Source organism: Procambarus clarkii, chromosome 9 (genome assembly GCF_040958095.1).
Source record: "Procambarus clarkii isolate CNS0578487 chromosome 9, FALCON_Pclarkii_2.0, whole genome shotgun sequence".
Classification (NCBI taxonomy): Eukaryota; Metazoa; Arthropoda; class Malacostraca; order Decapoda; family Cambaridae; genus Procambarus; species Procambarus clarkii.
Window position 1 is genome coordinate 9,378,432 of NC_091158.1, and position 72,089 is coordinate 9,450,520.

General features: G+C 44.6%; 1 protein-coding gene across 1 annotated transcript; it reads right to left on the reverse strand.

The window, feature by feature from the left end:
* Nucleotides 1-10,093: 10,093 nt before the first annotated feature.
* On the reverse strand, nt 10,094-48,048 carry LOC123766319 (uncharacterized). The gene is made up of 4 exons (XM_069321349.1): nt 47,939-48,048; nt 30,870-32,394; nt 26,510-26,740; nt 10,094-10,345 (listed from the first exon to the last, which is right to left on the reverse strand). The coding sequence occupies exons 1-4, from the start codon at nt 48,046-48,048 to the stop codon at nt 10,094-10,096; spliced, it is 2,118 nt and encodes a 705-aa protein (XP_069177450.1).
* Between the last annotated feature and the right edge of the window lie 24,041 nt (nt 48,049-72,089).

The window sequence follows — 72,089 nt, forward strand, 5'->3', positions numbered from 1 at the left end:
GAGAAGACCTTAAGACCTTCATTCCTCGATGAACCTATTGTGAGAAATAACTAGTATGTGATTTTATTTCTCACAATAGGTTCGTCTCACAACAGGGAACGTCTAACACTAGAGAGACGTTCCCTGCTGAAGAAGCCCTCATACAAAGTGTTCCTCCAAACAGTACACACTTTTTAATATGAAGAAACTAGTAAACACCTTCATAAGAGAAAGGTACAATAAGATCCAAGTTCAACAAGCTCAGAATGAATGCTACCATTCTACAGTGTCCCCATCTTTTGCTATCCACGTTTACCTTCTTTCCAGGAGTTGTTTGATTCCCTTCAGGACAAACTCGTCATCCATTCAGGTGGCTCTCAACAGTCTCCTACAACTCATCATCTTCCACAAAACAACTTCCACGTAGATGATCCTTCAGTTTGAGAGGCAAGGAACGGGAGGCCCGTGCTAGGCCCGGACAATAGGTGGAGAGTTATCTTTTCCAAATGATATTCGCTGACAGTCTCGCAGTGTGTGCTGGGCCGCCGAATTCCAAAAGTTACGGAATTGTCCGAATTGTGCCGCAGGTCTCTTTAAAGTGACTCAAGCAGTTCAGGTGGTACTTACCTAATTGTGCTTGCAGAGGGTTTTGGGCTTCGGTTCTTTGTTCCCGCCTCTCAACTCTCAAACTGGTGTACAGGTTTCTGAGCCTATTGGGCTCTGTTATATCTTCATTCCTTCCACCACATCACTTCCTAGTGAATTCCGTTTGTTAACTACTCTTTGGCTCATTTGATTACTCAGTTTTCACCTTATGTCCCCTTGTGCGTGGAGCACTCGTCCTAAATAGTCTGCCTTTAACTACACTATTAATTCACCTGAAAATTTTATATGTGGTAATCGTGTCTCTCCTAACTCTACTGTCTTCCAGGAAAGTGAAGTTTAAGTCACCTATTCTTTCCTCGTAAATCATACCTCGTAATTCTAGGACTAACTCTGAACCTTTTCCAACTTAGTATTGTGCTTGACTACAGATGTGCTCCTCGCTGAAACCGTATGCACCAAGATTGGCATATGTGGTACACAAGGTTCTAAGTGATTCATTACACAATTTTCTAAAGGTGGTTCTGATGTTAGCCAGCCTCGCACATGTCGCTGATGATATCCTTTCGATGTGGGTTTCCGGATATATGTTTGGTGTGATATCATTTACATGTGTGAGAAATAGGTTACGTTTGAAAACTGAACCGTTGGATTCTGCTAGAGATATCTCACCCCCTTACCCCCTTATCTCACTCGCTGACTTCTCATGCTTAGGTACTTCCTTATCCACTGGAGCACCTTTCCAGTCACTCCTGCCTGCTTCTTCAACGTAAACACTAGTCTCTTATGGGTATTATATCATAGACTTTCTAGCAATAACAAAATGCAGCATGCCCAACCTTCTCTCTTTCTTGTCTAATTATTGTCGCCTAGTCATAGAATTTAATTATGTGAGGCAAGAATTACCATGCCTGAATCCATGCTGGTGATTTGTTGCAAAGTTCCTTCTCTCCCGAAGTTCTATTAGTTTTTCTCGCAATCTACTCGATAACCTTGCATGGTATGCAAGTTGGAGACGCTGACCTATAGTTTAGTGCCTCCTGTCTGTCTCCCTACTTGTGTAATGGGACTATATTAGCTGTTTTTCAACTTTTTGGTAGTTCTTTTGTTATCAGTAACCTATTATTTTAATACCATGTGGTACAGCAAGCATAGTGTTTTGGCTCCCTCTATTAGTATCCATGGTGAGATGCTGTAAGAACCAACAGCCTTTGGCATGCGCAATTTCAGAAATTACTTCTTTACCTCACGACTGGTAACCACAAAGTACTCCAGTGATGCCTGGATTAATGCCCTCTCTCTTAGTTCAGGAACGTCTCCTTGCTCTTCTGTGAAGACCTCTTGTTGACTTCTTCGCACACCTTTTCCTTATCAGTGAGCCTATCCATCCTTATCAGTGAGCCTATCCATTCTTATCAGTGAGCCTATCCATCCTTATCAGTGAGCCATCCATCCTTATCAGTGAGCCTATCCACTCCTTTTCTCACTTTCATTATCTGTTCCTTAACTGTTATTTTCCTCGTGATGTTGACGTGAAGAAGTTTGGGTTGGGTCTTTGGACGGGGAGGGTCTGCTGGATGTTTAGGGGGGGGGGGGTAAGACTGTTGGAAGGATGGGGTAATAGGCCGTTCAGTCTTCTGTTCCACTTCTCTCTCTGGGTTTGCTGACCTATCAGTGGAGAGTTCCCAACTTCCCTCTCAAGTCACTTTAGTTACTGAGCTGAGCCCTTTGGCTTCCCCCATTCCCTCTCCTCTCTTTGCACCTCTTCTTTCCTTCTGTTGCCTTGCCTCTATTTCCGCTCCTCACGTCCCTCTGCAGAAAAACATTTTTGTATTCCGTTACTCGCAGAAGTTTGCTCTTCTTGGATAAGATTACTTCTTTTGTGGCCTCGTTTTACGTGGCCTCGATATTACGCCCAGGGAGTTAATCTGTGGTATTATGTCCAGGGAATTAGTTCAGGTGGTATTATGTCCATGGAATTAGTCAAAGTGGTATTATGTCCAGGGAGTAATAAGTCCAGGGAGTTAGTTCAGATGGAATGATGTTGAGGGAGGTAGTCCGGGTACTAATGTTCTGTGAGTGCTCAGGCGTGGCACGAGGTCAGCAAGAACCTGACCTTCACATAACGTTACAGAGTATCGCCACTCAAACTTTCAGAGTCGAGGAAGGGGTCGACCTCATGTCTGCACTGACTTCTGTGTGAGATTGATTGATGATTGATGAAGATTAAGCCACCCAAGAAGTGGCACGGGCATGAATGCCATTAACTGTGTGAGATGATGATGATGAAGATTAAGCCACCCAAAAGGTGGCACGGGTATGAATAGCCCGTAAGTGGTGGCCCTTTTGAGCCATTACCAGTATCAAGAGCTGATACTGGAGATGTGTGGAGGTGCGACTGCACCCTGAGTGACGGGAGATGTCTCCCGTCCAACTGTGTGAGATTGATTGATTGATAAAGATTAAGCCACCCAAGAGGTGGCACGGGCATGAATAGCCCGTAAAACTGTGTGAGCTCCGGTTCCTACTTATATATCCCTATTTCATCCCCAGTAACAAACTCACTCATTATCGTGCTCCCATCACACAAACCCGTCATTTATCTTAGTATATCGCATTTTTCACGGAATTTACCGTTAAAAATACAACGCATTACTAAAAATTAATGCGCCGAATACTGATGTTTTCTATCTATCGGCGTCGATAGGTTAAGTAGGATGGGTTTGTAAGTTTCTGGCTGGGCAAAACAGTTGTATTTTGTGGTTTGGTAAACAGGGAGAAGGGATTGAATTGTTAATTGAATATCAGGCCCTACATCTTGGCGTTGCTCTCACATGAGTGGCAGCGTGTGAGAGGCAGCGTGTGAGAGGCAGCTTGTGAGAGGCAGCGTGTGAGAGGCAGCGTGTGAGAGGCAGCGTGTGAGAGGCAGCGTGTGAGAGGCAGCTTGTGAGAGGCAGCGTGTGAGAGGCAGCGTGTGAGAGGCAGCTTGTGAGAGGCAGCGTGTGAGAGGCAGCGTGTGAGAGGCAGCGTGTGAGAGGCAGCGTGTGAGAGGCAGCTTGTGAGAGGCAGCGTGTGAGAGGCAGCGTGTGAGAGGCAGCGTGTGAGAGGCAGCGTGTGAGAGGCAGCGTGTGAGAGGCAGCGTGTGAGAGGCAGGATGCAGCCACACATAACACACGTTCATCTTGGCAATGATCAAGCAGAAGGGAGCGGGGAGCGCAAGTGGCAGTGCACGTGGCAACAGTGATAACAAACGCACGTGGCAACAGGTATAGGCAACGCACGTGGCAACAGGTATAGGCAGTACATGTTGCAACAGGTATAGGCAGTACATGTTGCAACAGGTATAGGCAACGCACGTGGCAACAGGTATAGGCAGTGCACGTGGCAACAGGTATAGGCAACGCACGTGGCAACAGGTATAGGCAGTGCACGTGGCAACAGGTATAGGCAACGCAAGTAGCAACAGGTATAGGCAACGCACGTGACAACAGGTATAGGCAACGCACGTAACAACAGGTATAGGCAACGCACGTGGCAACAGGTATAGGCAGTGCACGTGGCAACAGGTATAGGCAACGCAAGTAGCAACAGGTATAGGCAACGCACGTGACAACAGGTATAGGCAACGCACGTGACAACAGGTATAGGCAACGCACGTGACAACAGGTATAGGCAACGCACGTGACAACAGGTATAGGCAACGCACGTGACAACAGGTAATGGCAGTGCACGAAGCAACGGGTATAGGCTACGCACGTGGCAACAGGTATAGGCAACGCACGTGGCAACAGCGAGAGGCAGCGCACCTGACAACAGGTAAAGGCTGCGCCTGTGGCAACAGGTAAAAGCAGTGCATGTGGCAACAGGGAGAGACAGCGCGCGAGATGTACGCGCAGAAACATGAACGATACAAGACTAAGGGACAAACGCGAGACGGAAAGGGAAGTGGAATAGTCGTTAATAATGGAGAGGAAGCACTCAGACCCGCAGCGGAGTAATCAACTGGCAGACTCGTCCGCCAAGTCCCAATAACAAAAACCTATTACGTGGCCCATGGTCTGACAGCTAGATAAACACCAGCCAAAATATATTTGGGCCATCATCTGTTTGACAGCTCGGTCAACAACAGTTAAAAAGTCGCATTAAGGTGGCTACTCCGACAAAAGCCGAGAAAATACATAATTCACTTTAGCATGATGGAACGCGTGCCTTTGGATGTCTTTGGGAAGAGGACGAGAGGAAAGATGATGGAGTCGAGGAAGAGGTAGGGTGAGGGAGGAAGGAGGGTGTGGCAGGGGGATTGATGTACGATGGGGAGGTAGAAGGACGGGAGGGAGTTAGAGAAGGAGAGCGAGAGGGAGGGAGGGAGGGAGGAAGGGAAGGAGGTAGGCAGGGTTACGTACGGAGGGAGGAGTGAGTTGCACCGAGTGGCGCCCCTGCCCCTCTTTCTTAGAAACATATCATTTTAGCAGAGTTCGCCTGCAGTGAGACTCCCTCATCCCATATGCATTAAGTTTACACGACCTCATTTGTGTTGGCCATAATAAAAGCTTAAGAAGGACGACTATCGCGTCTTGAAGCATTTCTGCCGCCTCCTTTAACACAACAATATGGAGCGCCCCGGTTATACGGAATATGCGACACGGCACAAAGGTTAGCGAATCTTCCCCGTTATCCGGACTATAATCTGGCAAAGCGAGATTGGCGGATCTTTTACCTGGAAAGCTGAAAGCAATAATGCAACTAAATTTCCGATTATCCGGACTATGCACCACAGCAATATTTCTTGGAAGATTATGGTTATCCGGACATTTTATAAGGAAACAGATGAAAGATTTCGAACAAAATCTTAATAACTGGGTTCAGGTTTCCACTACGGGACCTGCCTGCCGGGAATACACACGGAAGATACTGGTGTATACGCTGTGTAAACAAAACAATACATACTTTTCCCACTTACACGGCCAACTAAATACACTTTTTAAACCACGAGAAACAACGATAATTTTGTTAGTTAAACCGAAACAAAAATAAAACCTACGCAACAAATTTTCTAACCTGTGCTAACACAGTGCATCGTTATTTTTACGCTTTTGATAGCAACGTAACAATTCCGACGCATTAAATAAAAACACAACAATATTGACGTTTCTTGGACTAATGAGCATCGGCTTCAGGTTAGGCAAAACCACTTCAAATGTGACGCTGGTCAAATTGTGAACACCGACTGTATAATTACCTTGTCAGCTGCTCAGTCAAGGAAACACTTGACTGCCAAGTGATTAGAACAAAGATGTACACAAAAGCTACACTTAACATGCACATACTGCATGTCTTTTGTGTACGTAGTATGAATACAGTGTCTTCATACTATATACTGTGCTCATACTGCGTACATACCATCATCATAGAATATACTGTGCTCATACTACGTACATACTGTGTACAAGTCGTATACCTCCCGCATACATATTATGTACTATAACGAGCCAATTTCTAAACTCTCCCTCCCCCAATTTGCAGAGGAAGGCGGAAGTCAAGATTGGAGAAAGGACATGTGAACCCGTCCTCAGGCTAGGCTTTTCCAACCGGCAGTCGACCCCAATGACGAATGCATCAGTTTTAACGAACTGGTGGCCATAAAATTCTACCTAGGCCGGGAATTGAACCCGGTCCATGAAGACTACGATCCCCGAGCGCTATCCACTCAGCCGCGCGTGTGTGTGTATTTGCTATTTTTGTATTTATTATTTGCGTCTGCAGAATAGAGCTATTAGCTACTTGCCCTCAGTCTTTCTAACCAGTGCATTTTTTCCTCTCTTATATTGTCTACATATATTTCTCTCTAACACACACACACATGCAACCCCCGCAAGCACAAATAGGTGAGTACACACACTCACATACATCCCAGGAAACAGCCCGTAGCAGCTGTCTAACTCCCAGGTACCTATTTACTGCTAGGTTTCTTTCTTCCATCAGGGTGAAAAAACTCTGCCCTATTGTTTCCGCCTCCGCCGGGAATCGAACCCGAACCCTTAGAACTACGACCCCCGTCCACTCAGCCACGGGAATTTGTGTGTTGCTTGCCAAGAAGCGCATATTCACACACGCATACAGTCACTTGTTCCCACCTACCATAAAACAATGAGCACTGAGGTCACTTTTGCGACAAATATAATCTTCCACAGCCACACACACGAGGGCTTGCCCTGACCTCAGGCACCGGGAGGATACGCGCACCTACAAGTATTATCGTAAAATATCGTTGAGTAATAATATACATTATCTTCGATATTTCGCACAACTATGCACAGCTCAAATAATTGCACAAATGTCATTTGCATATTACATAGCTCATGTGACAGATGAGGCAAAATACACAAGAATTATGCAAATTACGTGTCAAATTACTGCTTGAAAGGTTTTCAGATCGATGACGCCATGAATAAATCCTAAGGCAAATATTGTTACTTTTGTATAGAAATTGTTCACAAAATCCAGAATTTCAAACTATTATGACACGTTACAATAATGACTCTATAAAATATTGTCATCATTACAATGCGTCATATTATCATTAGATATGAGAGGTACTCTTGATATATTATCAACAGATTCGGTGTTAACAATGATCCGTATAGGCAGACACCAATATACATAACAATGTAGTAGTATATATAGACAATTAAACAGACATGACATAATAAGAGATAGACAATGAAGCAGAGAATAAAACAGTAAGAGACAAGACAGTGAAGTAGAAGATGAAACAGTAAGAGACAGACAGTGAAGTAGAAGATGAAACAGTAAGAGACAGACAGTGAAGTAGAAGATGAAACAGTAAGAGACAGACATTGAAGTAGAAGATGAAACAGTAAGAGACAAGACAGTGAAGTAGAAGATGAAACAGTAAGAGACAGACAGTGAAGCAGAAGATGAAACAGTAAGAGACAAGACAGTGAAGCAGAAGATGAAACAGTAAGAGACAGACAGTGAAGTAGAAGATGAAACAGTAAGAGACAAGACAGTGAAGTAGAAGATGAAACAGTAAGAGACAGACAGTGAAGCAGAATATGAAACAGTAAGAGACAGACAGTGAAGCAGAAGATGAAATAGTAAAAGATACACAATTAAGCTACAATAAATCAATCTATTACTATTTAATACAATTAAAGAGTAAAAGATAGACAATTGTAGAGTTCAAGTTGCCGTGACCTCCTGATTTTAATTACGAGATATCATTATTATGATTATTATCATTATGATTTTATAATAAGCTGATCCAGCACCAAGACGGAAGACAATGAAACATTTAAGATGATCTGGAGAAGTTATGGTGTCATTAATTTACATACTCTTGGTTAATACATTCTCAGTACGCCAGGGAGGACCTGACCAACTGGTGCACCGATGGTGTGGTGGGGTCAACACCCCCTGGTAATTATGTGGGATATTTTGAGAGTGCTTCAGGGATTCAGTGGAATTATCTCCTGAGGAGACATGATGTGTAGCTGTGTCAGGTCACACTCGAGGTTCTCTCAGGAGGCATGATGTGTAGCTGTGTCAGGTCACACTCGAGGTTCTCTCAGGAGGCATGATGTGTAGCTGTGTCAGGTCACACTCGAGGTTCTCTCAGGAGACATGATGTGTAGCTGTGTCAGGTCACACTCGAGGTTCTCTCAGGAGGCATGATGTGTAGCTGTGTCAGGTCACACTCGAGGTTCTCTCAGGAGGCATGATGTGTAGCTGTGTCAGGTTACACTCGAGGTTCTCTCAGGAGACATGATGTGTAGCTGTGTCAGGTCACACTCGAGGTTCTCTCAGGAGACATGATGTGTAGCTGTGTCAGGTGATGGTTGTCGTGTCCACGGGGTTAGAGGGAACCGAGTGTGTTCCTCCACTTGCTGACTATGGTGATCCAGAGAGGATCTAAGCCGATCATCGGCCCCCCGCAAGTGTGTATATTCATAGTCCTGAAGAGCTTGGTTTAGTTCATTCCATTTTCCTACAACTCTTATGTCCAAGACAGTAACTTCTCACATCTCTATGGCTATGTGTCTCCAGGTTCCACTCATGTCTTCTGCTTGTACTGGTGTCAAATTGTGAACATATCCTCTTTTTTCACTGTTAATCCTACAAAGTTTTTGTCTATCGTACATTCTCTCCCTGTTTCTAGCGACGTTATTTCCAGTACTTTCAGTCCATCTTCGTACTCAATCCCACTTATGTTGTAAGTGTAATTCATAATTATTAGTCATTTTATCAGGGGACAGGTAGCTGTGTATGTGTACATGTTAGACTTATATCGAGGTCCATCCCTCATGGTTGAACTACTGACCTTACCCAGGATGCAACCCACAACAAGCTAACTCCTTGGTACCTATTTAGTGCTGGGTGAACAGCGGCATTAGATGATAGGATAAAGTGTGTGTGTGTGTAATTACCTAAGTAATTAGCAAAGTGTAGTTACAGGATGAGAGCTATGCTCGTGGTGTCCCGTCTTCCCAGTACTCTTTTTTGTATAACACTTTGAAACTACTGACGATTTTGGCCTCCACCACCTTCTCACTTAGCTTGTTCCAACCGTCTACCACTCGGATTGCATAAGAAAACTTTCTAATGCTTTTTTCGGCACCATTGTTTCCTTAGCTTGAATCTGTGTCTTGTTCGTGATGTTGCTGGTTTAAGGAATTCCTACTTGTCAATTTGGTCGACTCCTGCTAGAATTGTTTATGTTGTGATCATATCACCTCTTTTTCTTCTACCTTCACGTTTTAGAATGTTTAATGTCTGTAGTCTCTCCGCGTAACTCTTGTGTTACAGTTCAGGAAGCCATTGTGTAGCATGCCGCTGCACCTTTTCCAGTTTCTTTGTGCGCTTCTTGAGATTTTGGCACCATACAACTGCTGCATATTCCAGTTTTGGTCTCACAAAAGTCATGAACAGTTTCTTTAGTATTTCACCATCCATATAATTAAAAGCAAGTCTGAAGTTGGAAAGCCACACACACGCTCCTCTCACAATGTTCTTTAAGTGTTCCTCTGGCGACAGCTTACTATCTAAAGCCACCCCCTAGGTCTTGTTCTTTATTACACTTCTTTAATTCCTTTCCACATAATTTGAAAGTTGTGTGTGGTCTATTTTCTCCGATTTTATATTCCATAACATGGCATTTATTCACATTGAATTCCATTTGTCAATTTACGCTCCAAGCACATATTTTATCTAGATCAATTTGAAGGGCATTACAATCGTCTGCGCTTTCTATCTTCCCCAGTATGTTAGCATCGTCCGCAAACATGTTCAAATAATTCTGGATGTGGATTTGTTTCAAAGAATCTTCCTGTTCGAAAGCCATACTGTATGTCCGTTATTAAGTCATTACTCTCTAGGTGTTCAACCCATTTGGCTTTAACTATTGTTTCTAGTGTTTTGACTACCACCGTTGTTAATGATACGGGTCTGTAATTAAGAGGTTCCTCTCGACTATCATTTTTATAGATTGCTACTATATATTTGTCTTTTTCCATATATTTGCTAAGATTCCTGTGCACAAGGATGTCTGGAATATAAATTGGTGTGGAATACTCAGCTCAGTTGAACATTCTCGCAGCACCCAAGGTGAAACCCCATCAGGTCCAACTGCTTTATTTCTTCCTAGCACCTTGAGTAATTTTTCCACTTCGTCTTGCGATACCTCTATGTATTCTAAGGCGTGTTCTGAAATTGGTATTGGGTCCGGTTCTATGAAATCCACATTCTGTACAAATACACTTTGGAACTGTTCATTTAGCATTTCACCAATTTCCTTTTCATTAGCTCAACCACTTGGGGTGGACGGTAGAAGAGCAACGGTCTCCCTTCATGCAGGTCAGCGTTCAATCCCCGACCGTCCAAATGGTTGGGCACCATTCCTTCCCCCAGTCCTATCCCAAATCCTTATCCCTTCCAAGTGCTATATAGTCGTAATGGCTTGGTGCTTTCCCATGATAATTCCCTTACTTTTTCATTTATTCATTTTTCATTCTCACACACGCGCACGCACGTGCGCGTGTGAGCGTGTGCGCATGTGCGTGTGTGCGCCAGACTGGAGACCCTGGAGCTCTGCGCTGTGTGATGCCGAGTCAAAACCTGTTCGTAAATTCCACCATTCCTGATGTTACAATATTTTACACCTATTAAATGATACAAAGTTAATTAACACTTAATCAATAATGGAAACAGGGCTGAACTGAACTTGGTCTAGCGCAGTCTTTTGCTGAATCAGTCCGGGGGAAGGGGGGGGGGGGGTTAGCCTAATATTTCTACTTTTCTGTATCCTCATCTTCATTGTCTGCAATAAGATATGTTTTCCTGTCCTGTGCTCAGGGCTAGGAGAGGCGCCGGAGCGGTGAAGGACAAACAGGCTCCCGGCTAGCCAGCAGCTGCCCAGACGGGTGTGAGGTAAGCGGCGTAAAGCAGCAAAGCAATCCGAGAGATAATGCATTAGAGACCCAGCCTCGCTCGCCACCTGGATATGGTAGACTACAGTCTGGAGTTGCCAATAATCATACACACTAACACTTAGAGCTACACCTTTTCCTCTGTCTGTCTGTCTGTCTGTCTGTCTGTCTGTCTCTCTCTCTCTCTCTCTCTCTCTCTCTCTCTCTCTCTCTCTCTCTCTCTCTCTCTCTCTCACACACACACACACACACACACACACACAGAAGAGCTCGGGGAGACATGATCACCACATACAAAATTCTCAGGGGAATTGACAGGGTAGAAAAGATGAATTATTCAGATATTCTCCAAGATGACTTAGATAATCTGCAGAGCTGGTCCGAGAAGTGGCAACTGGAGTTCAACGCGAACAAGTGTAATGTGACCTTTCAGTGTAATGGAAACTGAAAGGGAAGTACACGATAAAGGGAAACTACCTCCCTATAACGACTAGAGAGGAGTAGGAGAACACATACCACTAATCCTAACTCCGGAGCTCATATAAATAAGATAACGAAGCAGCATATTCTACCCAAGCAAAAGTCAAATCCTTCAGGGTCCTAAATAACGGGGCATTTAGGTCTATGTACACCGTCTACGTGAAACCAGTTTCAGAGTATGCCGCCGCATTGCTGAGCCCCTATCTAGCACATACGGAAACCCGAAAAGATTCTGAAGTTTGCAACAAGGCTCGTCCCAGGATTGCAAGGGATGATGTATGAAGAGAGACGGAAGGAACTAAACCTGACAACACTAGGAAACGGAAGAGATAGGGGAGGACACGACTGTGACGTATAAAATACTTAGATGGGATCGACATAGTGGAAAAGAAGCCAAAGTTCACAATACATACCAGTAGAACAAAAGGGCATGGATGGAAGGTTGAGAATATGATAATGATTTTTTTTAGTATGAGTTTAGTGGGAAAATGTAATTAACTATAAGAACAGGTTGTAGAAGCACACGTTAATCGTAATTTTAAATGTAGATATTATAGGGAAATAAGTCAGGAGTCATTGTATTAGGCAATCGGCGGCAAGAAAAGTGAGGTCCAGGAGCTAATATTCTTTTCTGCAGACATACATACACACAGACACAAATTTATCATTAAGACTAATCGGTAAAGGCCCATTTACCAACACCAGCTACCAGTGAACCACTGAACCAACGCTAACCACCAGTGACCCACGAGTCTTAAAGAGTACCTCCACAGAAACCTAAATTAGGTTAGATTTCAATGGAAACGTCCACAGAAACCTACCATAACCTCTATAAACACGACACCTAACATAACCTCCATACAAACCATACCTAACAAACCCTGCATAGGTATCCAACTTAATTCAATCTCCACAAAAACGTTATCTAACCTAACAATCGCAGAAACCACTCAACCAGATAAGTTTTACATCTTGACACAGTGACCGCCTCCTGCTGGCAATTGTGGCTAAATCAATAACACAATTGGGGGTAATGTTGAGTGTGTGTAGGCCCCGCCCTTCTCTCTCTCTCTGACCCACACTTGTTCTTCCACTCACGTATATAACGAGGCTTTATTTGTCCTCGTCGCCAGTCAAGGTAATCTTTGAGGAGCATAATGGGAGTCCACTGACGGCAGGAGTAATGGATATTCACACGACATTCTGATTAATGCCAGTCATTGCTCTCAGTCGAATTCAGTGGTCATGGCCCAACCCGCTCTCGCAAATTTAATAAGTCAATATTGACTTATTAAATATGTGCATAGGTGACATACTCAACATAATAGATACCCTTAAAAAGATTCATAGAAAACACCGACCTTACCTAACCTTGTTAGTATCTTAAGATAAGCATCTTATTGCTTCGTAATTACAATTATTACCTAACCTATAATAGGTATAGGTTAAGTAATAATTGTAATTACGAAGCAATAAGATGCTTATCTTAAGATACTAACAAGGTTAGGTAAGGTCGGTGTTTTCTATGAATCTTTTTAGTGGTATCTATTATGTTTAGTATATCACCTAAGCACGTAGTTAATAAGTCAATATTGACTTTACGAATTTGCGAGAACGGGTTGCATGGCCGTGCACGGCACCAGCTGATGCAGTCGTGCACAGCACTAGTTGAAGCGGTTGTGCACCGCACAATTCAAGTACATAGGTATGACGTCGACCAAGCTCACGAGGTGTTTGACCTGTCATCTTCAATCAGGTGCACCTAAAAATCACATGAGACAAGCCCATAACATCACCCTAACAAGAGAAATATTGTATAAACACACTTGCATAATAGACAGAACCCAAAATGGAAGATGATTACAAATTCTTGAAGCCATTCACATAAAAGTCGAACAAACCACCGTGAATACTTAAATAACGGAACTATTCACTCTACCCACCATGAGAGTAAGAACAAGACCGGAACGTGAAGATGCCAACAATGACATCACGGCCCCAAACACCACGCCCACTACACCTGACTAATCTTTGTATGTATAGGTTATTGATCCATGCTTGTAACCATTACTCCTTATTCCTCGCCTAATTGGATCCAACCCATATCAATCATCTAATTCTCGTGTACCTGTTTTACTACTAGGTGAACACAGTTAACACACACGGTAGCGTGCTCCACCAGTTAACATGGTAGCGTGCTCCACCAGTTAACACGGTAGCGTGCTCCACCAGTTAACATGGTAGCGTGCTCCACCAGTTAACACGGTAGCGTGCTGCACCAGTTAACACGGTAGCGTGCTCCACCAGTTAACACGGGTGCTAACTGTTGCCGCCTCCGACTCCCAAAGTTCACATCAACCTCTCAGTGATAATGAAAGTATGACTTATCTGCGACGGTTAAGCCTCGCCTCTTCCTGCTTTGTGCACGAGAGAAAGCAATTTCACAGCTGCATGCTACGAGAGACGCGAGCATAATTACGGCTGTTTTTGTTGCGCCGGCACAAGAGCCAGGAGAACGGGAGTGTTTGTATCGGTCACACCTGCATGCAACAGTTGGCGGGCAAGTTTCCGTTGGCAACGCATTGTCAAGATACGCCTCTGAGACGTACCGGTAGCTGATTGCGACTTTCTCTGCGATCTTTAATACGCCATGTATGCATGCCAAAGCAAAAAGTGAAAACCTTAAACTGCTGAGATCAACCTGTAATGTTAGCTTGTCGTTTTAACACGCAGACACTCCATACTCCCTGAAATGCTACTGCACACAACTGGAAACGCTCATGTACTATTTACACAGCAAAATTTTAAGCAAATAATCCATTCACTTGTAAATAATTCAATAAATAAATCTAGTAATAAATATAAATAAAAGCCTGCTTTACCGGAATGGTTGAGAATAGCGTTGTATCCCCCCGCAAGCAGTGAGCACGGGCCAGGGGGGACTCTCAGAGTCGAGTGGAGCGTGGGAAACCGTGAATACAGGCAATCTAATACGAGATTAAAACTTTAATCTTTTGCATGTACCTTCATGGTAATAAACGAAGAATACTTTTGCGAACAGGTTAGGATATTATACAACCCTCACGACACAAACTTAGAAGAAAATAGGAAAGAGGAAGCATGTATATTTGATCAACTGCTGCGGTCTATCCAGGAGGAAAGGGCAGGAATAAAAACAAGTTTCATTCTTGCATTAGGCAGCTTTACTGCCGCTTAGTATAAATGTATTTTATTTCACTAGATCTGCTTAGCTTTTACTAAACCCCTCATATTAGTACTCTTGTAGAGAACATGTGTTATTGAGCTTTGGATCAATCACTATAACTTTGAGAACTATAAAAAGTGCTTACATAGCAAGTTCATTATTACCTCTTGTAGTTCGCTTAGTCAATAGTAACAACAGCCTAGTCAATTATAGTCCCAGAATCTCAAAGTGTACTCGCCTATTTGTGCATGCAGCAACGAGCTTTAGCTTTTGGGACCACACATTTGCAACCTGCGCTCGCCTAATGCAATTACTCCCGATCTATATGTCTCTTATCATTGTTTGCGAGTATGCGCGCGCAAGCGCTCCAGTATCGTATTTGGTTTAATAACTGAAAAAATCTTCTCCCTAAAGGTCTAGGGAGGAAAGTGGAAAAAGATTGGTGGGGAAAGATTGGTGGGGAAAGATTGGTGAGGAAAGAGGGGCAAGACCAGGGAGAAGAGTTGCGAGCACAGAACAAAGATGAAGAGTGAGGTGTGAACACGAGGTCTCTGGTAGCCGCCATAGTTCCATCCACTACAAGGACACGCCGAGCACAAAAGGCCACCCAAGAGGAGGCGGAAACTAGGCATAGTGAGACGGAATGAGAATGAATGACATAGTGAGACCTGCACACACACCACAAACAGAACACCTAAACAGGCCTACAAAATAATTTACAACCCATTAATCGCGACATTATTGAAAAGGTTTATATTTCGGACCTTACTTGTGCCATACTACCGGGCCTACACCCAGAACATTTACACGTGCCAGGAAGTGTAGCAGATACCCTTAGCATCTCGGCCGCACCGGCACCTCCCTCCATCCCTCACGTCCCCTTGTGGATGCAGGGAGGGAATGGGGGGTGGGAGGAGCCAACATGCGAGGGGAGATAACTAGGGGGTAGTGGCTGTTACCCCCAGGGGAGAGAGGCAACGCTTCCTTCCCTCGACCATTCATGCAGCCCGCCATTCTCTCGCGTGGGTGAGAAGGGCGCAAGCACAGGATCGTAGGGAGGAGGGATCACAAGCACAATGAAGCAGGATTGGCGGCTGGTTATGAGGGTCGGTGAGGCAGGGGGGGGGGAGGGGATGGGGAGTGGGGGGAGATATGCAATCAATGTTGCCTTCACTCACTGCATTTCAACATTGCGCTTCTCCACACATACGCTCTAATTTGCATGTTCTTTCTAACTATGATGTTATACGAAAGTCAGACATCTGCCGGCTACAACATTCCGGCTAAACTAGAGCAGACGAGCCAGATACAGCCAGTCTGGCCCAAGCTACTGACCTGACGAGCGTTGCAACCAACTCCCCGCCCAATCTCTAACCCAATGGCGCCGAATTTAACACTTTTTTTAATTCGGTGTTTTAACTGCTAACCACATCCTCGGTGTACAGACTATCGCCTCTGTCGACTGGAAAGGAAAGCACGGGCCGTGGCTTTCTGGGAACTTCTAAGGTGTCATTAAGACCGAATGTGTGGCACGTGACAATAGTAGCCTCGCCTCTAAGCATCGTTGATGGTCTCAATATCAGTTATCACATCACCGATATCCGACTCTTATAAGCAAGGTTTCTGAAACTCTATATATCAACAGGTACCAGAACACATGCACGGTGCCTTTTCCCCTCTGTCTACGCTACTCCCCCCCCCCCCACCCCTCCACTTACTTCCCTCACTCTTCTCACACCTAGGTCACCCCCGCCACCCCTTCTCCAATTCCCTCACATAGTCTTTCCTCCGCCCTATCCGTCTTGAAGATTCCATCTTGTCTTCTCTTCCTGAATGCCTCCCCCATCATCTTCTCTTCTTGTCCCTGCCCCCTTCTCTATATTGCTTACCCTGCCCACCCCAATCCATCACTCAAGCATCAATCATGATACTAGGGTCACATCTGGCAGCTGGCATCATTCCTACCGTTCAAACATTAATAATAATAATTAATAATTAATAGGGATTATAGTCAAAACTTTCATCAGCATTTAAGATATTATAATTCCTGTATTATTGTTACAGATTTGTTTACACCAACTTATTCATAATTATGTTTTAATAAAATTTCAAATACGGCCACCCAAATGGTATTAATAATTATTACAAATAATAAGACTATTACATTTATTGTTTTATGTTACAGGTCAACAGCGCAAGTTACCTTGGTGTCTGAAGCGTGACCTTCACTCTGTACACGGTATCTGTAGCAGTGTGTTAATACGTTAACTCCCATCAACATCATTTTGTGTTATTAGTTATTAATTAAATTAGTAAATTCTTAATGATTTGCTCAAATAACATTGATATTCAAAAATTTCAGGCATACGCGAACTGTTGCAGACAGCTCTAAGCCCATTATGTTGCAAACAGTTCTACACCCACTGTTGCTTAACGCTCTATATCCACTCTCTTACAGACAGCTCAACCAGGGTTTTACAGTCGACCCGACCACACACCACTGTAATGGTGTTCAAAGTCTTACGCAACACTCAAATCACAAAGTTATATATTATATATTATATATATATATATATATATATATATATATATATATATATATATATATATATATATATATATATATATGTGTGTGTGTGTGTGTGTGTGTGTACTCACCTATTTGTACTCACCTATTTGTGCTTGCGGGGGTTGAGCTTTGGCTCTTTGGTCCCGCCTCTCAACTGTCAATCAACAGGTGTACAGATTCCTGAGCCTACTGGGCTCTATCATATCTACATTTAAAACTGTGTATGGAGTCAGCCTCCACCACATCACTGCCTAATGCATTCCATCCGTTAACTACTCTGACACTAAAAAAGTTCCTTCTAACGTCTCTGTGGCTCATGTGAGTACTCAGTTTCCACCTGTGTCCCCTTGTTCGCGTCCCACCAGTGTTGAATAGTTTATCCTTGTTTACCCGGTCGATTCCTCTGAGGATTTTGTAGGTTGTGATCATGTCTCCCCTTACTCTTCTGTCTTCCAGTGTCGTAAGGTGCATTTCCCGTAGCCTTTCCTCGTAACTCATGCCTCTTAGTTCTGGGACTAGTCTAGTGGCATACCTTTGGACTTTTCCAGCTTCGTCTTGTGCTTGACAAGGTACGGGCTCCATGCTGGGGCCGCATACTCCAGGATTGGTCTTACATATGTGGTGTACAAGATTCTGAATGATTCCTTACACAGGTTCCTGAACGCTGTTCTGATGTTAGCCAGCCTCGCATATGCCGCAGACGTTATTCTTTTTATGTGGGCTTCAGGAGACAGGTTTGGTGTGATATCAACTCCTAGATCTTTCTCTCTGTTCGTTTCATTAAGTACTTCATCTCCTATTCTGTATCCTGTGTTTGGCCTCCTATTTCCACCACCTAGTTTCATTACTTTGCATTTACTCGGGTTGAACTTCAACAGCCATTTGTTGGACCATTCACTCAGTCTGTCTAGGTCATCTTGTAGCCTCCTACTATCGTCCTCAGTTTCAATCCTTCTCATAATTTTTGCATCATCGGCAAACATTGAGAGAAACGATTCTATACCCTCTGGAAGATCATTTACATATATCAGAAACAGTATAGGTCCAAGGACTGACCCCTGCGGTACTCCACTCGTAACGTCTCGCCAATCTGAGACCTCACCCCTCACACTGACTCGTTGTCTCCTGTTACTTAGGTACTCCTGTATCCAACGGAGTACCTTCCCTTTCACTCCAGCCTGCATCTCCAGTTTTTTCACTAGCCTCTTGTGTGGCACTGTGTCAAAGGCTTTCTGACAATCCAAAAATATGTGTGTGTGTGTGTGTGTGTGTGTGTGTGTGTGTGTGTGTGTGTGTATGTTTGTGTGTGTGTGTGTGTGTGTGTGTGTGTGTGTGTGTGTGTGTGTGTGTGTGTGTGTGTGTGTGTGTGTGTGTGTGTGTAAATCACGAGAAAATTAACGCGTGATGAAAAATGTGACAGTGTCAGACCACGGACGAAGAATTGAAACAGGAATGTCCTTAAGTACATTCGTATATTAATACATCTTTAGAAGGAATTCATTCTGAAAATGTACTAATATACGAAAGTACTTAAGGAAATTCCTGTTTAAGGAACTTCTTTTCGACGGCTCATAAAGCAGAGGAAAGTGTTCTGAATGATAGTATTAATAGGAAAGTTATCCCCACAGACAAAAATCGTAAGATACAATTGACAATTTACAACAAAAACAAGAAAACGGCCAAACTACTCATGAAAAACTCTCCAGACACCAAACAGAACGCCTTGAAAGAAACTAACGTCGTATATGCCTTCACATGCTCACTTGGGGACTGTCAGCCCCAAAGATCTCAGTATATAGGCAAGACAAGAACGTCTCTTTCTAGGCGATTAACAATGCACAAACAACAGGGTTCCATCAAGGAACATATAATCTCCTCTCACAACCAGACCATCATCATATATATATATATATATATATATATATATATATATATATATATATATATATATATATATATATATATATATATATACACGAAAAATTACGAAAAAATTCACCTTGAAATTACGAAAATGAGTTTTGGAGAACTCCTATTTCAGCTAGGCCCTGATGCTAAACAAATAGTTAGAGGGATAGAAGCCCTAAATCAGAAGATAGTAAATGCAGAATATGCGGTCATATATATATATATATATATATATATATATATATATATATATATATATATATATATATATATATATATATATATATATATAAGTAATTCGAGTAATTACTATATGGATAGTAATATACGGGGAACTAGTAATTCTATATGGAAAGTCGAGTGAAGGTTTAAGACTGCTCAGTGGCTACGGTCGTAAAGCAAGTAGTCAAGGTCAACAGCCTTCACACTTGCACTCCAACATGGTCACCGAGGCAAATAATGTATCACGAAGCATTTCTTCTCTGTAATGATTCACAAACTAGGATCAAGAACTTATATGTATTAATGTTAAGCTGTGCATTGGGTGAGCTCCAAGACTCCTTGATAAGGTGGCATGTGAATGGGGAGATGGAGGTGTAGGAGATAGTGGTGGATGGGTGGAGATGGTGGTGGATGGGGGGAGGTGGAGCCAGGGAGGTATTGGGGGGAGAGGGGGGAGGAGGCGATGCATCGGGGACGTGTGCGGGCGGGGAGGAGGGGCGGGGGGAGGGGAAAGGCGGCGCAGGCAGGTCCAGCGCCAAACTTCCCCCAGTTAATTGGCTTGCATAATCTGCATGTAATTATCAACCATTTTGGCGAGTTGCAACAGACGCCATTTTAGACGCAGGGATGCAGTTACAGCGGCCCGATGAGGGCAATGGCTGCCTGTGTCATCCTCTGTTCTTGTCGTTCTTGTTGTGTTGGGAATTGTTGATGGTTTTCCTGGTTTTAGAGCATATTAATGTTGCTGTCGTATTTATGTTCCTATCATGCTTATATTGTTGCTACTTACTCCAGATTTGTTGTTGTTAGTACTGGCACTGACGTTGCTTTTGTCTTCATCATTGTTATTGATGCAGATGCTGTTGTCTTCTTGGTGTTAGTTGTGGTGATGGTGGTAGTTGTGGTGATGGTGGTAGTTGTGGTGATGGTGGTAGTTGTGGTGATGGTGGTAGTTGTGGTGATGGTGGTAGTTGTGGTGATGGTGTAAGTTGTGGTGATGATGGTAGTTGTGGTGATGATGGTAGTTGTGGTGATGCTGTAAGTTGTGGTGATGGTGGTAGTTGTGGTGATGGTGGTAGTTGTGGTGATGGTGGTAGTTGTGGTGATGGTGTAAGTTGTGGTGATGATGGTAGTTGTGGTGATGATGGTAGTTGTGGTGATGGTGTAAGTTGTGGTGATGGTGGTAGTTGTGGTGATGGTGGTAGTTGTGGTGATGGTGGTAGTTGTGGTGATGGTGGTAGTTGTGGTGATGGTGGTAGTTGTGGTGATGGTGGTAGTTGTGGTGGTAGTGCCACTGTGCTTGCTTAACGGCGAGGACGAGGAACTGAGGTCTAACTCTTTATACCCCGCCTTGTTACAATTTAACTTTCCTGTGACCCGAATTATTTGTCAAATACTGCGTTAACTGGGCACGGAGGTGGCTTCCACAACTTCTTTAAATGTTTTTCACGTGTACAGGTGCAAGTACTTCTTTATATTTCTTTAAATAATTTACATTTCCTCAGCTTCCACCAATGTTCTTTTGTTTTATTTTATCTTAATTTAAAAAAAATTCCTTCTCTACCTTGTCTGTTTCCTTCAGTATCTTGTATGTGGTAACCCTGTCCCTACTGTCTCCGGTCCTTTTCCTTTTGTCACATATTTCTTCCAGTGCATTTCTTTTTATTTCCACTACGGCGAATACTATCACCTAGCGACTAATAAACAAAGAAACTGCAACAGCACTTGAAATGACTCTTAACACTTCCATTAATCTGATTGTGTCTAATTGTTCTTGATATACCATCCCAAAATATAGTTAATAATTAAATCTCAGAACATTTACTCATTCAGTTTCATGTGTGGGGGATCACACCGTCTATAACTCATCCCCCAAAATTATAATACGTATATTACTATGGATAGAATGTACAAAATAGTGAATACTGTACTAAAAAAAAAAGAATCATGTTTTGTAGCACTGGAGCACTACAGAGCATAACAAAAAATGAAACAGTACCCATAAACCTAACCTGTCTTAGGCTTAACTAAACCATTCTAGGTTTAAGATAAGCAACATTATACCTAGTATAGTACATGAATGTACTACACTAGGCATATACAAACTTTTAGGTTGTTGTCCCAATTTTGCACCCGCAAATAACGTAAGATTGACAGATGTTAATCTTCTTGTTTGAGGAGCTGTTCACTTGAGACAGTTAAGCAAGTCCCAGCTGTGTCTGGGTACAAGTGACAGGATGAACAACCCAGAGGGTTTTCTTCCTATTGGGTAGTGCTGTACATGCTGCTATGGCGGTATGACCACTCACAAGATGAGTGGCGCTGCCCAATAAATTCGCCCCTCGGGGCAAAATTTAAAAATTAAAAAAAAAATCTTTCTCTTGCCCCTCTACAAAATTATTAGGATATAACTTAGATTTTTTCTTGGTGCAACAGTCCATATTATGTACTTCAACAGTAACTATAGATACAATCATTTTTGGATGACACGTTGTCGCCTAATATCATGCATATAACAACTCTGGCGTAACTTTGCTTACCTTTTTATGAAGAGAATGATTGAAAAAATGTTCCGATTTCAATAGGAGCGTTAATTTTATGAACACCCTTTATTATAGGTTTAACTCAGTTCGAAGGTGTGTTCTTAAGTTATCGTCCCGAAATGAAACAAAGCAAAACGAATAAAATTGTGAGAGAAAACGAGGCCAGACCCTGTGGTACCCCCCCCCCCCCGGGGACACCTAATAACAATGTGTCATGTGGAGTGGCAACACTTCATATTAATATGCAAATGAAATAATGTTACAACCGGCAAGAATGCAGAACATTGAGTGTGACTCATAACTAGGTAAGATCGTCATACATAGCCCGCAATACGACTCATTATTCATCTTATCCATAACTTCACGTACCACGCTGGGAAAACATGGTTATGATGATCGTAAATTGCAAACGCTAACTGCCCATTGGGCGTCGTAAGCTGTCACCTCTTAAGAACTGCCAATGAAAGCAAAGAATTCACAAATATCAGACCATCTATCAGTAAATAACCATATATGCATACTGCATTTAGCTGGGCGTCTAGCTTCATACCGTGGTCACTCGTTATGCGGTTGTCAATGAATAATTCATCTTATATATCTCGATCAAGTCATCTCCCTCCTATCACAATTCTAGCGTTGTGAAATACAGCTCTTTAGCCTTCTCAATTGCAGGACCAACTTATAAACATTGATTTCTTTTGTACCTTTCTAGGTGAGAGGTTCATTCCAGGATTGAAAATATTTATAACGATCTCATGAAGTGTACAGTGTTCTCCCGGACGTTTTGTTTAGGGTCCTGATGGCTGCTCTGCAGTTTGCCACTATCGCTGGCAATATTAGGTCTATTATTGTAAAAGTATGACACACTCATTTTCAAGACCATGCTTATCACAGTAATTATCATTAAGTAGCATACAGTTTTTAAGCTCAAATTGCCAGTTGCTCTGACCTTTCTTTTCAGCTGCATGATGTTCAGATTTGTTAACAGCTTGAGTTACACTCGCATTTCTAGAAAGTACGAGCCGAGAGTTTGAGCGCTCTTTTGCATGTCCAAATGTGATGTTCTCTCCAAAATGTTTTAGCATTTTCATCTGACTTATCGAAAAAGTGCTCTGAAGCTGACGTTCAGAATTCATAAGCAAAATTAAGCTCAAACGAACTCGTTATCATTTTGGGAAAAGTCCAGATTATCAAGTAATTTTTTAAAAGCTGCTTTAATTGCGGTATCATTAGTAAATTTCAAAATGTTCAGTATTTCTGGAGGATTTTAATAAGTAATTACTCATGCATGATGAATCGTACAGGACATCAGCTGCAAATACATCACTTCATCAACAGTACTTGTCCTGGAGCGAATATCATCCTGAAAACACTGTTACTACAAGATTTTTAAAAACTTTCCTTATCACAAAGGCTGTCTTTAATCACCTTTGTACTTGTGTTGCTTCACATAACAAGCACTTCACCTTCACGGTCCTGCCTACTGGAGAGTCTTCTGTCCAAATGTTCAATGTCAACACCTTTATTAGTTAAGAGATGCTCAAGTGTTATTTTTTTCTTGGTTCTTAGTACATCTAAACAATATTTTTCGTATAGCATTCTCACTGATAAAGCACTTTCCCCTTTTTCCGTGTAGAGCGGCACCACCACAGGTCCTGGAGGCTTCACTTCATTTTACTCTGCCATTATCTGTGTTGTGCTCCCGCTGTCGTCTACTGCACATGTCATGCACAGTTTTTATGTTCTTTTTTTTTTCTTTTTGCCAGCTGGTATAAATTGTACTCCATTTATAATGTTTTTAAATAGAATCTCTCACAAACGTATCAAACAATCTGATACAAAGTAAAAATTTAAATCATAAATTATGATTCACAAAAGTGAAAAATCCATCATGAAAGTATATTATTACTATAAAAAAAAAATTTTGAAAAATTTTGACCTTGGACAGTTTTCAGCTAGAAGCAGCCGTTCCCGAGATGTAGCCCAGTTCCCAGTACTACTCGAATTGGGCCTGGTGGGCATCTTGACGGCCATATTGGAAAACTCTCCCCATACCAGAATCACATTCCCCACTCAAAGATCATCTCGAGGCGTCATGGAAACAATCTGTGAGGAGAACAGCTGTATACACCCCCGTGGAGTGGCACCACCTCTGTGGTCCCTAGATTATTGTTACGCGTCTCCATTCCGATTTCTCTTCTCTCAATACTGGAACCATCGACTTAGTTCATCATTCAGAAATGGTGCTGAAAACTAGGTGTGGAGCCAGGGACGGACGACCCTCCTCATGTTTACATACTCCACGTGACAGCATGACGTCACGGGCAAGGGGGAGCTAATGCCTATAAAGCCTAGCATCGAAGCTTCCACAATGTACACAGCACCGCTCCTGTGCCAGGTAAGTCCACTACGGGTTCACCATAGCCCGTGCTACTTGGAACTTGTTGCGAGTAGCTGAATCTATAACAACAGCAGCAGCTCCCACTAGTTATGGGCTATTCATGCGTGCCACCTCTTGGGTGGTTTAATCTTCATCAATCAATCTCCCAATAGGCCATACACAGACTTGGTTACAAGTGCTGCTAGGAGGTAATAAACCCAATAGTTAAAGAGTGTCATGTCTGTGGAACATATGCAGAGGCGCCACTATTGCATTACTTACTGGAATGTGATGCAACTGAAGCCCTGCGCATCAAACTCAACAATAATCCAACGACAGCAGCTGCGTTAGATGCAAAATCCACAGCGACTATAATGATTAGAAAAGCAGTTGAAGAATGGGACACACACTAGTGAACACTGTGCATCTACATCCGCCACCAAGATTATGTTATTAATACAAGACTGAATCCAGTGCACCAAAACAAAAGCGAAAAAGAAACGGAGGAAAAGGAGGATACCCCACATCCATTTATAACTTTGACCCAAATATCACAGTAACAAGGTTATCCCGAATAACCGAACTCAATTATGGGCTCACTATAGCCCGTGCTACATGCACATTTTGTTCTGAGTAGCTAAATCTAAAACAACAACAACAAGTCCCACTAGATCAAGCTTTTAATTACCCCGCTGCTATTTGGTGAAGGAGAGCCGACAGCAGGCCAAGCGCTTCACATTACACTCATCCATCTCTCCAGGACCCGTAATAATTAATAGTGACAGAGTTCGTTAGCAGAGTCCACCGGAGCTGAAGGAAAGCCGTGATACACATCGTGTTCATTAGTAAAACAGGTTAAATATCGTTCACGACGGTCAATGAGGCTCGGCCAATATTGTACTGATGATTGTCACCAGAGTTGTGAGCTATTTGAGGTATCATTTACGGCACATAGTCTTACAAAATAGTCAATAGCAACAAAGGACGACATAAAAATCAAATGGTTACAGAAGACCGTCCGTGATTGATTGATCTTTCCATAAATAATAAAATTAGTGAATAATTAATAGGAAATGCCTAAGACGCCAGTAAGGGCCACAACTACAGAGTTACATGGAATAACTCTCCTTAAGTATGTAACCATACAACCGATAACCAACTCTGCGTTGAAATAATTATTATTTACACACTAACTCTGGCTAAAATGGCATCCCGACTTTTAATTGGATAAATTTGATACTTTGTACCAAATCTCACACTCCAGTATGTTATAATTGTATTGTGCAGGTTTGGAACCAAACCATACAGTATTTTCCATGTATATAAGTAATGATAATGTCTTCTCGCAGCCATAATAACAGGATAAAAACCTACACACTTGTGTATTTGTGAAATGTATATAAGGAATTTACACCAAGACTTTCGCACTCATCTGAGTGCTGTGTCAAGTTCCGAGTGTGTGACGTATATCTCAACGTCTAATCAATTATATTAATGATTAGACGTTGATATGTAAGTCTGGTCCAAATCACACACTCGGACCTTGACAAAGCACTCACGAGAGTGCGAAAGACTTGGTGTAAATTCCTTACATAAATTTCACAAATATACAATTGTGGATTTTTATCCTATTTCCATATATGTATTATGAGATACATCGCATCTCCGTTTTAAGGAATACAGTTTGAGTGCTTTGAGTCGGCCCCAATACTTTAGATGCTTCACTGATTCTATACGTGCAATAAAGGATCTCTACATACTTTCCAGCTCAGCAATCCCGCTTGCCTTGTAAGAGGTTGTGAGGACCGAAAAATATTCCGAATGAGATAGCCGCAGTGGTTTTAAGATTACTATCATTGGTGTGACATTCATTGTTCGGAAGGTTCTCATTATCCACCCTATCATTTTCTTGGTTGTTGCAATGTGATCTCTTAAATGCTAGGCCTGGTATAATTATCCCAAGGTCTCGCAGTCCAGTCAATAAAGATGTGTGTTTTTTAACCTGTACTCCTTTTAAGGTTTTCGTTTTTCTCATACGGAAGACCATACCAGACCTGGCCAAAGCCAAGCAAGACGTGGCCAAAACATCGCAAGATCTGGCCAAGACCATGCCAGACATGACCGAAACCACGCTGGACCTGGCTAAGACTTCGTAAGACCTAGCCAAGACCTTGCCTGGCCGGGGCTGCTGGACTGGGCCTGGCCAGGGCTGCCGGGCTGAACCTGGCCGGGGTTGCCGGGCTGGGCCTGGCCGAGGCTTCTGGGCTGGGCCTGGCCAGGGCTGCTGGGCTGGGCCTGGCCGGGGCTGCTGGGCTGGGCCTGGCCGAGGCTTCTGGGCTGGGACTGGCCGGGGCTGCTGGGCTGGGCCTGGCCGAGGCTTCTGGGCTGGGCCTGGCCGGGCTGTGACTGAGGATTGATATCATAATTGATAATAAGTAACACAATACGTCCCCGAGCACAGTTCTTAGGGCTCCTGTTGACCTGCCCAGTCAACCCTCCACCCCAATACTCCTTTTCTTCTTCTCTCTTCTCTCTCTCTCTTCCTTCCTTTTCCTCCCCACTCCCCTTTCCACTGGCCGTTTGTCTTCTTCCAGTCTTCTACTCGTTCCATCTTTTGTCGCTACTGTTTTCTTTATTTCTCAATGCTATTCTGCAAACACGTTTGCGCGCACACGCACGTATGCACGCACACGCACGTATGCACGCACGCACGCACACACACCGCTCGCTCAGTTGAGAGGCGGGACCAAAGAGCCAGAGCTCAACCCCTACAGCCGGCCGGCCGAGTGGACAGCACGCTGGGCACGTGATCCTGTGGTCCCGGGTTCAATCCAGGGCGCCGGCGAGAAACGATGGCCAGAGTTTCTTTCACCCTATGTCTCTGTTTACCTAGCAGTAAATAGGTACCTGGGAGTTAGTCAGCTGTCACGGGCTGCTTCCTGGGGTGTGTGTGGGGGGGAGGGGGGAATAGTAGTTGTAGAAACAGTTGATTGACAGTTGAGAGGCGGGCCGAAACAGCAGAGCTCAACCCCCGCAAGCACAACTAGGTGAATACAGGATAGTGAACAATAGAATGCGTTAAGAAGTGAAATGGTGGATGCAATCTCCATTTGCAGCTTTACATGTAGATAGTTCAATCGTTTCTGGAACCTATGCTCTAGCCTATTAAGGGTTGAGAGGTAAGACCCAAGAGCTAGGGTTCATCTCCCGCATAATCAACTAGTTGAGTCCACAAACATACAGGAGAGTACATTGGTAACGTCAAGACGGCCTGGAACTTCAATGAGGTGATGTATATAACATCAGGGTACTGGGCAGTTGTATCAGTACAGTTCCAGCAAGCTGTTGTCTGCCTCACGACTGTGTACTGCAATGATTATTACCTTCTAACACCCTGTACTGGATGGGGATCCCTTCGCCTTTATCAGAAGCTGCAGTAATGTACCTAGTACAAGGTTATGCGACACCAGATATATCGTGCACTAATTTGCACCCAAATTACCAGTGTATTCTGGTTAATGCTTCAGGGGAAAAATAGATTGAACGGTCCTTGGCTTGGCACATTTATAATACTATTGTGATCATAATTATATACGACAAGACATGATGATAAATAACAACATGGGTTACAAGGTACAGAGCCTCACATATTGCTCCGGGGAACATTTGCATCACACGAGAAGCAAATATGAGCTGTATGGCCTTCTTTGAAAAGATACGAATTACTCTGCCTAGCTCGACGCGACAGCTTCTGGAATTTCCACACTTTACACTGAGCAGTACAACTGAACACACCAATAATAGCCAGCTGCTGCTCCTCACAGCCACTAATACCAACAAACAAATTATAAGCGTTTACTATCAAATTAGTTTCCAGAGTGAAAACGTGTAATTTTCTCGGTGGGTGGACAGAATGGCTGCCAGCAGAGAGATCAGTCAAGCGGACAAGCAACGCCCGCCGCCCCCACCTCATGTTTGCCAACATTTAATTCCTTACAAGGCAAAATAAACATGCAGTATTTTGGTGTGCGACTTTTAAGAGAGTGAGTAAACAGCGGCGGGGAGCGGCCAACACCATCCTTCTTCACCCTCGACAACACCAACACTGTACCCTCTAACATTATCATCGCAAGCGACGTGATACCCTACCCAACCCTTCACAACATCGATACTATAAACACTCTTCCATGCTCGACACTCCACAACAGGTTACTACCGGCACTGTTCCATGCTCGACACTCCACAACAGGTTACTACCGGCACTGTTCCGTGCTCGACACTCCCCAGTAACGTCACTACCGGCACTGTTCCGTGCTCGAGACTCCCCAGTAACGTCACTACCGGCACTGTTCCGTGCTCGACACTCCCCAATAACGTCACTACCGGCACTGTTCCGTGCTCGACACTCCCCAGTAACGTCACTACCGGCACTGTTCCGTGCTCGACACTCCCCAGTAACGTCACTACCGGCACTGTTCCGTGCTCGACACTCCCCAGTAACGTCACTACCGGCACTGTTCCGTGCTCGACACTCCCCAGTAACGTCACTACCGGCACTGTTCCGTGCTCGACACTCCCCAGTAACGTCACTACCGGCACTGTTCCGTGCTCGACACTCCCCAGTAACGACACTACCGGCACTGTTTCGTGCTCGACACTCCCCAGTAGCGACACTACCGGCACTGTTCCGTGCTCGACACTCCCCAGTAACGTCACTACCGGCACTGTTCCGTGCTCGACACTCCCCAATAACGTCACTACCAGCACTGTTCCGTGCTCGACACTCCCCAGTAACGTCACTACCGGCACTGTTTCGTGTTCGACACTCCCCAGTAACGACACTACCGGCACTGTTTCGTGCTCGACACTCCCCAGTAACGACACTACCGGCACTGTTTCGTGCTCGACACTCCCCAGTAACGTCACTACCAGCACTGTTTCGTGCTCGACACTCCCCAGTAACGACACTACCGGCACTGTTTCGTGTTCGACACTCCCCAGTAACGTCACTACCGGCACTGTTCCGTGCTCGACACCCTCAGTAACGACACCATCGCCTCCAACATATTGACGTGGACCAATCACTATTGTGAGAGCCGGCCGTCATAACAACATAATTACTCACACACCTTCAGTTACCCTCGGATAGGTGCCAAAGCAACTATTATGTTAATTAACATTATGCTTGTCACCCTTCTAGTTCACTTGCCACCACTACCCTGCATCGAACCCATCATGTAAATGTATCTGACTCTGCTGCCAGGGAAGATGCTACATTACAAGAGACACGTTTCTATTGAGTTACTTGGACTGACTCTCCCTCTGTGGCATTCCTTGGATGGATGCCATCGTCGACTCTTGGAAAGGAAGCTGCTGACCTGAAAAGGATGGACGACTGGACTACCGACATTGATACTCCCGAGGCTTTGTACTTTCTCCTTAGGTGCTCATTCTTCCCCAAGCTAACCTAATTTTTGAGCCGTTCCCATTCCCACAGCAGCCCCAAAGCCAGCAGATCAGATTTATTTACCAGTATTCCCAACCTCCTCCACAGCATTTGATGACCATGTCAAGGAAATCCTGCCTGGAGACCTAGGAGATTCAGCAGGGTTTGGGAATTTAGCTTCACACAATGCAGTGCTAAAAGGAACTCTCTTGCAGCTTCAGCACCACACAAATACCTCATGAATATGCGCAGTGACCAGCTGTGAGTGGTCCGAATACAGGAGATTACTACGAATAATCTTAATGTTTGCAACACGCACGCTCCTCGACAAGCATTATATCCGTATCGCAGTGACACTGAACCACTTTCGCTGGTTCGGTCCACACTGGCAACCATCGTATTTGAGGCCAAGCAGTACACGCCGAATATGAGCTGCATACAACATACTGAAATGAACGATATCACCGAGAAGAGCCTCACTATCATCCAGTAACCGCCCGAGAGAAAATCCAATATCTCATAAGTTGACCAACCCAGTTGGTCTCACAGATGAGATTACATACATTACATACACTGAAGAATGGCATGCGGCTGGTGTGGGATTAGGCATAGGTTTCTACCCTGGCCGATGTCTACACCATATTCAGTACTAAACACAACCGACACTGAAAATCAAACGGAAATGGTCAAGTTAAATAAATACAGGGATTTACACTATCAACAAAATGTGTTCCGAAGTATGCGAGAGCCAGAACCACTGTTGAAAAAGCACTACGAACTGCCTCAATGATTGCGGTTCCCGGTTCATCTAAACAAGAGACCCGATGATGACCAGCATATTTTTTCAGTGCCTTATTGTAGCGATCTTGGCACAATACCAGTAGCACCCAGCGGGGACCCGAGGCTCCAGACCTAACACCCTTAATATGCTTCTATCTTTCTTTTCGGAACAATTAAATTTCTGTAATACAAATTTTTTATTGTAATATATTAGTATTAACTACGAGCGGATTGTTTGTGCTCTTTATACACTAAAACGCTCAAGTACTCATTCAACTTTAATTTTCCAGGGTGTTAAGTGGTCAAGACCGGGAGGGTCAGGCTGGAGGAGCCCGGGAGGGTCAGGCTGGAGGAGCCCGGGAGGGTCAGGCTGGAGGAGCCCGGGAGGGTCAGGCTGGAGGAGCCCGGGAGGGTCAGGCTGGAGGAGCCCAGGAGGGTCAGGCTGGAGAAGCCCAGGAGGGTCAGGCTGGAGGAGCCTAGGAGGGTCAGGCTGGAGGAGCCCGGGAGGGTCAGGCTGGAGGAGCCTAGGAGGGTCAGGCTGGAGGAGCCTAGGAGGGTCAGGCTGGAGGAGCCCGGGAGGGTCAGGCTGGAGGAGCCCAGGAGGGTCAGGCTGGAGGAGCCTAGGAGGGTCAGGCTGGAGGAGCCCAGGAGGGTCAGGCTGGAGAAGCCCAGGAGGGTCAGGCTGGAGGAGCCCGGGAGGGTCAGGCTGGAGGAGCCTAGGAGGGTCAGGTTGGAGGAGCCCGGGAGGGTCAGGCTGGAGGAGCCCGGGAGGGTCAGGCTGGAGGAGCCCGGGAGGGTCAGGCTGGAGGAGCCCGGGAGGGTCAGGCTGGAGGAGCCCAGGAGGGTCAGGCTGGAGGAGCCCAGGAGGGTCAGGCTGGAGAAGCCCAGGAGGGTCAGGCTGGAGGAGCCTAGGAGGGTCAGGCTGGAGGAGCCCGGGAGGGTCAGGCTGGAGGAGCCTAGGAGGGTCAGGCTGGAGGAGCCTAGGAGGGTCAGGCTGGAGGAGCCCGGGAGGGTCAGGCTGGAGGAGCCCAGGAGGGTCAGGCTGGAGGAGCCTAGGAGGGTCAGGCTGGAGGAGCCCAGGAGGGTCAGGCTGGAGAAGCCCAGGAGGGTCAGGCTGGAGGAGCCCGGGAGGGTCAGGCTGGAGGAGCCTAGGAGGGTCAGGCTGGAGGAGCCCGGGAGGGTCAGGCTGGAGGAGCCCGGGAGGGTCAGGCTGGAGGAGCCCGGGAGGGTCAGGCTGGAGGAGCCTAGGAGGGTCAGGCTGGAGGAGCCTAGGAGGGTCAGGCTGGAGGAGCCCGGGAGGGTCAGGCTGGAGGAGCCCGGGAGGGTCAGGCTGGAGGAGCCCGGGAGGGTCAGGCTGGAGGAGCCCGGGAGGGTCAGGCTGGAGGAGCCTAGGAGGGTCAGGCTGGAGGAGCCCGGGAGGGTCAGGCTGGAGGAGCCCAGGAGGGTCAGGCTGGAGAAGCCCGGGAGGGTCAGGCTGGAGGAGTCCAGGAGGGTCAGGCTGGAGGAGCCCGGGAGGGTCAGGCTGGAGGAGCCCGGGAGGGTCAGGCTGGAGGAGTCCAGGAGGGTCAGGCTGGAGGAGCCCAGGAGGGTCAGGCTGGAGGAGCCCAGGAGGGTCAGGCTGGAGGAGCCCGGGAGGGTCAGGCTGGAGGAGCCCAGGAGGGTCAGGCTGGAGGAGCCTAGGAGGGTCAGGCTGGAGGAGCCTAGGAGGGTCAGGCTGGAGGAGCCCAGGAGGGTCAGGCTGGAGGAGCCTAGGAGGGTCAGGCTGGAGGAGCCTAGGAGGGTCAGACTGGAGGAGCCCAGGAGGGTCAGGCTGGAGGAGCCCAGGAGGGTCAGGCTGGAGGAGCACAATAAGAGGTAAGAGGATCAAAAGGCAAGTTTCCCCCGAGCTCGTTGCAGCCAATCGAAGTTTAATTTCATCTTAATGGTTCCGTAAACTTAGCATAATGCTCGTGAGAAATTAATTACTATACTTTCAAGTAATTACCAGCGAGGCCGGAGAGCAGGGCTTTGATCCCGGCTGCCCCCCGTGTATGTTTTTCATTTTCCCCCGTGTATTTTGGGCTCCCTCCTTGTATATTCTACTAGAAGTGGTACCCGGCGGTGCCAGAGATGGTCTGTCTTTCCCCCCATCACCCCCCTTGAAATTGGGACAAAGTGATGGGAGAGGTGTTAGAGAGGAAGAACAGGAGTGGAAGTGGATTCCACTCCTGTTCTTCCTCTCATTCCTCATATCCCCCCCCCTCTCTCCCCTTCCATCTTCCCCATTCTAACCACTGTGACGAGAATCTGGAATAGAGCAGTGGCTATTCGGGCAGGTGTTGTATCCATCGTTCATTAATAAAAAAAAAAGAGATAAAACAAAGTAAGCAAGACTGCTTGGGTCCTCTACTGTGTGAGAGTTTCGGGTAAAAACGAAAGAGAATAAAAACTCTAAACATTTAATATAATAAAATATGATTAATTTTACACAAAATGACGAGTAATAATTAATGAAAACAAAACCCCTTATCCACTTGGCTTTCACACAATCAAAAGAGAAATATATACATGTGAAATTGACGTTAAATAACAAAGGTGACGGCAATACTTTATACAAAACAGCTACGTGCGTCTACCGTCACCTGGAGGCAAGTAGTAGATGTTACAGCTATGAGCACTCGAAGGGTAATCTGTTGAGCTGGACGCCGTAGCCCTTATATATGGAGCATGACGTCATAGTTGGTGCGAATTCCGGAGTTTAACAATCAGCCGGCAGGTAAACGATCGTTAGCTGATGGCGTCTAGTCCCCCGCCGAGACAGCAGGTGTCATGGGTACTGGAGGGTGGAGGGGGGCGGGGGGGGGGGGGGGGGGGAGGTGTGTCTAGACACCAATACATTTTGAGCACGTATAGTTGTTGTCGTTGATGTTGGAGCAAGCATATACGTTGGTGAATAAGCGGTAAAGGAACAGTCAGGAGATTACCGTAACACCACCCTCACTCAATTCTCTCTACCTTCCATCTGTTTCACCCGGGTCTCTTCTCCCCTATAACCCCATTTTCCTCCTCTTCACACGACCTTCCCCTTCCCTCTCCTCTTGGTGCCCCACTTCGTCCCTCTCTTTGTGATCCCCCTCTCATCCTTCCCCCTGCTCCTCCCTCTCTCCCCTTCACAAAAATTGTAATGTTAATAACTGACTGAAACAAATGTATGGGTCTCAGAAAATTTATTTACAGAGCACTGAAAATTCTATGGAAAACACACCAAATATTTCACTATTGACTATGATAATCGCATGTGTGTGTGTGTGTGTGGGGGGGGGGGTGCCTTTATAAATGCAAATGTTTCTTAAAGTATTTAACTTAGTCCGACCCCGACAGCCAGTGTCTCCCGTCCCGTACCCCAACCATTTCCCTTGCAAAATTGGATGACTTAACCTTGGACAGCCATAAACACTCTCTTTTATACATATAGATTTTCCTCATGCATTTTCTTCGGCTTCTGTATCTGCATTGAATAATGATCTACACTCTCCTAATTGTGTTTGAAGCTTTTGAAGCTCAAAAATATGCAGACATAACTATAGTGAGGGCTACGAGTCTACCATCTGCAGACACAACTGATGAGGGCTATGAGTCTACCTTATGCAGACATAACTAGTTAACACGTAGCATCCCACCATGTTGTCCTGACACACGTGGTACCCCACCGTGTAGTCCTGACACACGTGGTATCCCACCGTTGCACACATCTAAGACGCTGGGATAAATAGCCTGGGACTTATAAAGCCTGGCTGTACTGAGAATTGCTAATGAAGAGAGCAATAAGGCCCAGAGGCATTAATATATCACATTCAAAAGAGTGCTTAAAATGTTAAGTAATTTCAAGTATTTTTGGTCAAATATCACATGGGAGAGGCGAGGCAAAAATACCGTTCTCATAATTCGTCACTCCGTTAAAAATACAACTGGTTTGCCTAACCACACAAGTAAGAGCCCATGCAGCCCCCGTAACCTATTGAAGTCCATGAACAAGAAACGTCACTATTGCGATGCTTCGTCTATGTTCCACTGAATGAGCCATGTTTCAATAAAATGTATTAAGCCAAAAGTGACTAGAAAAATACATTTACATATAACAGTAGTTTCTAATCATTTACAAATCTGGGTGTTGTTCCTTGGACATAGTAAGTATAAATAGACACTAGTGAGACTGAAATTGAAAGGCTCCGGTGGTATATCAATATTTACAGAGACGGGGAGTTTTTTTGGGTGGAGTAAAGAAGATGGCAAGGTGCAGGTGAAGAAAAGTTTTGGAAATGCGAATTAGAAAGCAAGTTATGATAGCAATGGCGAGCTGTCCGTGTTCCTGACACAACAAGGGGAAGGTCCTGCTTCAGATAAATGGGTTATATTTGTTTTGTAAGATGTTCATGGTTAGAGGGGATATAGTGGTCAAAGGTGTTTCTGGTAAGGGTATGTTAGAGGAAGATAAAGGTCATACTAATAGAGCACTTGACAGACCTCCGGGTTAACAGAGCACTCAAGCTTCACCCGTAACTTTCCCTCGCCTCGACAAGAGGGACTGAGATGGTAAGACTGTCTCTCCAAGTTGCAAGGGTTAATTCCTTCAGGCTTCCTTGGTACTCGTACCTCTCATCTCTTGGACTAGTCTGTTGGGATATGTTTAGATTTTCTTCTGCTTCGCTTTGTGTTCGACTCCGGTGCCGTATATTCCAGGATTATATGTAAAGTGTGGTATATAAGGTTTGGAATATTTTGTTGCTGTGGTGTTTGTGTATGATTGTGTGTCTACTATCGGGCAGCTTATTATCGAGTATGTCCTCAAGTAAATCAAATTGCCCTATTAAAGTAAAGGGACCGGAATGAGGCGTTTACAAGCCGTACTTTTCAGGAAACCCATCTTCCAAAAATTGTAAATGGGATTTACAAAATATGGACTGCTACATACGAGAACAAATCTACGTTTTACTATTGTAATTCAGAGGGGAATAATAAGAACTGAAAAAGCTTAACCATACACATAACAATCTTAAGCCTAATTCAGTACATATATGTACTGTGCTAGCCCTAAGAAGTTAGGTCGTTGCCTTATTTCTCGAACCTTCTAAAAGAGTACAAAACGTGCACCTTTATTAGGTGCAAAAGTCCATGTTTTGTACATTCCACCCATAACTAGAAGTACTATCATTTCTGGATGACAGGTTGCATTCAGGGGGGGGGGGGCACTGATGTCACCAAGCAACACTTCCTCTTGAATAGTACACCGCATTTTGACGAATAAATTATCTAAAGCCAAAAGATGTACTAAAAATCCCAGCGGCTCGCAACATTGATGTGATGTTCCGTTTCCCGGACGGACTGTACATAGCACGTAGGCTGGGAGAGAGAGAAGAGTGGATCTCCGCAATTATTTCGGAATATTTGTTAACCGAACCTTTTTTTACAAGCAGTCTGTGATATACTTACACTTCAGGCACTGGCTAGACAAAGACGTGAAGATTCGAACTGATGACTCTCGACTGACAGCACGATACAACAACCACTGAACCCCAGTCCTTCAGGTAGGACAAGAAGCATGCATGGACCCTCGAGTTGGTGCAAGGAAGACACAAGCCTCTATCGCAGCAGTCATCAAGTGCCGCAGGTGTACACATAGGTGAAGGAGTGCCTCAATACTCTGGGTGTGGGTGTTTGCCCTCAGGATGCCACAACACAGGCTTCCCACACCCCTGGCTCATGGTCACTACCCGCCCCATGGCCTCTACAACCTCACTTTCTCTGTGAACGGTACACTCATCCTGCCTCTCTCTCTCTCTCTCTCTCACACACACACACACACACACACACACACACACAGACACACACACACACACACACACACACACACACACACACACACACACACACACACACACTGATCTCTAATTATACATTTATAAATGCATTCATGTATCGGTCAACCATTTATCACCATAATTGTACCTGAAGCAAATGAACATAATATTAATGATATCTCACCCTCCCCCCCCCCCCTCACCCCCACTATTAATAATTTAGTTTATATTGTTGAGCTTTTGTTCAAAATAATAAATAATGTTGCCACAATATCAGTATAAAACCAATAGGTTAATGATTTAATTGTTTTACTTTTAAATACCAGCAAACAGCTTCACCCAGACAAACTAAGCCAGCAACTGGTGAAACAGTCCTATTTTTTGTAGTCTTCAGAGGAATTATCAAGGTACGGTAAACATCAGGAGTAAGCACTAAGCCAGTACACTTATTTAGCACTTTTAAGGAATATGAGGACAAGGAGCTGGTATAGGACGGAGGGAAGGAATGGTGCCCAACCAAGATGTTTGGATACGAGTGAAGCAACTTAAGAGCAGGCAATATGATCTAAATGTGTGATCGTATCTCAAACCACTCCTCTCGGGACAAGTCAACTACGCCCCTCTATATATTCTGTGCCAACATGAAGGTGTGCCTAGGAATGTGAAACTTCCTCAACAATTTGTATTAACAAATCTAAATATTCTCTAGCAAAATCGGAGACCTGTAGTCCTTGATACAAAATGTTCATACAAATTTAATATATTTTATCTATAGAACGAGCTTAAGATATTTGGAGCAAGCACAATCTACACCTCCGTGCAGTCGCTGCCTTAACACGGTGCTAGTAAACAGCACTGTGTTAAGGTGCTATTTACTCAAAAGAAATATTCTGGAATTATTGATAACGAATATATTACAATAAAAACAACGAACAAAGGACATTGCTGGACAATAATTGCTGCCGTACAGCGAGAATAAAATGAGGCCAGTGTCAGCATCAACCTACGAGAGTCCTACAAGGATACCATCATCAGGCCACCGTCAACATGCACCTACGAGTCCTACAAGGATACCACCATCAAACTATAGTCAAGACGCATCTATGCTGGAGGTCCTACAGAGATATCAACACTGGGCCTTCGTCTGAGCACATCTTGGCCCCGTAGTCATAAACTCATACATAAGCACACTGGGAACACCTCGACTTGCATGCTACATGGATACCGAGACCAGAAGTCCATCATCTGAACACACTGTAAACACAACCTGCCATCTAAAAATTATAGTACTCATAACAACTATTGTTCGAACGTACAAAGATGTACTGTTGCACCCAAAACGTTCACGTTCTGTACAGTTCATTTTGTAAAGGACACGAGAAAGAAGGCAACAACCAAACATCAACATTCATAGACCTAGTATAGCGAAGATACGCTATAAACTAGGTCTAAGAATGCGTATGTTAGGTCTAGGATTGATTATTTAGGACCTTGCGTTGATTTAACTTGCGAAGGTTTCGGGGATTAGCGTACCCGCGGCCCGGTCCTATACCAGGCCTCCTAAATTGTATAGTTACTTTTCCACTTTTTTTGCGGTTAATAAAAATTTTTCTAAAAGATGTTCTACAAGTCTTAGCCAGCCATACACTGAAAACAAAGGTTGTTCTAAAGGTCTTAGCCAGCCATACACTGAAAACAAAGGTTGTTCTAAAGGTCTTAGCCAGCCATACACTGAAAACAAAGGTTGTTCTAAAGGTCTTAGCCAGCCATACACTGAAAACAAAGGTTGTTCTAAAGGTCTTAGCCAGCCATACACTGGAAACAAAGGTTGTTCTAAAGGTCTTAGCCAGCCATACACTGGAAACAAAGGTTGTTCTAAAGGTCTTAGCCAGCCATACACTGAAAACAAAGGTTGTTCTAAAGGTCTTAGCCAGCTATACACTGAAAACAAAGGTTGTTCTAAAGGTCTTAGCCAGCCATACACTGGAAACAAAGGTTGTTCTAAAGGTCTTAGCCAGCCATACACTGGAAACAAAGGTTGTTCTAAAGGTCTTAGCCAGCCATACACTGGAAACAAAGGTTCTTCTAAAGGTCTTAGCCAGCCATACACTGAAAACAAAGGTTGTTCTAAAGGTCTTAGCCAGCCATACACTGGAAACAAAGGTTCTTCTAAAGGTCTTAGCCAGCCATACACTGTAAACACGAGACCAGGCACTGTTAAAATGGTCTTCGCCAACATCTCTTCTGAAGTGGAGGAAACCGGGCATCTCTCATCTTAATGTTAAGAGGGAGGGCTTTATCTCCCCTTCCCACCAGGATGGGGGAACTTGGCACCCTCATCGTGATGGTGGAGGGGAAGTAGAATACTTCCCCCACTCCATCATAGGCTCCCCTCACGTCTGATTACTGCTATAATTATACCATGAAGCTTCCCCTCACAAGATAAAACTAGCGGCCATGTTAATTCATTATCAGACTCGGCGCGGAAACTGTGGGAATGATGGCGTGGGTGTGTAGGGGTGGGGAGAGAGAAAGAGAGAGAAAGAGAGAGAAAGAGAGAGAGAGAGAGAGAGAGAGAGAGAGAGAGAGAGAGAGAGAGAGAGAGAGAGAGAGAGAGAGAGAGAGAGAGAGAGAGAGAGAGGAGTGTGTATTTACTACTTGTGCTACTTGTTATTTACACACACACACACACACACACACACACACACACACACACACACACACACACACACACACACACACACACACACACACGTGTTTGTGTGCGTGCTATTCCAAATCTAGGAATATTTAAGTTTGCTTTTTAGCTTAATTTTTCCGGACTAGTTAAACAAAAACTATATATATACAAAAAGCAGCTGGGTCTCCATTACTACATATTGGTAGGATCGACAACACAGTTACACCCAGTACCACCATTGCAGGAGGATGGGCTGGTGCAGCAGTAGGTGAGGGTAGTCCTCACACGTGTAGGTGAGTCCTCACACGTGTAGGAGAGTCCTCACACGTGTAGGAGAGTCCTCACACGTGTAGGAGAGTCCTCACACGTGTAGGAGAGTCCTCACTCGTGTAGGAGAGTCCTCACACGTGTAGGAGAGTCCTCACACGTGTAGGAGAGTCCTCACACGTGTAGGAGAGTCCTCACTCGTGTAGGCGAGTCCTCACACGTGTAGGTGAGTCCTCACACGTGTAGGCGAGTCCTCACACGTGTAGGGGAGTCCTCACACGTGTAGGAGAGTCCCCACACGTGTAGGCGAGTCCTCATCTTCTCAAACTCTCCACTGATCACACACTGCAATCTTCCTTGTCTTTGAATCCTTTCTTGCTATTTAGTGTTGCGTATAGCACACTCTTGATGCCTAAGGACCTCCTCAGAGGCACTCTTGATGCCTAACGACCTCCTCAGAGGCACTCTTGATGCCTAACGACCTCCTCAGAGGCACTCTTGATGCCTAACGACCTCCTCAGAGGCACTCTTAATGCCTAACGACCTCCTCAGAGGCACTCTTGATGCCTAACGACCTCCTCAGAGGCACTCTTAATGCCTAACGACCTCCTCAGAGGCACTCTGATGCCTAACGACCTCCTCAGAGGCACTCTTGATGCCTAACGACATCCTCAGAGGCACTTTTGATGCCTAACGACCTCCTCAGAGGCACTCTTGATAGCTAACGATCCCGAGGAGAAGCACTCTTGATAGGTAACGAGCCTATTTAGCCTTGATAGGTAACGAACCAGAGGTACTCCTGATATTAAAGGTTGTTGTGAGGAGGGTTCAGAAGTGTGAAGGTGGGAGGACAGGTAATCAATGTGAGCGTACCCAGCGCCGGGCCTCCACCGGCCTGCGTTATTACCAACTTTCATCTCAACCTCGTCACACCAAATTTTCTTAGTCGAGCCCTTCACCCGTCTTGGTAATAGTTTGGTTCCTGTAAGTTGATGTGCTTCCACTGATGCACTGACGTCGTGCCTGCCTCTCTTCTACTGATGTCCTGCCTCTCTTCTACTGATGTACTGACGTCGTGCCTGCCTCTCTTCTACTGATGTCCTGCCTCTCTTCTACTGATGTACTAACGTCGTGCCTGCCTCTCATCTACTGATGTCCTGCCTCTCTTCTACTGATGTACTGACGTCGTGCCTGCGTCTCTTCTACTGATGTACTGACGTCGTGCCTGTCTCTCTTCTACTGATGTACTAACGTCGTGCCTGACTCTCTTCTACTGATACATTGACGTCTTGGTCGTCCCGTGACTTAAAAAAGTTCGTCACTTCTTTTTGTTATTAACACATTCAGGTACATCTGCATTTGTGCAGCTGCCCCTAGACCATTTGAAGGGAAGTACAGTGTGTCAAAAATGCTAGCAACGTGATGCTACAAATCCCATCTCACAGGATGGTTAGTCATACAGAGGCATGTGATAAGTAGTCTGCGCTGACAAACTCTGTGTGCATTATGAGGATATCATCATCAACACAGGATTGAATAAGGCAGCAGTGATACTAAAAGTCCCCATCTCGCAGGATGGTAGTCATACAGGGCCATATGTTCAGTAGCCTGCACTGGCAAATTTTGGGTGAAATATGAGGATGTCTTCAAGAACACGAGTGTGAATAAAGTAATTGAAAAGCTCCAGGCACCTCATGCCAACTGGTCTGAATGGTCTAATAACTGGGCATTCAGTGATGTAGTGTGGGAGATCATGCCGTAGTTCCTGCTCAGAGTTTGCACCTGGAGTGTTTAGGATTGGGAGATCCGTCACCTGTAGCCACCTGCCACAGGTAACGGTAACCCAACCTGATCCTGGCAACCACTGTGTCGCAGTCTGGTGGATGTTTAGTGCTGCCCATAAATTTAGGTTTCATATCTGATGTTGTTGTTGTTGTATTAAATTTAGCTACTCAGAACGAAATGTCCATGTAGCACGGGCTATGGTGAGCCCGTAATTGAGTTCGGTTATTCGCGATAACCTTGTTACTCTGATAATTGGGTCAAAGAATTAAATGGAGGTGGGGTTTCCTCCTGTTTTCCCTCTTTCTTTTTTTGCTTCTGTTTTCGTCTTGTTATGATAACATTATCTTGGTGGCGGATGTAAGTGCAGAATGTTTACTAGTGAGTCCCATTCTTTAACGGCTTTTCTAATCATTATAGTCGCTGTGGAATGTGCATCTAATGCAGCTGCTGTTGTTGGATTAATGTTGAGTTTGATGCGCAGGGTTTCAGTAGCTTCACATTCCAGTAAGTAATGCAATAGTGGCGCCTCTGCTTCTGTTCCACAGGTTTGACACTCTTTTAACTATTGGGTTCATTACCTCCCAGCAGCACTTGTAACCAAGTCTGAGTCTGTGTATGGCTACTGCAATGTCTCTGGATATCTTTTTGTCAGGCTTGAAAGAGTAATACCCAGTGGCTTGTTCGTACCATATCGTAGTGGATCTTCCTTCCGCTACTTTGACTCTGTGGCGACTTTTGATAGTTAGGAGTATTTTCTTCTTGATTTTCTCCTTAATCTGTGTTCAGATCTGAACAAATCATAGCTTTTTATACGGGTGCTGCCAGGTCGTTGGGAGTCAGTAATTTCTTTCCTATCAGACCTGAGTGTATGGAACAATATAGTTTCGACAGCAGAGATTGGGATACCTATGTCTAATTCAACTTTATCTTTGTTAAAGCTAATTTGGCTGCAACGTCTGTCTCATTATGGTGGGTTATATTTATGTGTGATGGTATCTATACAAATGAGATTCGAAACCCTTTACTCTGTGCAGTGATTAAGTCGTTTATAGTTGGTAGTATGAGGGTCATGCTGTCGACCTTCCAGAAGTTTTCGATTGCTTGAAGAGCAGACATTGAATCACGAAATATTATTCCTCCTCCAATGTTTTTTAATGTTTTGGTAGCTAGTTGTAGTGCACTAGTTCTGCTTGTGAGGTCAGCCCGTTGTTTACCCCTGACACTGACAGCCTGGGTGCATATATATATATATATATATATATATATATATATATATATATATATATATATATATATATATATATATATATATATATATATATGTCGTACCTAGTAGCCAGAACTCACTTCTCAGCCTATTATTCAAGGCCCGATTTGCCTAATAAACCAAGTTTTCCTGAATTAATATATTTACTATAATTTTTTTCTTATGAAATGATAAAGCAACCCTTTTCTCTATGTATGAGGTCAATTTTTTTTTATTGGAGTTAAAATTAACGTAGATATATGTCCGAACCTAACCAACCCTACCTAACCTAACCTAACCTATATTTATAGGTAAGGTTAGGTTAGGTAGCCAAAAAAAGCTAGGTTAGGTTAGGTTAGGTAGGTTAGGTAGACGAAAAAACATTAATTCATGAAAACTTGGCTTATTAGGCAAATCGGGCCTTGAATAGTAGGCTGAGAAGTGCGTTCTGGCTATTAGGTACGACATATATATATATATATGTACATATATATATATATATATATATATATATATATATATATATATATATATATATATATATACCGTGACTTAAGTTTACTTATTAGTTTATTTGTTAAACCGTACCCAAAAGTATTTGATTTTCGTATATGTTATTATTTTCTGATTTTTTCACCAGTGAATCCACTAATGACTGTAGTGTTGATGTAGTTGACTGCTTACATGAGGCAGACACTGTAGGGACGCCAGGTTACTGTGTCACGCTCTCAGCAAGTAACATGTTCTGTGGCTGTATTGCGACACATGATAATATGGGAGCAGTACTACGAGGGGGAGTACAACCCAGATGTGTAGTGGTTAGTTCAGGTGTTCCTATGCTAATATTCTGAACGACACCGATGCTCCCAAATATATGTTGTCAGATGTTTCAGTTGTGTTCTACTTTGTAAAACTGAAGAAAAATTCGAATTACAGGCTGAAATTCCAGACTGATACTGTAAAAACAGACCGACATAACTGGTACCGAAATATCGGTACATACCGTCGACAGTTCCTCACCCATGGTAAACCCAAACGTGTACCGTCGACAGTTTCTCACCCATGGTAAACCCAAACGTGTACCGCCGACACCTCATACATAGTAAATCTCAATATGGTACTGGTGGTGCTACAAGACGGTACCAGTAATGTCTGGTACCGGAGAGTGGTGAGGGAAGGGGGAGTCGAAAGAGGAAGGGGTACATCGGTAAGGGAAAGTGGGAGATGAGTGGCAGATGGAAGTGAGTGGGAAGGAGAGCGCGTAGGAAGGAGGGAGGAAAGGGGAGGGGGAGGAAAGGGGAGGAGGAAGAGGGTAGGAGGGAGAGAGGGTACAAATACCACCGATGCCCACAAGAATTTGTCGCAGAATTTGGTGAAACATGTCTCGTGATGCGGGCACAATAATCTGGATTACCGCATTCCTCCTGCAGCTACAGGACCCGGCTGTCCTGTCCCCCAGGCCTCCTGATGGGCAGTGGCAGGAGGCGCTGAAGTGGCACTAGCAGCAGGAGGAAGAGGAGACTTTGGCGGTGGTGGTGATGTGCACGGGGCAGCTACACATCATTAAACGGCCGGAGACACACGGGGTAGGTGGAGCCACTCCCACTACTGAGTGGTGACAGTGGCTCCTCCCCCACTGAGTGGTGACAGTGGCTCCTCCCCCACTGAGTGGTGACAGTGGCTCCTCCCCCACTGAGTGGTGACAGTGGCTCCTCCCCCACTGAGTGGTGACAGTGGCTCCTCCCCCACTGAGTGGTGACAGTGGCTCCTCCCCCACTGAGTGGTGACAGTGGCTCCTCCCCCACTGAGTAGTGACAGTGGCTCCTCCCCCACTGAGTGGTGACAGTGGCTCCTCCCCCACTGAGTGGTGACAGTGGCTCCCCCCCCCCCCCATGCCAACTAGGACGCTTCACATTAATATTGATAGTCTTTATCTTTCATCTCCGTTCCCTAAGTACGGCGGACCCAGACCGGAGCATTATGGAGATCGTTGGCATTTGGGGGAACTCGGAATATCATAGAACTGGAGGGTATTTACCCTTCCCTGGACAATTATGATTTTTTTTTAAATTCCAAGAGGATAATGGAATTAATGGGCATGTGGGGAAGCCCGAAGTATTGTCGGTGTCGTAAGTACTTGAGTTTTATCTGGAAATTTTCTTGACATGGAAGCTTTCTGGAGATGGTGGATACTCTGTGCACCGAGCTTGAGCTTCTACCAGTGACAGCTTCCTGGCTATGGCTTACCTCAGGCTCTCCAAATGTCTCCATGGACACACGGCACGAAGAGATGACTATAATAAAATGGATATACATTTAATTGGGCTCTGACTGGAAGTGTCAATGCTCTTGGTTGAACTCTGCCTTATTAAACGCCATGGGGAACGCCTGTCTGACTGCACCTCTACGAGAATGCACTCCTTCACAGCTACCTGCTCTTCTGCCGTGAACGCCTGAGTGGTGGGTAAACGCATCAATGAGTAAATATCAGCGAATGACCACCCCCCCCCCCCCCTCTTTCTTAAGACCGGCTAATAATGAACGCCTTGAAACACTTATTTTGAATTAACGCCATTTAAAAAAGTAGCCATAATAAAGACCTTCTGGTTGAACGCGAACTCGACACATGCCTACCCATATTCTCACCCCCCCCCCCCCCCTCACACAAATACTTAGAGATGCGCGCGCACCCACACCCACGTGCGCCTCCCGGGGTAGTGTGGTTCTTCAGGTGAAGGTAACGAATAAGTCGAGTCGTTCTCTGAATGTATCCCTTTCTCTCCAAGCCTCCACCAGATAACGTCAAATCACCTTACATTAGCCTCTTCTCCATTGTTCAAAAGGATCGAATTCCATTAGGGAGGAGAGCCCCGCTTGCCTCCTGCACAATGCACTCCTCCCGCTAGACAAATCTTCTGCGCCAGACACATTCCATGCGCTGTCCACGACGCATCTCATTAAATGGACGAGGACAGTTTCTATTTTTCTCAACTTGAATCAACACCGATTGTTTACTTTCCTTCAACTGTCTGTCTCCGTCTGAGTGACTCTCCTGTGCTTGTCACTTCCGCACCCTCTAATATTATTATTTTCTTTTTCGTCTTGTGTAATATTTCTCATATGCATTAAGATTATATATAAATTTATTAAAAACTCTCATATATTATATATATATATATATATATATATATATATATATATATATATATATATATATATATATATATATATAAAAGTTTGTGAGGGTACCACCTCTGGTGCCAATGTGGGGACCCATAGCCTCGGAGAAGAAAATAAAAAGTATTCAGAGGAGACCTTGTGGTTTCTCACTGAACACTAATATATATATATATATATATATATATATATATATATATATATATATATATATATATATATATATATATATATATATATATAGGGAAGGGAGTACCACCTCTGGCTGGAAGAAGGGGGACCCATAGCCTCGGAGGAAACCACACATAACGCATTGGAGGGAATGTGGGTCCCCTCCAATACAGTTTCTGTGTGCTTTTCTCCTACCACCCCCTTCCCCTTTTTTATATATATATATATATATATATATATATATATATATATATATATATATATATATATATATATATATATATATATATATATATATATATATATATATATATATATTGCTAGACACCATATCGTAGATAACATTTCATTCAGTTGGCCATCAAGCCGCCAAACCCCGTGTTTATGAATGAAAACGGTTCATACACGACTCACAACTGATGACATGTGTACTTTTCACAAGCATGCCTCGCTGACGACCTCTGTTCGAATCTCTGTTCGAATCGCAACTTACGAAAGCAGCAGTCAGCAGCTCTACCCACTGAGCCACCAGCACCCACAATATGGAAGGATTCCAGAGACACCCATCTGCTGTCCAACTGGAACTTTAAGCCTTCAATTTATATTTTGCTTAACAGTTACACATAATTCAGCCAATACCAACTCAACACATAAATCAAAACCAACTCCTCCTTAGTTCAGTAAATACTATTTCAACCATCACCACCAGTTTACCATATCTTTCAACATTTTATCATATTTCATTCATCACCAGTTCACCACAGTTCAGTCATTACCAGTTCACCACAGTTCAGTCATTACCAGTTCACCACAGTTCAGTCATTACCAGTTCACCACAGTTCAGTCATCACCAGCTCACCACAGTTCAGTCATTACCAGTTCACCACAGTTCAGTCATCACCAGCTCACCACAGTTCTGTCATCACCAGTTCACCACAGTTCAGTCATCACCAGTTCAACACAGTTCAGACATCACCAGATATCCGCCGTTCTTCTAATACGTCTTCTATCATTAAACTTTCTAAAATGTCAATCTATTAAACAGGTACTTATATACTCAAAAATTAATTGTATAAAGTTCAAATAAAAACAACTAGCTCAAGTTCCTTGTTTTATCAAGAGACACAAAGCACGGATGTATACAAAGACCCTTAATCCAACACTCGCACAAACACTTTTTTCCATAAATTATGCACCGATATATCATAAGAGGGAGACATATAATGCCACGACATAAAAAAATACATTATATATGTTTGCGTGGCCTAAGTGTTAACGTGTGATCACATTCTCTTTCCTCTTACGTATATTACACAACCACAGGTTCATGTGATCCCCGCGTGGTCGAGTTCGGAGGAAAATTGGCAAGATATTATCCGTCTTTTGTTTGTGTTCACAAACAGAACTGACACGACACCACTGCGCTGCACGTAAATCTTCACCCCCAGCAAACGCGGGAGGAATCTTCCAATGCTGCTTCTGCTCTGAAGGAGGAACCCGTCCTCTCAACTAGTACGTCTCGGTTCGTTCAGTATCGTCTCCATCATACAAATTACAAAAGTACTATGAAAAGTAACGGCCCACAAATATCCACATTTTCTATGAAACAGTTGGTGCTTGAGTTCGTGCATATCTAGCGAGGTTAGCACTTTGTATTTTGTTCGTGTGACAAATCCCGAGAAAAGGCTGGCTTGTATACCCTCACGCAAATCGTCCGGTCATTCACCTCTCCAATCTTCACCGTCCAAGCCTGATGGTCTTCGGTTCATCGTCCACTAACTTTACCAGCTGCATTTATCGCTCTTATTGTTCTGGCTTCTTCGATAATCTCAAGTCTTCAGTCTGAAAACCTTTAATTTCTCTCTTACAATTGAAGATATTGGTCTGGGTGCCCTAAACGACCCTCATAAATAATATCTTGACTCTTCAACTGATCCGGTGACAGAGTAGCAGCTTGAAAATCAACTGTTCTTAATAACCTGGACCAGTTTTTCCGTCACCTATACGTGTTGAAGATCACCTTAAACGTGCTCTCAAAATTATCCATCTTTTGTTATCCACTGATCCCACAGTCCACGACCTCACTCCCACAATCCACGCCACCACCCTTCCACAGTCCACGCCACCCTCCCACAATCATCAAGCCTCCCATTCACATCTGTCACTTTCGTCTGGTGACTCGGCAAGTCTTAAGAATTTCTATCATTATCTTCACCTGGTGACTATTGGTTCTCCAGGCATGATGCATGATGCTGTGCTGATCAAGTCGACGAGATTATCACTGGGGAATGGTAGCTTTCTCTCAGATAAACCCATCTCCGTCATCGCATTTAGTTCAGAATCCTGCTTCTTATCATCTGTGGTATCCCTCTGGTTTCCATTCTATCTCCGCATTGATTTATATTATTCATTACCGATCTTTCTGAGAGCACTTCAAGATCTATATCCACTCTAACTCTGACGATTCCACTTTGCATACAACAACATATTTCAGACACGGTCTTTCTCTTACACCTCTCCATGAGTCTGCCATCTTGCAGTCAAGTTTTTTTCCAACATCTGTCCTACTTTCTATCTCACTGAAGAAGATCTTCGTAAAACATTGTTTCTCATATATTAGAGCAAACTTTTATAGTGCTTATATCAATTTGAAAACAATTTATCTTGAACCTCACAGTCACGGCTTGACAACCATCATTATTACGGTGCTTTTCATTTCTCAAAGCTTCGGAATTTTGACGCTCATGTTGAAAGTTTAACATTTGCATTACGTGGGTGGACAGGTTAACTTTACATTCATGCGAAATCTATAAATGTCTTAAAGATGCTTGAAATTACCTCAGGCTCAATGTTATATCTTTCTCTTCGGTGAGTGGCGTTGTTAGCGCTTCACTCGTCCTCGTCTTTAGTACTGCCTTCTCACTCGTCCTCGTCTTGAGTACTGCCTTCTCACTCGTCCTCGTCTTGAGTACTGTCTTCTCACTCGTCCTCGTCTTGAGTGATGTTCTCCTAATCATCCTCGTCTTGAGTACTCCTCTCTCGTACTGAATTCAGATGAAATAAATTCTACCGTCCCATAAAGTGCCTTAAATAACTAAACTTCTCATTCTGAATCTTCAGCCTCCCAGAGAACAGGTGTTCTCTCGCGTCGTCTGCTACTTACAGTGACTCTTGCTTTCAGGACAATGAGAACTCATGGATGGTCACCTGATATTCTCAGCATTACGTACTTTCTCACAGATGCTTCTCTGTTAATCCTAGAATATGATAGCATTCCGTTGCCTATGAACATCCCGAGGATAACAAACTCCTTTATTTTATCTCTCATGACACCTACAATATTGCTTTTACAACTTCAACAATGAGTAATGAATTAAAAATTTCCCTTGCTGTAGGTTATTGCTATACACACAATATGGTATCTGCAGCGAGCGCTCTACGCCACAGCAACAATGAATATTGTGCAGGGTCATGTGCTGAAGGTGTTGTCTTTGGTTCTACGCATCAATGATCTACGAGAGAACCGAAGGCACCGAGAACCTCGGTATCTACTGAGGTTCTCGGGCATATGAGAATATAGCATATTCTCTATGCTTTATCGTTCGTTTCACAAGAATTGTTTTTTTTTTTTAGAAAAATATATAAATTCAGGAAAACTCGGCTTATTAGGCAACTTGGACTATTAGGTACAATATGTGTGTGTGTGTGTGTGTGTGTGTGTGTGTGTGTGTGTGTGTGTGTGTGTGTGTGTGTGTGTGTGTGTGTGTGTGTGTGTGTGTGTGTGTGTGTGTGTGTACTCACCTAGTTGTGCTTGCGAGGGTTGAGCTTTCGCTCGTTGATTCCCGCCTCTCAACTGTTGTACAGATAAGATTCCTGAGCCTATTTGGCTCCATCTTATCTACATTTGAAACTATATAGAGTCTGTCTCAACCATATCACTGCCTAATGCATTCCATCTGTTAACTACTCTGACACTGAAGAAGTTTTTTCTAACGTCCTGCCCACACACACACACACACACGCGCACATACACACACACGCACTCACACACACACGCACTTACACTCACACATACATACATACACACACACACACAGGTTTGCAACGAGACTCGTCCCAGAGCTACGAGGGATGGGGTATGAGGAGCGCCTGAGGGAACTGTGCCTTACGACACTAGAAAGAAGAAGGGAGAGGGGGGACATGATAGGAACGTATAAGATACTCAGAGGGATTGATAGAGTGGACATAGACGAAATGTTCACACGGAATAGTAACAGAACGAGGGGACATGGATGGAAGCTTGAAACTCAGATGAGTCACAGAGATGTTAGGAAGTTTTCTTTTAGCGTGAGAGTAGTGGGAAAATGGAATGCACTTCAGGAACAGGTTGTGGAAGCAAATACTATTCATAATTTTAAAACCAGGTATGATAGGGAAATGGGACAGGAGTCATTGCTGTAAACAACCGATGCTCGAAAGGCGGGATCCAAGAGTCAATGCTCGATCCTGCAGACACAACTAGGTGAGTACAACTAGGTGAGTACACACACACACGGGGGCCTCGCGGCTGAGTAGACAGCCCTCAGGTGTCTTAGTTCTAAGAGCCCGGGTTCGATTCCCAACCGAGGCAGAAACAATCCTTGGCTCATTTGGGTACTCAGTTTCCACCTGTGTCCCCTTGTTCTTGTACCACCCGTGCTAACCAATTTATCTTTATCTACCTTGTAAATTCTTCTGAGAATTTTATAGGTAGTGTTCATGTCTCCCCTTACCTCTTCAATCTTCCAGGGTTGTGAGGTTCAGTTCCAGTAATCTTTCCTCGTAGCTCATTCCTCTCAGCTCGGGGACTAGCCTGGTGGCATACCTCGGAACCTTTTCTAACCTCGTTTTGTGCTTGACTTGATGTGGACACCACGCTGGAGCCGCATATTCCAGTATTGATCTGATATATGAGGTATACAAGGTTCTGAATGATTCCTTACACAAGTTCCTGAAGGTAGTTCTTATTTTCGCTAGCCTTGCAAACGCCGCCGATATTCTTTTGATATGGGCTTCAGGAACATGTGTAGTGTGATATGAACCCCCAGATCTTTCTCTCTTCCTAACTCCTGAAGGATTTCCTTTCCCAGCTGGTACCTTGTGTTCGGCCTCCTGCTCCCTACGCCTGTCTTCATCACTTTGCACTTGCTCGAGATAATCTCTAGTAGCCATTTGTTGGACCAGTCCTTCAGTCTGTCCATGTCATCCTGTAGCCTCTAGCTGTCCTCCTATGGCTTAATCCTCCTCATAGTTTTAGCATCATCAGCAAATATTGAGAGGAATGAGTCTATACCTTCTGGAAGATCATTCACGTATATCAGAAACACGATAGATCCGAGTACAGGCCCCTGTGGGACTCTGCTGGTGACATAATGCCAGTTTAAGGTTTCACAGTAACTCTTTGCTTCCTGTTGTTTAGGTACTCCCTTATCCACGGGAGCGCCCTACCGCTTACTCCAGCTTGTGCAAGTCTCTTATGGGGTACTGTGTCAAAAGCTTTCTGACAGTAAGAAAATACAGTCTGCCCATTCTTCTCTTTCTTGCTTAATGCTTGTTGCTTGGTCAAAGAATTCTATTAAACCTGTGAGACACGACTTGCCACCATAAACCCTTGCTGGTGGTGTGTTACAAAGTCCCTTCTCTCCAGATGTGCTACAAGGCTTTTTCTCACGAAATTCTCCATCACCTTGCATGGTATACTAGTTAAGGACACCGGCCTGTAGTTTAAGGCCTCCTGCCTACCCCCCCCCCCTTTTTTTGTATATTGGCAATACGTTAGCTGTCTTCCAACTCCCTGGTAGGTCTCCTGTTTCTAGTGACTTGTTATACACCATAAATAATGGTATGCAAAGTGCTTCTGCCCCCTCTTTTAGCATCCATGGTGAGATTCAATCAGGTCCAACAGCCTTAGTCACGCCTAGATCGAGCAGAAACCTCCTAACCTCATCTCTGGTAATTTAAATATTTTCCAAGTCTGGTTGGTTTATCGCCACCCCTCTTAATGTAGGGACTTCTCCATGTTCTTTTGTGAAGACCTCCTGGAATCTCTAGTTGAGTTCTTCACACATCTTTGTCATTCTCTGTGTGCCCATCCTCTTCCTTTTTCAGTTTCATCACCTGTTCTTTCACTGTTGTTTTCCTCCTGATGTGACTGTATAGCAGTTTTGGTTGGGTCTTGGCTTTATCTGCTATGTCATTTTTAAATTGCCTATCTGCTTCTTACCTCACACACTGAGGAACCCATTTCTGGCCTTCTGGTCTCTCTCTCCCTCTCTCTCTGCTCCTTGGTGTCCTGTTATTTATGTAGTTTCTCCATGCCCTTGTGCTTAGTGTGTGTGTGTGGGGGGGGGGGGGGGGTTAAATCACGATGAAATTGAACACGTGATAAATAGTGTGAGAATGTCTGATCATGAAGGAAAATGAGACAGAAAATTCATTAAGGCATTCCCTGTCTCATATGTACTGTATATTGTAATCTTAGATGGGATTATTATATATCGGGATTGGCCAGTCATAGCAGAAACAGCAGCTCATCACCTGTTGATGTAGCCTTCTGTGTACCCCACGCACAGCTGTCCACATGGTTTATGAACAAAGAGGGTCAGTAAACCTATATCTAAGGAATACATTTTTGACAATGTGACATACACCTCCATACTGTGTCCTCACACTAACTTGGGTGTCGAACGCGAACTCTGTAGAAGCTCACACACAGAAATCACACTAACGTGATGCATCAAATGAACAAATCCACAAGGGCCATGATCATCGTCACGGCCCTTGTGGATTTGTTCTGTAGAAGCTCTGCCTTTCTCAATTAAGATGATGATACTTTGTGGAGGGAAGAATAGCCTAAGCGACTCTATCTTTTTGGGACGTATTTTATTAATCAATAAACTTACCTTAATTTGAAGATGTTACTCAGCTTCACAAATTTTGTACGTGTTCTTGTCCTCCGCCCATATAATTTTTAGTGAAAATTTGTGAATTTAAGAGAAAAGACGAAGTAAAATGTTGAAGATTCAACAAGTGATGGACGTCTAAATACTGTTTAACGAACTTAGATAAAAAATCAGATATTTGAATTTTCAAAGGAGTTATTGCAGTGCTAAAGATATACAAGGTATGTCGTCATTTTAAGGCCAATCACGCCAATAAGTATATTATGCACCTGCATCTTGGTGAAGTGCTTCACCATTAATAACGTTGTCCGCCCATCACAATACTTGCCAACCCGGGTCTAGGACTCTAGGCCACAAAACATGAGTGACTGGGAAGATAAACTGTTCCGACATGCAAAAAGGAATGGTTCACGGCCCTGAGTTTCTAGATCTGTAGTCATGATGAATGAGCGCTCTTAACCAGCTGCCCTCACACATCTTCGTGCGCAGATATGATACGAGTGCGTTTTTGGACAGCCAATTTGCAGTCGACAGTAAACTCTTGGTTGTAGGGTCACGATATAGGGGCATTATCTGGTACAAAACTAAGGTTTACATATAACATTAGTTAAAGAAACCCTCTTACACTAGACTAGCAAAATTCTGTGTAATATAAAGCACAGGTATTGTTTGGAGCAGGTGCGACACCAACTCTCTATAACCACTTCCGCAAGTGTCCATCCTGGACACCCGGGCCTTCACATAAATGGCCTCGGACATGTACTGCATACAAATATCTTGACTAGTCACTTATATCGTCTGGTGTCCTAAGGTTAGTTACAAAATACAAACCTACGATTGATTTTATTATTAACGGACAAGTTTAGCAATCATTTATAATATTCTGTGGGTCATCTTGAAGATTCCTGTTATCCTCTATGATCGTTCCACAGATTCTTGAAGATATACAAAGAACGTTATCTCCCTAACAACACCAGAGACGTAAAACAACACCAACTTTTTATCAAATGTGGGCAAGTATGGATGTAGTCTCAATATGGAATCTTACATACCCAAGAGCAGAATACTGTCAAACTGGGAAAATCCTATTTACCATACATATACGTTCACTCATACAGTTACTGTCCAGACCCGATGTGTTGAATTTTACTGAATGACACAATAGTATTCGCAAAACTAGTACTTTTTGCCTGTGGTGACCCGCATATTACATAATTATCATTGTACATATACATGCATATAAAACAAGAAGCAAATTATTAACAAATATTAAAACCATCACACGTTAATATGCTTTTTTTTATAAGGAATAAAAGCTAACTTAAAAGTGGAATTTCTGTGGTGCTGTGGGCAAGACGAAGGTCTGAAGGGTGTAGCATTATCGTCAGCCAGAGCGCTGTGAGGCAAGGTCAAGATACTCCTGAAGGTGGTGAAGCAGGAGGTGGGTGGCATGAGGCAGATATCCTCAACGATGCCTACCATCCACAAGCTCCGGCTTCTCTTGTATAATCCCAGTTTCATTGTTCCTGGCTTTTATGGCACAGTGGGACGTGTATGACTGGGGCTGCCGTCAACAATGCAACAGTAGAGCTGGCAGAGCTCATTATGCAATTACCATAATCATTATTGGTGAGTAACTCATGAAGACCCGGACAGTGTGGGTGATGGTGGGAGGGGACAAGCACTCCACCACACAGTGTGGGTGATGGTGGGAGGGGACAAGCACTCCACCACACAGTGTGGGTGATGGTGGGAGGGGACAAGCACTCCACCACACAGTGTGGGTGATGGTGGGAGGGGACAAGCACTCCACCACACAGTGTGGGTGATGGTGGGAGGGGACAAGCACTCCACCACACAGTGTGGGTGATGGTGGGAGGGGACAAGCACTCCACCACACAGTGTGGGTGATGGTGGGAGTGGACAAGCACTCCACCAGTGTGGGTGATGGTGGGAGGGGACAAGCACTCCACCAGTGTGGGTGATGGTGGGAGGGGACAAGCACTCCACCAGTGTGGGTGATGGTGGGAGGGGACAAGCACTCCACCAGTGTGGGTGATGGTGGGAGGGGACAAGCACTCCACCAGTGTGGGTGATGGTGGGAGGGGACAAGCACTCCACCAGTGTGGGTGATGGTGGGAGGGGACAAGCACTCCACCAGTGTGGGTGATGGTGGGAGTGGACAAGCACTCCACCAGTGTGGGTGATGGTGGGAGGGGACAAGCACTCCACCAGTGTGGGTGATGGTGGGAGGGGACAAGCACTCCACCAGTGTGGGTGATGGTGGGAGGGGACAAGCACTCCACCAGTGTGGGTGATGGTGGGAGTGGACAAGCACTCCACCAGTGTGGGTGATGGTGGGAGGGGACAAGCACTCCACCAGTGTGGGTGATGGTGGGAGGGGACAAGCACTCCACCACACAGTGTGGGTGATGGTGGGAGGGGACAAGCACTCCACCACACAGTGTGGGTGATGGTGGGAGGGGACAAGCACTCCACCACACAGTGTGGGTGATGGTGGGAGGGGACAAGCACTCCACCACACAGTGTGGGTGATGGTGGGAGGGGACAAGCACTCCACCACACAGTGTGGGTGATGGTGGGAGGGGACAAGCACTCCACCACACAGTGTGGGTGATGGTGGGAGGGGACAAGCACTCCACCACACAGTGTGGGTGATGGTGGGAGGGGACAAGCACTCCACCACACAGTGTGGGTGATGGTGGGAGGGGACAAGCACTCCACCACACAGTGTGGGTGATGGTGGGAGGGGACAAGCACTCCACCACACAGTGTGGGTGATGGTGGGAGGGGACAAGCACTCCACCACACAGTGTGGGTGATGGTGGGAGGGGACAAGCACTCCACCACACAGTGTGGGTGATGGTGGGAGGGGACAAGCACTCCACCACACAGTGTGGGTGATGGTGGGAAGGGACAAGCACTCCACCACACAGTGTGGGTGATGGTGGGAGGGGACAAGCACTCCACCACACAGTGTGGGTGATGGTGGGAGGGCGACAAACACACTCCCTCCACCATCTTCTCTTACAAAAGGATTCCTAAGAAATACTTTCTAATTTATCAAGATCCGTCGTAAAATGTGGGCAGATGTCCCAAGCTTGTTAATGGCTAATAGGATAATAGAGTATAAATGGTTGGAGATATGCAACTTGTGGCAACGATCAAGCCTCCGTGTACAAAAAGTTGCACTAATAACCGGTCTCTTGACAAATGACAAAATTGCTATCGTAAGATCTCCAGGCCAAGACAATGGCCAACATTCCGCATCTGATGAACTAACCGGATGGCTGATGACATGGCCGCTGCTGCCAGAGTTACGATATACATACTAAGCATACGACCTGCCCCCCATTACCACGTGATAATAATTCTACCTAATATCTAGGAATTTCAACCTTGTTTTCATGCCGGTTGAATATTTTCTAAAACCATTTAGAAAACGGGGAAAAATATGGTCTTTGATATCAAAGTGATTAAGAAAACTAGGGAAAAGTTTGTTCAACGCCTTTTTCATGTGTTATATAATCAAATGCTAATAAGATAAGTGGTCACCTTTAAAACGCGCGTTGATTGGTGCCTTGTTTCGGGAGGACAAAGCCTTGGAGCTTGCATCCAGCCAATCAGCGCCGAGCATGCTGGCCAGTAAGGGTGTTTTTATCAGCCCAACACCCTGACTTCGTTAGTGTCCGCAAGATAAGCAGAGGAGCGAGCACTCATGACCTCGCTACACTGCACTCGCTTCACTTGTTCATTCATTAAGATTATCTCTGGCACCAGGTTGACTGTCAGGTGGGGGGCCGTGAGGCGAGGTGCGGGACGGCCCTCCACCAGGGAGAGCAACACACACACCATCTGAGGCGTGGGGGCGCTTGGGGAGCAGGAGGGGGCGAGGGCCAGCCGCAACCTGCCGCCCGAGCAACAAATACTCGTCTAATTGAACTTGTGCTGTTTGGTCCCGCCTCTCACCTTCCACAGCAACCACAATTCTGGTTGGCTTGGACTTAAATTGGTCAGCGCAAGCGTCTCACAACCGAATGGTCTCTGGTTCGAAACCCGAGGAGGACGAGACATTTGGGCACGTTTCCTTACACCTGATGTCTCTGATCACTTAGCAGTAATTAAATACCCAGGAGTTAGGCAGCTGTTGTGTGTTGCACCTTGGGAAAAGTCAGACATTAACCTATGGAAAACCTCGATGAGCTTAACAGACTTTCTGTCCCTGACAGGAATCATTCCAATTTTGTTAGCATGCGGCTGTTCTACAGTAAACGCCCAGAGCAACAAACTTATATGGTAATGATATGTTTTCGTCCTTATCTTATTAATGAATCACTTGTATGATATTCACTACACACGTGGCTGCCCACCTGACGGTGTTGTCAGTACGATGCTGCCCTTAGTACTCACCTAGTTGTGGTGGTGGACGCCGCCACGCTCGTCTGATTACACACCCGCCACCTCGTATCTTAGATATCCATTACTGCAGTGTATCAGTATTCAGGGTGGCAGGCCACTACACCCTTCACACACTCAACGCTAGTTGCCTCACACTGCGGCTTCTTGAGTCATGCTTCTCACATCAACGCTAGAGTGGCCTCACACTGCGGCTTCTTGAGTCATGCTTCTCACATCAACGGCAACTTAGGAGAACGGGCTGTTTAGAGAGCACCAGAGTGGGTCCACTAGGCAGGTCCTCTCCCACCCTCCACATCTTGTATTATTATTATTATTATTATTCATAATATTATTATCATCATTTTTACGGTTGATTCGTTGTTTTAATGTATTCTTATCTAAGGCTGGGTTCCGTCATTGGTTTCCTATACTGAAAACTGATCAAAGTTTTCTGAACCATATAATAATTGATTTTACTTTATATTAGTAAGTTAATCATATTATATATTATTTATTAAAACTGCCAGTATTGTACAATTATTATAGTTTAATTTTTTCCATTCTGGTGTACATTTCTTATTGTTAATATCATGAGTTTTGTTAATGTTAACATGAATTATCATTTATTTCAGCGATGTTTATAATACGATTAACATAATTTTACCCATCAAATATTTTACTTTTGATTAGCCGCTTAATATTTCGTTCAATTTGGTACTATTCTTCGTATATTATAATGTATAAGATATTTAGTTAAGGTTATGATTCATATTTACACATTATCACTCGTGTTATATTTCATACATTATTCATGTAATATTTCATACATTATTCATGTAATATTTCATACATTATTCATGTAATATTTCATACATTATTCATGTAATATTTCATACATTATTCATGTAATATTTCATACATTATTCATGTAATATTTCATACATTATTCATGTAATATTTCATACATTATTCATGTAATATTTCATACATTATTCATGTAATATTTCATACATTATTCATGTAATATTTCATACATTATTCATGTAATATTTCATACATTATTCATCTACTAGTTCAGTGAGGTTTGAAATACTGTTCCCGGTGTAGGGACGTGGTGACCCAATCAGGTGGCGGAGTCCCCAGCACTAGAGTTAGAAGATGAGGCTGGAGAGATGGGGCTTGGGAGATGGGGGTGGGGAGATGGGGGTGGGGAGATGGGGGTGGGAAGATGGGGGAGGGGAGATGGGGGTGGGGAGATGTGGGTGGGAGGCTGTAGGGATGGGGGGTTCGAGACTCATTCCCCCCCCCCCCTCCCCCCAAAAAATATCTCCCAGCCTATCAACGACGGACTCAAGGCAGTGACTGAGTAACTAGCAAAGCTCTTGTTAAAATATTATACAGCAAATATTTCATTTGTGGCATATGGCTCGCAACGGTCTCGGACCCACCACTGGAACTGTACCTGACTGTGCCCATAAAACCCTTTAGATCCCGATACTCAAAGCTGCTTGTTAGAAATGTGTTCTGTCACTGGTGGTTTATGGCAGCTTACATATTCTAACACGGTCGAATATTTTGTGTAGAGCTCAAAGCTTATAATTGTTAGCAAAGCTCACCTCTTATCTGGAACTTTTTATCGTATTTTCGTATTCCCTCTCACTATCCTCCTTCCCCTCCTCCATCCATCCATCTATGTTAATCCTTCCTTACCTCTCTCTCTCTCTCAATCTCCACCTGCCTGTTTCTTCCAACCATCCAATTCCTTCTCTGTGGTGCCAGAGCTGAAGGGACTCACCTCCGAAAAATGGCTGAAAGAACTTAATATTGCTTTCGTTGAGTGAAAGACTTAACAGTCCAGACATCATAACGTACACAATACAGCATTGAGGGAAACAATATTGACGGAATATTCCCTCAATATTGTGGGAACTGGCTATAAAGAGAGATTAACGAGTGCCACTGCATATGCTTACAGGTTCCTGAAGATGAGAGGAAATGTATGTCAGCACTGTGGAGAAATGACCGACAAACCGCTGGAACATTATCTAACACAGTGCACAGTTACAAACCCATTAAGATTTCAACTTAGATTCAGCAGAGCAGAAGAAGTTGTTAAACACATGGGACAAAATCTTACTGAAGCGACCATACAACTCATAAATACTCATTCTTCGCCCAAGTAAAACAGAAACAAGCAACACTTAGTGGGCCAGCCAGAGGATTAGGGCCCGCGGCAGGAATTTCCCTGAAAAAAAAGGTTGGAAATTTGGGAGCTAGAGAGATAATGCTTGACCCTACAAACACATTTAGGTGAGAAGACAAACAAACCACTGCTAAACACACACAAAACGCGCTCACAAACTAAGACACACATAATCCCAAACATACTCACACAAACCCTCCACACAGTCACCCTCCCCCCCCCCCACACACACACCAACCGATTATTCTATATTAAAAACAATAATACTATATGGACAAATGCATGTGGCGTGTCGACATTCATTAAACAATACAATCAATCAGGAGGAGAGCAGAAGTACCACACTGGATATTACAAGCCGCACGCCACAACAGTTTACCTAGCACAGCAAATGTAAATCGTATGACAATCGTATGACATTTACAGATCATATTTGACCGCTCTCCGTTAGTGTGGCCACGGGGTCGTTAGCTACACAATACCTCTCAACACACTGGCCCACCGCTACCAACCACACTTCTGGTAACGATCACAGCTACGGTAACAATGGAATGCTATGAGACAGTTATTTATCCAAGTAAATAAAGCACAATGCCACAAGAACCGTCAGACTGGTGGACATGGCGGTGACCCGCGGGTCCTGCGTCAAGGTTGTGCTGACCCGCGGGTCTTGCGTCAAGGTTGTGCTGACCCGAGCCTCTTGCGTCAAGGTTGTGCTGACCCGAGCCTCTTGCGTCAAGGTTGTGCTGATCCTCGGGTCTTGCGTCAAGGTTGTGCTGACCCGCGGGTCTTGCGTCAAGGTTGTGCTGACCCGAGCCTCTTGCGTCAAGGTTGTGCTGACCCGAGCCTCTTGCGTCAAGGTTGTGCTGACCCGCGGGTCTTGCGTCAAGGTTGTGCTGACCCGCGGGTCTTGCGTCAAGGTTGTGCTGACCCGCGAGTCTTGCGTCAAGGTTGTGCTGACCCGCGGGTCTTGCGTCAAGGTTGTGCTGACCCGCGAGTCTTGCGTCAAGGTTGTGCTGACCCGCGGGTCTTGCGTCAAGGTTGTGCTGACCCGCGGGTCTTGCGTCAAGGTTGTGCTGACCCGAGCCTCTTGCGTCAAGGTTGTGCTGACCCGCGAGTCTTGCGTCAAGGTTGTGCTGACCCGCGGGTCTTGCGTCAAGGTTGTGCTGACCCGCGAGTCTTGCGTCAAGGTTGTGCTGACCCGAGCCTCTTGTGTCAAGGTTGTGCTCACCCGAGCCTCTTGCGTCAAGGTTGTGCTGACCCGCGGGTCTTGCGTCAAGGTTGTGCTGACCCGCGGGTCTTGCGTCAAGGTTGTGCTGACCCGCGAGTCTTGCGTCAAGGTTGTGCTGACCCGCGGGTCTTGCGTCAAGGTTGTGCTGACCCGCGAGTCTTGCGTCAAGGTTGTGCTGACCCGAGCCTCTTGCGTCAAGGTTGTGCTGACCTGCGGGTCTTGCGTCAAGGTTGTGCTGACCCGAGCCTCTTGCGTCAAGGTTGTGCTGACCTGCGGGTCTTGCGTCAAGGTTGTGCTGACCCGAGCCTCTTGCGTCAAGGTTGTGCTGACCCGCGAGTCTTGCGTCAAGGTTGTGCTGACCCGCGAGTCTTGCGTCAAGGTTGTGCTGACCCGCGGGTCTTGCGTCAAGGTTGTGCTGACCCGCGAGTCTTGCGTCAAGGTTGTGCTGACCCGCGAGTCTTGCGTCAAGGTTGTGCTGACCCGCGGGTCTTGCATCAAGGTTGTGCTGACCCGCGAGTCTTGCGTCAAGGTTGTGCTGACCCGCGGGTCTTGCGTCAAGGTTGTGCTGACCCGCGGGTCTTGCGTCAAGGTTGTGCTGACCCGCGAGTCTTGCGTCAAGGTTGTGCTGACCCGCGAGTCTTGCGTCAAGGTTGTGCTGACCCGCGGGTCTTGCGTCAAGGTTGTGCTGACCCGCGAGTCTTGCGTCAAGGTTGTGCTGACCCGCGGGTCTTGCGTCAAGGTTGTGCTGACCCGCGGGTCTTGCGTCAAGGTTGTGCTGACCCGCGAGTCTTGCGTCAAGGTTGTGCTGACCCGCGAGTCTTGCGTCAAGGTTGTGCTGACCCGCGGGTCTTGCGTCAAGGTTGTGCTGACCCGCGAGTCTTGCGTCAATGTTGTGCTGACCCGCGAGTCTTGCATCAAGGTGGTGGTGAACATTCTCCATGACAAGACAACGTTACATTGAGCGTTATCCTCCAATACTGACAAGAGTGAAGCTGAGCTACAGCAGTGTTTTGAACAGTAAATATTGAGCTACACAGTGCTGCGGTGATGCTTTGTGAGGAATATGCTCGGTGGACACAGTATCCAAGAGCAACGCCCAATCAACGTTAACTCAACGTTGAATAAACGTAGATAAGTTAGATTTAACATGGAACCAACGGTACACTTGGATATTGTGCCCATTGGGTGACTCAGTGCTGCCCAAGTGTTTTAACTATAGTGAATTCATGATGTGTTGGTACCGTCAAGAGGTCACGGATAAGGTGAAAGATACTCATGTGGAAATGTTGCACACACTCTAAAATTACAAGTGTGAGCATGAGTTTCGATTTTTGTTTATCCTGTTCTTCAAAAGTACAGCACGGTGTGAATGGTTCTCCATCAGTTGCAACAAATGCCATGGCCAGCAGAATGGAGAACCTCCGTGATTGACTGATGAATTTATCAGTGACAAACCCAGCTACACACCAAGTGTGAAAACCCGTCCTCTCAACTAATGTGCTATCTTGAACGCTATGGTCCACCCCAAGGCTAGGGGACACGCTCAAGGCTAGGGGACATGCTCAAGGCTGAGGACACGCTCAAAGCTAGGGGACACGCTCAAGGCTAGGGGACATGCTCAAGGCTGAGGACACGCTCAAGGCTGAGGACACGCTCAAGGCTAGGGGACACGCTCAAGGCTAGGGGACACGCTCAAAGCTAGGCGACACGCTCAAGGCTAGGGGACACGCTCAAGGCTAGGGGACATGCTCAAGGCTAGGGGACATACTCAAGGCTGAGGACACGCTCAAAGACGAGGGTACACGCTCCAAGACTCAAGGATGGAGGGGGGGGGGGACACGCTAAAAGATGAGTACATATTTAAGGCTATGTATACACTCAATGATGGGAACTCTTTAAAACTCTAAACTCATAGTTACAGATGCAAATAAAGTCATCTTAGGGGACGCACTCAAGGCACTAGAAACATCCTTACACAATCAAGAGGACTGTAAAGGCGCGTGCTACTCCACAAACATACTAGGAAACGTCCTGAGGCCGCAGGATTCACTAAAAGAATCATATAAGAAAATATAACGCCTTTAACCAACTAGGTGTTATCATAGTTCCCAAACACCAGAATCTTAGCCCGAATATCGACCATAGTTCAGATACATTCCTCTGCACTCGATCCCAGGATGAGGTCCCACGCTGAGGATCCGCGCTGAGGTCTCACGCTGAGGTGCCACATTGAGGTCCCATGCTGAGGTCCCACGCTGAGGTCCCACGCTGAGGTCCCACGCTGAGGTCCCATGCTGAGGACCTATGCTGAGGTACTCCACATTATAGTATTTAGCCACACAATAGCACGGTAAAAAGTGGTCCTGATGTATATTGCATCAAGCATATGAACACCGCGCGACACCTGGATACGCCTCTAGTGCCGGCCCTTAAAATGCCTGAGAGGAGGGAGGAGGTCTCTTCTGGTAGTGAGGTATGCAATGGAGGTTCGCAGGCAACTCCTTCTCTCAACTAACAGGTCGCGTTTTGTACGTTATGGTAACCAACGTTACAAATACAACCTACTACGAAAGGTAACAGCTAACAAATGTCTACGTTTTCTGTGCATTGAAGTGATAGGTTTGTTGGGTTGCCTGGGTTCATACGTTTCTGGTTATGTTAGGAGGTTGGGTTTTATACGTAGTGGCAAATCAAGATCCAGGCTGCTCACTCCCCACTCAGTAATACTACTTTGAGTCTACCAGTTCGTACCTGCGTAGGGAAGCGGGTATACGTAAAGTACGAGGTGGTAAATAATGTATTGTGTTTATACATTATGTTAATTTATTTACATAAAAGAGACAGGTGAAACATAGACAGGACCTAAGACACACAAAGACACAGGTAAAACAGACAGGATCAATAAATAAACTGTCTCAAGAGCATTTAAAAACAAAACAATAAACTAGTAATAAAGAACCTAAACACACAATTCAAACAAGCAATAAACACCAAAGTTATGATACAACCACCGACTTATATTAACTGATGTTTGCTAAAGAAGGACCAAGTTACTTTGAAACCAAGAGCATCAACCCCGATAATAATTTTATATTAATGGTGGCAGCCAAACACAGGAAGATTATTATGCAACTTGAGAATATTATTCCCAGACAAGACACAACTCAGGCTCCAGGATGTGTCGTGGTATTGACCAATGAAGAGGTGGAGCTAAAATTACCGCCGTTGCCCGGCATGACAACAACATAATCGTACGAAGGAGCAAGTGTGGCAATTACTGGAGCCAATAGCATGTAAGTTGACATCAGTCGCATCTCAGTGACAAACACCTGGGAACTTTCCTGTACCCATAAACGGAGGAAGAATGGTTAATGTTTAAGTCACTGATGGCGTGGTTCACGGCGGGGAATGTGTGAGATAGATGGGGTTCACGGCGGGGAATGTGTGAGATAGATGGGGTTCAGGGTGGGGAATGTGTGAGATAGATGGGGTTCACGGTGGGGAATGTGTGAGATAGATGGGGTTCAGGGTGGGGAATGTGTGAGATAGGTGGGGTTCAGGGCGGGGAATGTGTGAGATAGATGGGGTTCACGGTGGGGAATGTGTGAGATAGATGGGGTTCAGGGTGGGGAATGTGTGAGATAGATGGGGTTCAGGGTGGGGAATGTGTGAGATAAGATGGGGTTCAGGGTGGGGAATGTGTGAGATAGATGGGGTTCACGGTGGGGAATGTGTGAGATAGATGGGGTTCACGGTGGGGAATGTGTGAGATAGATGGGGTTCACGGTGGGGAATGTGTGAGATAGATGGGTTCAGGGTGGGGAATGTGTGAGATAGATGGGGTTCAGGGTGGGGAATGTGTGAGACAGATGGGTTCATGGTGGGGAAAGTATATAACAGTGGCAGGTTGGGGTACTCACTGGTGGGCGGAACGCAGCAAATGTCCATCCTGGGAAGCGGTGTTAGGTCGTCTGAGAATCTTAGCGTCCATCGTGCCCTGTAAGAGAAGGGTAATTTATGACTGTGATGAGACGCGTCTAGTATGTTCACAATCACAATATTTGTGTGCAACAGTATCTATATTGCTGCTTCTGCTTGTACACTATTATTTCAGATGGACTTCCAGACATTTTTTAAAATGAAACAGTTAATAAGATCACTGCTGCATGTGTATTACCCGAAGCAGCAAGTCTGCATAGTCCTCCATATTTACTACAAAAAAAAAATTGGGGAACAGATACTGTTTATGTCTTTGCCATGTCTCCACTGCTACACTACCATGAAGCAGAACGCCATGGCACAGCGTCTCTAGCACACGTCAGCGTTCGTCAATATCAACACTAAGCTTAACCCCCCCCCCCCCCCCTCCATTGACCAACTCCAGATTCGAAGCGGGCAAAATGTGCGATCAAAACAATTTAGCATAAGTGAGGCTGTTTGCCCCGTTGGTGGCCACAAGGACGTAGTCAGTTATGGCCACACAGCTCCAACCCCTCCACCAACCACTTACATCACCTGCTATCGCCCAGTGAAATTGAAACGACAATACCAATACTCTGTTAGGTTGATTTACAAGGTTTTCTTATTAATAATTCCAGAGAACGACGACTTTCCGGGATCTTAACTACCAGGAATGAGTTTTTATGGCCCAAAAATGAGTATTGGACATTATCGAGTGGCGCGTCAAGTGTTAGTGAGGTGTATCGCTGGCTTTAATGTGGCCAAAATTACAAACCAATAATATAAGCTATTGCACCACAAAACTGCCACTCACACATATATTACTCTGAAACTTTGCACTGTTTCTCAAATGGATATACAGCTAAGAAAAAGGTATACACACATTTACAAATATGCACACAACTACACACGTGTACACACACACACACACACACACACACACACACACACACACACACACACACACACACACACACAAACACACACACACACACACACACTCACACCTCTCCATCCATTTACCCACAAAATTCTATTTGCAAATACACACATTCACACAAATGCCCATCTTGCCACATACAAAACATCCTGCCACACCCGTCCACACACACGAAAGATTCGTGTATGTAAACATTATTCAGGACATGCAAACAGTAATTACCATAAAGATGTGGATTAGAGAACATAGCAGGCAACTTGAGCCCGATATCACGACATACTGCAACACCTAGTTCAACACGCTATCACACACACACACACACACACACACACACACACACACACACACACACACACACACACACACACACACACACACACACACACACACAAAACGCACATACAACACACACACACAAAATACAACACACCCCGCGGGAGATAATGAGAAATCAATACGGACTGGCGAATAAAACCACTAATATCGCGTGACATTACACACAAATATGACCTTAATGTCTTTTACAACTATTTTATGTTCCTACTGAAATATCGAAAGTCGCTAAATAATTAAGTAAAGTTATTCGTCTAACAGGCAGTTGGGTCTGCTTATGGTTGGGTGGTTACATATATCAGCCTGACGCCATATGAACGGTTCCATTGTCCTGCCTGCAATACACTCGTGGATATGGCTGGACCTTGAGGGTGCAGGCAGCGGCGGCCAACATGCAACTCCGAGTACATCATTATATACAGCGGAGGCCGGGCCGGCACCTCACTCCTGCCTCCTTCCACTCCCACCAACTGCCTTGAAAACGTGCAGAGTTTTGTCGCCTCTTTGGGAGTTGGGGTTGTGAGGTGTGTGTTGCTGAGGCATATTCTGGCTGGCTGTTGAGGTTACAAATATTGTAAAATACGCACGCAAGCAGACAAACACAAATACACACGCGCGCGCGTGTCCAGTTCTCCATGCCGAGCGGACAGTGCTCTGAAGTCATAGTCGAAATGACCCGGGTTGGATTACCGATCCAGGAAGAAACAAATGGACATAATTATTTTCATCTGATCCTACTGTTCACCTAGCTGTAAATAGGTATCTGGGAATTAAACAGATGCTACGTTCTGCATCATGGGGACAAATAGTAAAAAAACGCACAAAATCATTCCTGAGTTGACTGTAACTTTTCGCAGCTATTCCTAAGCAGTAATTAGGAACATGGTTGCAAACCGATTGGCGGGTTGTGTTCCAAGAAAAGTTAGTAGGGTAAGGCTTATGAGACATGGGAAAGGATACCTATCAAGTCTTTATCCATCAGTGTTACAAAAATATCAACAATATGTAAGCAAATCAACACATTAGGTTTAATCTCAGCAGAAAAGCAACTTAGCGTGTGAACATCACAATAAAACGCAGCAACGTTTAATAATTCTCAACGATAGTCATTATTATTGAGGAGAATGGACTTATTACAAGAGGGTATAGTCAGTCAGGTATTACTTAATATATGACCGCCAAATAAGCACTGCCCCCCTATAATATATATTATATATATATATATATATATATATATATATATATATATATATATATATATATATATATATATATATATATATATATATACATATATATATATACATATGCAACTGAAAACTCACAACGTTTCTATATTATATATATATATTTCTATAGAAAGTTTCTATATTATAGAAAGTTTCTTAAAAAGAAAATATATTATAGTTTCTATATTATAGATTTCTATAGAAAGTTTCTTAAAAAGAAAATATATTATAGTTTCTATATTATAGATTTCTATAGAAAGTTTCTATAGTGTGTGTGTGTGTGTGTGTGTGTGTGTGTATGTGTGTGTGTGTGTGTGTGTGTGTGTGTGTGTGTGTGTGTGTGTGTGTGTGTGTGTGTGTGTGTGAGTGTGTGTGAGTGTGTGTGTGTGTGTGTAAAACACGAAGAAATTAACACGTGATGAGCAATGTAACAGTTTCAGACCACGAAGGAAGGATTAAGACAGAAATCTCCTTAAGTATTTTCCTATTTAAACATTCATCCTTCTGAAGATGTATTATTAAATACGAAAGTACTTAAGGAAAATTCCTGTCTTTATCCTTTCTTCGTGGTCTGACACTGTCATATATTTGATTTGTTCCTAATCAAAATTCGCCCTATTCTGCACTTTGATTCAGGGGCTATCTAGCCACACAATTAGTACATAAAACATGCAAACATTGCTCAAGGAATATGGTAAATAACACGTGTCACTATATCATGAATGTATAAATAACATGAATGTATCACTCTGGAATAAACAGCGCGGCCTTACCCGAAATAATTTATAAGAAAGGCACACCTCCCCTAGAAATATATAGCCCAATAAATACTGCAGTACCGAGGTTTATTAAATACTGGATGGGGTACCCGGCGGGGCGTGGGTCTCTCTGCCCCCCCCCTCTCTCCTAATTCCCCCCTCTCATTTCTTCTTTATCCCTTCTCCCCTTCCTCTCCTTTCCCTTCTCATCCCTCTCCTCTCTTCTCCCTTCCTCTCCTTTCCATTGTCTCTCCCCCTCCGATTTGTCTCCCACTCTTCTAACTTTCTCTCCCCCTCGTACCCCGTTCTCCCTCATGTCATCCAGTTAAACAGCAAAAGTTACCATCAAAAGTCTACTGAAAACAAAACATATTATTTTATTTTGTACTTCGTACAAACCGCAGGGAGGGAAAATTAAGATATCGATATTTTCTAAAGCTTGGCATTTGGGCCGACTCTGACTAGCCTATGATACTCGTACACTAACCCTGTTTCATGTGTGAAAGTTGAGCGAAACTAGCCCCAAGCATCTGGCTTCCTCCTACGGATAGACATTCTATTTTACAGATATAGATCACAGGCGACAATGGATCCGCGCCCAGCTGTGAGGCGGTAGGTGTCACACACAAAATACAGGTAACAATATAGTTACCTGTAATATTTGGTCACGCACATCTTCTGTGCCAGGTGAGTACGACGGGCTCACCATAGTCCGTGCTGCTTAGAACTTTGTGTTCCGAGTAGCTGAATCTAAAACAACAACATGTAATATTTTCCGCTGCAGCTGCTGAGCTGTTGACTGTAGTGCTTAGGTAGCTGCTCCGTTGAGTCAGTGGACGTCCTGCCCGTCAGTGTGCCTCCTCTTGCCAGGAAACAAGAGTGCCGTCGAGATGAACCGCCTCACAACAGGTGACACAAGCACGGGCAGTCTCTCTTCCTCAAGCCATAAGACAATGAGGACGATCACAGTCTGACGTGGAGAACTGTAGCAGCGTCACAGATTCTTCATGCTGGTCATCAGATCACCAATGTTGACGGTGCTCAATTAACAAGACGACCAAGCCGGGTCGCTGATAGAGTTTACGTAACAATCACGATTTACGTATATCCAGTAATTCGAAATATGACTCTCCACACCCTTGTTATACTGCTCTCCTGAGTTTCATGTTTTAGGTTATATGATTGTTTAGTTGTATTATAGTTACGGGAGTAATGTGTATAGCGGTTATTTTCTCATTTGCCACTAGAATAGTCGATATATTGCCAGGTCAACATGTATCAAGAGGATAAACGACAAACTTTGACTTACCTTTCATATGCTATTAAGATAAATTGAGTAATTACCACTAATTATGAGATTTGTAATGATTTGAAATTGAGCAGCTGCTTCTAAGGGTGAGTAGTGACAGCTCCTGAGTACATAACGTGTCTATTTGTACATAACGAAAAACTGAACGGGTGACACATCATCTGACTCATGTGACAAGGGCTATCTAGTCCTAGTAGGCTTGTGGTGGAAAGTGATTCAGGGGGTTTCATTAACTTCTGTGAGTGTTAGATTTTGATCTATTCAATTCTTGGAATCGTATCCCCGAAGCTTGAGTATGTATAGTAAGCTGTTACATGGAGGCATGTTCACTGTGTACATCCCGGACGGATTAAGTCCTGTCAACGTCGCCTGTCAAGAGCGAAAGTTCTGCCCCAAGAGTCATGACTATCAGGAATCTTCGTGCTTGAAAAATGTGTAGTGTAGGAGTTATATTATTGCGGCTAGCGTCATTTAGGAGAATATTACTGCAAGAATCCGGTCAAACAGAGCATAAAAGTTCACACTGGCAGAGGAATGCGCCAAGGTGGCCCCCGTTTCTCCTTAGATCTTCAGAGGAGTGTTGCGAGAATTTTTCCAGTCACTCGCCACAAAAAACTTGTTTGAATGTCAGTGGCGCCTCTTGAAACCCCTCTGGTTTGTTGATTTTACAATACCTACATCAAACACAACGAAAACCCTCAAAGGCAAGTATATCAAGAAACAAAGCAAGTAGACAAAGAAAAAAAGGCAAGTAGATAAAGAAAAAGCAAGAGAAAAAGAAACAAGCAAGAGAAAAAGAAACAAGCAAGAGAAAAAGAAACAAGCAAGAGAAAAAGAAACAAGCAAGAGAAAAAGAAACAAGCAAGAGAAAAAGAAACAAGCAAGACATAAAGGAACAAGGCAAGAAGATAAAGACGACAAAGCCACAAGGTATCTGTACAGAGGATGCTGATAATTAAAGAATGAACGGCGTTATCTTGAAGTTATCTTGAGATGATTTCGAGGCTTAGCGTCCCCGTGGCCCGGTCCTCGACCAGGCCTCCTTTTTGTTAAACATCCCCAGGAAGCAGCCCGTAGCAGCTGTCTAACTCCCAGGTACCTATTTACTGCTAGGTGAACAGAGGCATCAGGATGAAAAACACTCTGCCCATTTGATTCCGCCTCAACCGGGGATCGAACCCGGAACCTCAGGACTACGAATCGGAAGCACTTTCCACTCAGCTGTCCATGCTCTGACAAAAGGCTGTAATAGTTTGCTACATCTTGCTAAAACAACAGTTATTCCACCACTCTTAACAAATGTTATAAATAATTTGCCATTGTTTTTCGCGAACCCTCTCTCTGTGTTTCGATAATATAATAAAAACAATTATTTTACGCGTTTAATCGACTTTATATCTCTAGGGAAAAAGTCCATTTTCGGAAAAAAATAACGTGACAGTTCGGATACTATCAACTTTTTGTAACAAAGGACAAAATGTATATTGGGATAAAATACGAGTATTCACACCACTTTTTACGTTGCCCGTTCAATACCTTTTATTTCTGTTGAAAATATATTTCCACAAATTATATGGATGTAACTTGCTTGTAAACACAGGCCAAATGTTTCAGGGCGAGTGATTGCGTGGACCATTACAGCGTTGTACCCGTTGATTTAACAACACCCAACATTATATCTCTGGGACCGTCAGGTAATGTTATCACAAGTGAGGTAAACTTCTATATTAGGGGTCTCGGTAGTACAGTCGGGGTCGTTCTCAACTCACAATCAAGAATTCCAGGTTCGAATCCAGAGTGGAATAGAAATGGTCGGGCGCGTTTCCTATCACCTAATAATTCTGTCCAACTCAAGAGTTGAACAGAATTATTCAATTCTGTAAATGGGTACTCAGGAGTTAGTGAGCTTGTTGTGGGGTTGCATCCTGGAGAGGGTTAGTAATTCGACCCTGGGGGGACCTCGATATAAACCTAACATATACTTTATGTATCAACTGGCTGCCTGTCCCCTGACGTAGTGAATTATTATTATTGCCGGTCAACGCCTCGTGACGCATTTTGACGTATACTTTACCACAACCCAAAAACTGTCGTACTGGAAAAAGATAGCGGCTCGCGAAATTGGCATAATGTCCCATTTTCTGTTCGTCGGTCCTCTGGTAGGTTAGGAAAAAGCACTTTAGTGCCACAGTTTTCTTGGCGTTGGGAACGCTCGCGAGAACGGCCTGCTCGTGACAGGGTAGTGAACAAGTGTGTGTGGATACCGTAGACTTTAATGTAATGCTACTTTATCCTTGTATGACTAACCATCCTGCGAGATGGGGACTTTTATTACCACTGCTGCCTTATTCACTCTTGTGTTGATGATATCCTCAAAATGCATCCGGAGTCTGTCAGTGCAGACTGCTTATCACATGCCTCTGTATGGCTAACCATCCTGTGTGATGGGGATTTTTTAGCATCACCTAGTTAGCTTTTTTGACACACTGTACTCCACTTCATATAGTCTAGAGTAGCTGCACAAATGCAGATGTACCTCATGTATAAATAAAAAAAAATCTTGTCATTAAAAAGCTATGCTTTGTTCAGATCCGAAACCTACGTTTTTGGGCAGCACAAAACGTCCACCAGACTGTGCGACACAGTGGTTGCCAGGATCAGGTTGGGCTACCGTTACCTGTGGCAGGTGGCTACAGGTGACGGATCTCCCAATCCTGAGCACTCCAGGGGCAAACTTTGTGAGCAGGAATTGGAACATGATCTCCCACATTACATCACTGAATGAACATTTATAAGATCATTCAGACCCGTTGGCATGAGGTACCTGGAGCTTTGCAAGTACTTTATTAACTCTTGTGTTCTTGAGGATATCCTCATAATCCATCCAAAATTTGCCAGTGCATGTGGGTGATCACCTGTCTCTGTATGACTCACCATCCGGCGAGATGGGGATATTTTTTAGCATCACGTAGATGCTAAATGACACTTGATGCTCTTGACACTCACTATGGAACACTTCATATAGCCTAGGATAGCTGAACAA

What these genes read in the sequence shown, in the direction of transcription:
- LOC123766319 (XM_069321349.1), bottom strand. Translation starts at nt 48,048, where the DNA reads ATGACGGAGATGGGTTTATCTGAGAGAAAGCTACCATTCCCCAGTGAT. An exon ending in GGAGAACCAATAGTCACCAG is followed by an intron (nt 32,395 to 47,938) that starts GTGAAGATAATG and finishes GTGCTCCTCCAG; the next exon opens with CCTGACCCTCCTGGGCTCCT. An exon ending in CCTCCAGCCTGACCCTCCCG is followed by an intron (nt 26,741 to 30,869) that starts GTCTTGACCACT and finishes ATCAATCCTCAG; the next exon opens with TCACAGCCCGGCCAGGCCCA.